At 43.3% G+C, this 60,948-nt stretch overlaps 1 protein-coding gene across 1 annotated transcript; it reads left to right on the top strand.

Moving 5' to 3' along the window:
• Positions 1-224: 224 nt before the first annotated feature.
• On the top strand, positions 225-51,577 carry ahr1b (aryl hydrocarbon receptor 1b). Its single transcript, XM_064326630.1, has 11 exons — positions 225-939; positions 2,535-2,722; positions 27,293-27,408; positions 34,140-34,229; positions 37,652-37,778; positions 38,793-38,926; positions 41,687-41,889; positions 42,091-42,200; positions 44,573-44,714; positions 45,087-46,749; positions 50,899-51,577. The coding sequence occupies exons 1-11, from the start codon at positions 899-901 to the stop codon at positions 51,052-51,054; spliced, it is 2,970 nt and encodes a 989-aa protein (XP_064182700.1). The 5' UTR covers positions 225-898; the 3' UTR covers positions 51,055-51,577.
• Positions 51,578-60,948: the final 9,371 nt, after the last annotated feature.

The following is a 60,948-nucleotide window of genomic DNA, read 5'->3' as shown; positions in this document are numbered from 1 at the left end:
TAGCCTACGACCTATATATTGCAAAGCCCACCTAGGCTTAGTACAAACCCTCAACTGGCCTGCCATTGGACAAATTACGCTATTCGAGAACGCGCAATCCCTGACGTACTCGCGTGTGTTTCTAGGAGATTTTTCCCTCTGCCGCTTCAAATCTCCACAGGCCTCCGCTTTTGCGCGCACTTGCGCAAATCTGTGCCGGTCGCCCGGCTTCGAAGCACGCGCGTTCCAGATCCCGATTTGGTTGTTACGGGTTTCTGACGCCGGGCGCGCGCTCAACCTGGTATCACCAGAGAAGCATTGCGACGATGTGCTACAGAAGAAGCCATGCAATTTATGCATTTTTCTTGGATATAATTTAGACAACTTAGTTTTGGACGGTATAGGCACGTGTCGCTTTCAATGGACACGGAAACTCGAAATATGCATTGCCATAAATCTAGGTGACTAGACCGCTAAAATGACGAAGACAAGCACTTACAAGCGCAGCTATTTTATTTAGTGCTAAAACATACTTTTACGATGCGCAAGTAGTTTGTTGGAAAGACTATTCCATTATTGAACTAACTTATTATGCTTTATATTTGTTTTATATTTTGGTATTAACTGATGAAACAACTGAAGTAGCGACGCAGAGGAATCCTACTTAACAGTGACATATTTCACTGGACAATTGCAATTATTTTACAGTAGCCTACTTTGCAGTGTAAGCTATAGAAGGCTAAATAAAGGCTGGCAGTTTCGCTTGCAAGACTTTTACAAATTTCTGTCTTTTCTATTTCTATTCTTGTTCTTGCTCCGCGGGATTAGAGTGAATAGCCTATTTTGCCGGTTTATGTAGGTCGGGGACTATCGAACATTGCATTTTGGATACATTTTAGACTACAGATAAAATCTTAAAATGTATGCAGGACGTAAAAGGAGAAAACCCGTGCAGAGAACGTAAGTGCAAATTGCCCTGTGTTCATACACCCGTCTGTGTCCGTTGCATAGATTAGGCTTTCCCCGTAAACCACCCTCTCCCCTCCCTGTGTTCCTCTCTCTAACTTTCAGTGGTGTCCGACGGTAAATTGACATGGCTACCACATTTTAAACTGACAATTAATATTGGTCATAACGTAGCAATATGTAAACATAACAGGTCTGCGTTTACATTTTCAGTATACGGATAACATGGCTACAAACGCATCAAAAAAGCAAACTCTTAAGTTTTAGCCTATGTGTTATGCAACCTGTTTCTCCCGGAGCACCACATTTTCGACTTCATCGACTTAATTTCAACTCTCATCAGGTTTATTATATGACTTATAAGCTTATATATATTTATACTTATACACACTGTTCTATAGAATCTGTTATCTTGTCACTTTTCTATAAGTAGTGTTTTACAATGACATGAAGTGTGAGTGCGGAGCCAGTAACTATATTGACCAGTTAGTCTGAGCACTCCCATTACGCATGGCCGTACAAATTCATACGGATGTATCGATATATTCAACTATTTTTAACAGCACTGTGTCTCCTAATGTTACTTTTTACTCTTACGCGATCTGACTGGAGTGGTTTGGAAACTCCAAAATAAAATGCATGATTGTGTCAGTAAGGATGCCTTCGTTTCTTGCTGGGGGGCGCAAACAAAAGTAGGTTGTTTAAAAGCACACGTCATCTTTTGTCAACACGCCAGCCCCCATTTGTGTTTATTTATACTAGTTGATGGATAAATAAAGAAATCTACGTAGCCTAAAGCTAGTGGACGTTTGTACGCTAACAAACTGTAATGGGATGAACTCGCTTGAGTGATAGAGGCACAGGTGCAGGACGCTCAAGCAAGCTCCACTTTTACGTGATTAATTGCCCACCGGACTGCATTGTAATTTCATAACTCAGTTCTTGCCGTTTGAACCGTGCAGGCTTGTAAGCGTTTACGCAGCGTTACGTAGTTGTGTGTATGAAACACTTTAACACTTGTCAAGGGCGTTAATTTTCTCATACAACTGTTTATAGTGTGTCTGTGACGCCCGTATGTAGTAACTGTGGAATAGCTTGCAGGCGTTAATTTGTAAACCTTGACACATTATCAATATATATTTGTTTATTATTGTTATAATAATAATAATAATAATAATAATTATTATTATTATTGTCACTGGTAAACAATACATTTTAGGTCAGTTCCCCATTCACTGTGACTTAATGTACAGATTACAAAGAGGATTTAGCTTAATGTATGTTATACAGTATGTATAGGGAGTGTACCCACAACAATAATATTGCCTTTTAAGTGTTCATGATAGGAAATTCCATTTCAATACACTTTGTTAATTTATTCTTTAAATGCATTCATATTTTACACCTGTGTCAGCATGTGCCTGTGCATTGCTTTTAATGAATGCTTTTACCAAATTAAGTATTACCAGTAAGAATATATATATTTATAGTATAAATATATATTTTAATTACAGTATGTTCTCACAAATTTGTCTTTCAGTTATGAGGAAGTGATGTAGCATATGTGTTACTCTTTTTCCCCAAATCAGGGTTAAACAGCCGCCAGCAGATGGGGTCAAGTCGAACCCATCCAAACGTCATAGGGATCGTCTCAACTCGGAGCTTGACCGCCTGGCATCTCTGCTGCCGTTCCCCGAGGAGGTGACCTCCAGCTTGGATAAACTGTCCATACTGCGCCTGAGCGTGAGCTACTTGAGGGCCAAGAACTTTTTCAGTGGTAAGTGTGCCACTCTCAGGCAAGGTAGATTACCCATAATGCTCTGGTGGTTCATTTTGTCACCACCGTGATTGAGTATGATGTTTGGGGTAGAACCAGGATGGATTAAACTAAGCTACGGGGAAAACATGGAATGCTCTGCTGCTTGATGCTTTGGGGTTGAACCTAATTTGTTTAGTGGCTAGATGTGTCTAAAGTCTGTTCTTGCTAACAGTTAAATGCCAGAGAGCAGCTTCTGGATAGCATGAGGTGTATTTTAGCTATGTTGGCCCAGTTGCAGGTATGGAGTACCAAGGTCAGTGTAACTCATCTAGTGATGCCAGAAAAAATGTATGAGGCAATGTGAATTTTTGTGGTGTCACAGTTGTGTTTGTCTCATTGTGTTTGTTGGTGTTGGTTTGGAAAGCCCCTCCTAACCATGATGCCAAGCTGTGCTCAAATGTGCACACTGAATAGATAGCAGCAAAGTCTCTTCTCATAGGCTATTATCACTTGGCTCCTGTTACTAATTTGGCAGTAATGGAAAACAGGCTAGTCTGCCTTCTGAAAATATCTTTATTTGTGTTCTTTTTTAGATTTATTTTGAAACAGCAAATCTTTGGCACTCTTGTGACTGGTTGTGCCCCTTACCTCCAAAGCATATTTAATAATTTGCAATCCGGAAAAGGGTTTTCAAAGAGCTACAGGAAGCTTGCATCCCCTCACACCATTTTATTCTTGAGAAACACGCTGAATATTTCATGGAGACTGTAATGCTGACAGCATTTCAGAGACTTCAGGAGAGCTCTGAGCCCAAAATAGCGACCAAGGATAAAATTCACGTTAAATTTGTTGATATGTGATTGAATATGTATATTTCTCTTTTTTTCAGAAGTGTTTTCTGTTTTAGCCACAGAGTTCTGTTATAAATAAAATAAAATGGAAACAGCGCTGCAATGCGGGCATTGGTTTCTCATGAAGCATTAATAATTTAAAAAATGAGCTTAAAGAATTTATAAAATGGAGGGAGGGGAATGTTTGTTTAAGGCTGTGGATTTTAAAATGGCTGTTGAGGTGAACGGGATGAAAACAGTGGCCATGATCGGCGTGTGTTTTTCCGGGATGTTCTGAGAGCTTAGAGCAAAGCTACTGGGAGGCTGTGGCTCACTGCCCTCAGGGCATAGCAGCAGTGCTGGAACTACAGAGAGCGTCAAAGAGATGAATGATCAAACTCTCAGCGACATCCTTCAGTTTAAGCTGAAAGAAAAAATGCTGAAACAATTCTTTTTTTTTAAAAATTGGAATGCAAATATTGAAATTGATCATCACATCATTATGATCACTGATTAATTGAAGCTGTTGTTTTGTATTTCATTAATGTTTTTGTTATATGTGTATTTCCACTGTATTGCTTTGTATTGTGTAAAATACAGTACAAGTATTGTAAAGAATAAAACCAGTCATTTAAATTAGTGTGGATATAATTATGGCAAACACCTGCATGGCTTATACAAATCATGTTTGTTGCTCTGCTTAGAGAAATAAATCGTTGTAATAATTGCAGTGGGAATTCTATGTGGGATATATTCGCATCAGCATTGACAGATAATAACAATGCTCATGTTGGAAGATATTTGTGTAATACTGTTTTGGAACTGTGGGGGTGGGGCAGAATTAGCAGCTGTAATCAGGGGAATCTGGGAAATAAGCAGACAGGAATACAGCTGTGAATATGTGGTGTGCATCATCTGCCATTTAGCATGAAAACACGTTTTTTAAAGTAATGTCAGTTGTGTACAACCCAATGCTCTTTATCTCATGCAATAGTCCTCTGCAGATAATTTCATTCAGTTTTGACACGTGACCTTTTTCAGTAAATCCGTTATTAAATATTAGATTGTGTGTGTGTGTGCGTGTGTGTGTTGTTGTGTTTGCACGCACGTTGTTATAAAATGACATTTGTTTACGTTTTATTCGAACTGAATATTCACATCATTATGACATGGCTGTCTGGACAGACGAATACAAATAGACCGAAGAAAAGAAGGACATTTGTGAGTGTTTAAAAATAATTAAAGTGAATCGCAGTCAGATCTGGTGTTGAGAAGAATGCCATAGAAGTTTAACGATGGAACGGTACCGTAGCCCTGCATGTATTGAACTGCAGAGGCCTTCAGTTTTTGCTAATATCTCTGTTGTGACCTAGCATCCAGCACTTGAAATGAGTCCTGTCTCCTTCAGCATCCTGGCAAGCGTGACTCGCAGCATCCTCCTGCTGAGGGCTATTCTCATTGCCTTCTGCACAAAACGCCATTTGTTTTGCGTTAACAGTGCAAACGCCGTTTGACGTGCAGGGATTAGATATGTTTTGCAGGCTTTTAACGAATCGCTTGTGCGATTTTAAAAACAGGGTTTAGCGCTGCGCGTCCCAACTCCGACTCTGGCAAAGCGCGCGCAAATCGACTGATCGGGAACACTTTCCCGTTTGCGCGCTGAATGCGCCACGGGATGGGAATTCTGGGAATGGGGAATTCTCTGGTAGAGTTGACCTCATTTTCCTTCCCCTCGGCTGTGTATTATTAAGCAGACCCGAAGGTTTTATCAGGTCTTTCCTGATGACAGTTAATGTTGTAAGAGTGGCAATGCATGTTTAAAAAAATTTTTTTTTAAATGTGACTATGCTCCTGAGACTCTTCCTGAATCATTAATGTTAGAGGCGGGAGGTGGCCCAGTGTTGGCAGGTGACCTTTGCAGATTTGCGGGACATTTTGTGTTGAGGGCGCCAGTGGGCGACGAGCTGGTGACCCCGCTGAGAAAGAGCCACCAATCCTGAGAGCTCGCTGCTAATGGGGAAGCCAGGCCTTCACTTTGACAAAGATTGCTGGAGACGATTATCTATAATTGGCTGAGGAATTAGCTTCATCCTATACCTCTGAATTAAATTCGGTTTAGATAATTTTCCCAATCCACCTATTCTGCAGGGAGTCCATCTCTCTTTCTCCCCCATCCAGCAGAATAGTGTCTTTACTGTACTGTATTTATACTGTATTTACTATTTTAATTCTCTGTTTGTATTGTCTGTGTTGTAAATGGAATTACGCATTCCACTTAAGATATGTGGGAGAGGGTATGAACTGAATTCATCTCATTGCATTATATGACCTGACAACTAGGCCCTGTGTTTTCTCTCGTCTCAGCAATCTATCAACCAGGCTCCTCCCACCTTCATCTCAGCAGCCATAGACAATGGCAAAGCCAAAGTCAATCCTGCTTCCTGCTGTTTTTTTCATATAATGCGGGTAAGCAGGTGCTGGACTGGTTTTTGGGGTCAGAAAATAGGTTGAGGCCCCACCCAGCATATGTATGTCCAGAAAGCTTATCTGGAAATTACTTTACACTACTCTTTCTCAGTGAAGGGTGTAATCACTTCCTGGATCCATTGTGTCTCCATTAATGATCCTCTCCACAATTTATAATATCATTAAATTGTGTTTCCTGGTAAAAATATATGATAAACAAACAAATGAATTTCTGATCATGTTGTGTTAATAACCCTTTTCTCAGTTCACCAGTTCACCAGTTCACCTCTCTTTTACCTCATCATTCGCAGTCCAAAAGCAATAGACCCCCATTTTGGATCATTTCCTCTGTCCGCTCTGGACTCCAGCCTCTGCCCACTTTCACCAGCAGTTCCTGGCAACAGGGCATTGTGGGAAGTGTGAATCATGCTCCCTGCTGGCTGCGCCACCTCCACTGAGAGCCAGTCGCTGTGAAGTCTGTGCCAGGCTCTGAGCACCGGGCAGGCAGTGAAAGAAGCCCCCTTAATTACAGCACCATTCAGAGCCCAATGACGGATGACAGAGAGGGCTGGAACCAATTAGGCGTGCACCATAATTCAGTTCAGTTTTATTTGTGCGCCGCTTTTTACAGAGACACTGACACAAGCAGCCATTGCAGAAAAACAGGAAAGAGGACAAATTGGGCAAGACCAAGTCTGAACCCCAAAGATTCCAGCAAATACTGTAAAAATAAAACTCACCAGTGTGAAGAACAAACACTCAAACAGTGGCTAGAAAGAACTTGGGGGAAAAAAACAGATCTAGAGGTGGAGCCCTTTCTTTGCTGGCTGGTCCAGATATACTTTGGTAAGGATGTACTTAAGTTGCACTCATTTATGCGCATATCTATTAGTCATATTCAGTATATTCCAGTGGTTTATCTATTCGATTGTGTTGTTCGTCTTGGGCAGTGAAGGTTAATTAGACACTGCTAAAAATCAGTATCTGGCATCCTGTGTCTGTAGATGGTTCCCTCAGCAATGGCACTTTTTAATGAGGAAAAGGATTATCCTGTTTACCATCGTTCTCATCGCCGTGCTCAGGAATTGTCAACTGGAATTGTCTCTGAAGCACAATTTGCAATCAGATCAATCAGATTTCTTTTATTTAGGGCATTTCTCAAAGAATTTGTACACAATACACCTCACGGTATAACTCGATCTTAACCCCTGCAAAAATACTCTGAAGGCTACAGTGGTGAGGGCTATGAATTAAGTGGCAATTTTAATATCAATTAAGAACAGCTGAAGAGAAACTACTGAACCGTAGTGTGTGCAGGAGAGATTCATTTTATGGGCCACATCTGTAATTCAGAAAGGACTGATTCTTAAATGTGAAACATGAAGCACAGTTCTCTAAGCTAGGCACCAGGGGAAACAATAGCATATCGTTTACATAACCTCATGAAGCATCCGCACAGTTAATCCCACGCTGATTGCAGCACCGGAGCTGGGCTTTGATCAGAATCTTGGTGGTCTGACTGTCTCTAATGCCACACCAGTCTTCTGATCCAATGTCTAGGAGAGAAATCAGATTTCATCAAAAAAAGGGAGTACTACAAGTTTTTATTACAGTCAGTTTATAAAACATTCAGAGCGGTGCTACAGTGTGCAGAACAGTACTACAGTGTGCAAAACAGTACTACAGCGTGCAAAACAGTACTATTGTGTGATGAAATGTACTATAGTGTGAAGAACAGCACTATAGTGAAGAGAACAGTACTGTAGTGTACAGAGCAGTACTGTAGTGTGCAGAATAGTGATATGCTGTGCAGACCAGAGCTCCCACTAATCATTTAATGCATCGTCCTCCTGTGTTTTGAGTTATTCAGACGCTCTGTCCCTCCGGGTGTCTGAGGTAGAAAAAATGGTAACAAATAGATTTATTTTAAAAAAGAGGGAATAAAGGGGGGGATTTTTAAAGCACTAAACAAACATAATGGTGCCACGCATAAGCTAGGAAAATTATCATTTGTGTTATAATGTGAACCAACTGGTCCTACCCTCCAACGGGACTTATTTGATGTGGGGTAAGGGCATGTTGTTTTCCACTTTGTTCAATTATAATTTATTGAGCGATCACACGGTTGCAATCAGCATCTCATAATATGCACTTTGCCATTTCATTCTGATATATCATTACGGTGGTTTTAGTTGCTCGCAAGGTTTGGTTCCCGGAGGTCTGACTCTTATTGTATTCCTGTGTTATTCAAATGTGAATACCCGCTGGGGCACACTCCTGCATTTAAGTATTAATCTTGGAGTGAGTTCCTTTTCCCCAACAGAGAATTAATTATACGGTTATTTATAAAGCCTTTCAGCGCCGCGTGCCGCCTCACAGTGGTGGCCCTTTGTCTGTTTCTCGGCCCTCGCTCAACCAACGTATTTCCAAGGCCGTCCTCGGAAACAGGCCTTTTCAGAGGCTGCCAGGGGTCCCACGCTGACAATGGCTGGGTCGTTTGGCACCCGCGCATGACAAGCACGTCACTAAAGCTCAGGAAACTGCACAGCTTTGCTCTGAAGGCGGGCGGAATTTCACTCGGCAAATAAAAAGGACTTGCAGGGAGGGTGGAAGATTAGTCGCTGGACTTTAGTCTGAAGGTTTCAGAAACAAGGTTCTTATAAATGGCGAGCGAGTATATTGCTGAAGGGTTATTGTGGGGTGCTGGCTCTCCTCACAGATCTTGCAGTGGATATGAAAACTTGTTCTGAGGGGCTTCTTAGAAGTTTGACCTCTTTTGCATTGTGCGATATGTTCACAAGCTTAGCTCGGATGCTGTTCCTCAGAGGTCCTATCTCTCAACGGCCACGCCCTCGGAAAGAAAACGGGGTTCAAGTCTTGGAATTATCAAATTAAAGATGAAACAGGCAGCAACCGAAAGCCTGATTCGGTTTGTGTGTCAGCGGTGGGAGAGGCCTTTTCTACCAGAACAGGGACACGCTTATGCAAACCTTTGTATAGCGGCTTATGTGAAATTTAAAGGGACAGCCACACATTACCTCTCCACCTCGCTGTACACTTTCAGTAGCCTACATGCTGAATCTGTCAGCTATGTTCTCCTGACTTTTCCAGCAGAGGCTTGCCAGCATCAGGCCTTTTTATTCTTTAGAAAGCCTTTAGAAGAAGTCAGAAAGCATCTACTGCTACAGCCACTCGTCAGACCTCTCCCCCATTGCTGTCTAATGGTTTGGGCCCACCTCATGTGGGATCCAGGGGTGAAACAAACAAAAACAGCAGAACAGTTTTTGTCTTTCCCAGTGAAAAATTTTAACTTTTTTGATTTGGATTGTTATTTGAAAAAAATAAAATAAAATGATATTCTACAGCAGGCAGTGGGTGGTGGTTGGCAGTCCAAAGCACTGCTGGTCTGCTCCCTTCATTACTGACGCCCCCTGCTTTGCTAGCCACTGCAAGCCTCTTGCCTTTTCGCGACAGTGCCCATGTTTATTTTGGCCGAGACGGACCCTCTGCCTTCCTCTCGCGTGAGGGAACTAGCTGCCGCTCATAGACCTTGGCTTCAGTGTGCGGTGAAGACATCTTTGTGGGAGTGGGGAGAAGCCTTGTGCCAGGAAAGCTTCAGCAGTGTCTAAATAAAGTTGGAGCACAGTAACAGCATTAGCCCAAGAGAGGCTTAAATTTTCAAATTGGTTACACAGGCTACCTTTTCCATCTTCTCTTTGTTCTTATTTGGCGGGAGTTAGAATTTGCATAGATATACATGGGGGGGGGGGTGTATGGGGGTCTTGTAGAAGATTGGTGGGTGGGGTTGTTTGCCATCAAAGCCAAGTGCGGTCTGTCATTCTAGTATGTCACACTGTTTCTGTGCTTGAAGTGCCAATTAATGGTGATTAAAGTCAGAGGGACTCCAGGCTCCAGTGCTGAGGCCTAGCCGTGCTGTCAGACAGGATCGCTGTCAGGTGATATCCATTACTCTGCAAGGCCACTCCAAGAAAAACAAACGATAAGAGGTTTGTGGGCGAGGAGAAGGAGAGAGAGAGACCAGTGAGGTCATTAAAAACCACAGGCGAGTGGTTCTGCTCTGGACTGATATTTATCATAATTCAGGAGTATGGGGACGGTGCGTTATTCATGATCCTCTTCATTTCAGCTTGCAGTCTGTTAATACATGTAGCACCTGCTTCTGTTATGTTTTGAAGTATATCTTTAGTTTTTTTTTGTTTGTGGGATGTGTTACTCAGTGAAACAAAGCATCCAGGAAATGGGAAACACTTGTTTTCTTTCAAACATGAATACATCAGACAGAGATACTCTACTTTTCAGAGGGGGAGAAAAGTGTTTTGGCAGAATAAAACCTGCCGTGTCATAATGGCTCCCAGTTTGCTACAGCTCTGTGCTATTGGAGGGAAATGGTTCTAATTATAGATGCTGTGTAATACGTTTCTTTCTCTTAGAATAATTTTGCCTCATATGGTAAGACTTTGCGGTCTTATCAGACTTTTTTTCTGTTTGAAAATGTTTGTAGAGCATTAAAGAAAGGCGGTGTTTGTTTCTTGGGCTTGTATTACTGTAATCCTATCCACATTGTTATTGTTGGCTATGTTAGCGGAGCATTATTAAGTATGTTCGACTACTGATGTACAAGCCTCTCCTTTCCACTGTGTCATCGATACACAACAACTCGCGCAAATATGGGAACTGCCTTTCTTCTGTCCTGCAATGCTGAATTTCCCCAGTGCCGCTGCATTCCCACTGCATTCTCACTGAATTTCCATTGCATTTCCTGTATTGTCAAGGCATGAACAAAACGGTGAGTTGCATGTCGTTTGCCAGTGATAACCTGGATTTTGTTGCATTACTAGAAGGTTGAAGGTTCAAGTCCAAGGGAAAACACTATATCATTGATCAAGGCACCCAACCAAAATTGCTTTAATGAATAGCCAGCAACATAGACAGCCTTTGCCATTTAGGGGCCCATTTCATAAACCAAATGGAGGCCCAATTGCCCTCTGTTCCAATTCATTGTCCCCCCCTGCCATCCCATCCACTTGCCAACCATCTTGTAAATAACACAACAAACATGCAACTGAAATTAGACTACTCTTTTTAATACCTCATTTTCCCAATTAGATTTAGAACCTCAGTGGTAGTGCTAGGCTAGCCCATGGAATGCTGCATCTTTGGAATGCCAGGCATTTCAAAATCTTTTTAGGGTTTTACACTAATTCATCTATTCCATTGCCTTATGGCGGTACAAAAAAAAAACATGTTTTTGATGTTCCAGAGTTTTAAATGGCTGCAATACAATGATGAATCGCACAGAAAAAAATACATTCTTAAAAAATGCAAATATATGTATCTTTTTAAAAACAACTAATTCTGCCATTTGATTGGGTAGGGCCTACCCAGGCCTACTCGTGGCTACACGCAGGGCAAGCTAGCCAGAGCGTGACATCTCGTTTATGACTTTTGATTTAAATTAAGCCCTTTCTCTTTGAATTTACCAATGCTACCAACAGTTGTGTAAATATTACTGTATGTTCAATAAACAACACACGTGTCACACACATGTCAGACACCGAAAGACAATTGGCTCAAATAAACAGTTGTAATTATTTTGTTGTGGTTCAAGTCTGGGTCATTGTTCATTGTGATCTTGAAAAAGGACCTCAGAATATCTGCATTTGTAGAATGTAGTGTATTTTTTTCCTGCGTTTTGGCTCTTTTTCTGCAAAAAAATAAGAATCCTCTTTAGGCTATGTCTTCCAACAAATCCTGCATCAAGCATAATGTGCTCTTCCGGCACAATCATGCAGTCTATTCAATGTCCCCAACTTTTTTTGATATGTGCCCTTCATGGAGTAGTTAAAAATTAGATATCATTGAAATAAATTAGAAACAATGGGAACAGTGACTGAATGGAGAAACTACTAGGTGGGAAGTTCAGTTATTCACTGTGGGGGTTTTTATATTTGCTGATCAGAAACTGCAAGCTACAGTGAGCACTATAATTCATTATGCACAAAAGGTTCTACAATTTTTAAACGGTTCATCCGATATGTATGAAAATACCCTCAAATTAAAGCTGACAGTCTGCACTTCAACCTCATTGTCATTGTATCCTTTCAAACTCAAAGTGCTAGAGTACAGAACCAAAATAACAAAAATGTGTCACTGTCCAATGAATTATGGTGCTCACTGTATGTTATCTGACATCACATTTGGAATACATTTCAATTTCTTAAATGGAATCATGAATATGAGTATGTGGATCATTGAAGTGGACAGAAAATGTGCCGTACATGCTAAATAATACTTCTGTGAATGAATGAATGAACTTAATGGAGTCATGCTGTGTGGCCAGCTTTCTATTGGAGATTAAATGTCAGGATATCAAGGGGAATTCTGGGAAGAGGAGTGGTCTCTTTTGGCATCCAAGATAATTTGTACAGCTCACAGCTAGCATGCATCTGGCAGCTGTGAACGCTGTTTTGCTGTCATACACTTAAGCGCTAGATATAAATCATAAATTAGCAGTTTATCAGAAGCGAAGTCTGCGCACACACATTCACATTGTGGAACTTTGCTTCTCTTCCAAAGAACATACATAAATGAAATGAGTTATGCTTCTTTTCTTTTTTAAATTGGCCACATTGTGTATGCAGCAGTTGTAATCCAGTGATACAACCATAGTAATGGCTGTAATATTTTCAGTTTTATAGCTCTCTGATGTTGCCTGAAAAATCTATTTCTTTTGTTGCAACACTTAACAAGTACAAAGCTGTCAAAACAAATAAAATCCTAATGGTCTGACCGTATTTCATTGTACATTTTTGGCAACACCGTTTCAGGAAGCCATTGTTACCACTTTAAGGCACTATTAAACATGCACATCCAGTACGTGATGTACTATCTTGCATATCAGCTGTTTTATAGTATTATGGCCACAGCATAGTTTTCCTCACACTGACATCATTGTGTTTAATGAATATAGTTAAAAGTAATGTGTGTTTCATCAGTATTCTAATTTTCTTCAAATAAATCTCAGTATTCAGAGATAGAAATGTTCCTTGCCAGGGATTTCTTTAACTTTCTTTTTTTTTTTTTAACTTTTTAAAAAATACTTGTTATTTAGATATATTCTTTTGCCATTGTTTAGTGGAGTTATTAAGTCAAATTGGGTCCCAATTCAGTTTGTGTAGGAGGGAAAATATTTCCATATTTTTTTTACTTCCAAAATGAAAATTCATAGTAGTACGGACTGCTAGCGGGTTGAGCAGTGTCTGCACCGGTGTTCATTCTCTGTTGTGCTAAACACACTAACACACAAGCTGTATGTAATCTCCTAAAAAAAAAGAATTGAACATTGTGAAAGTTAATTTCCCGTAACAAACACATCTCCACAGCAAGGTGGTGTTCATTGTAAACAGCTTCTGATGGCCCTGCCCAGATGTGGTTGGCGGTTTCAGCTTGTCGCGCGGAATCTCCCGCGAAGTTGCGCGTGCTGTCCGACGCCCACGGCTAACGTTAGGTGTGTGCGCGGGAGAGAAGACACCTGATGCCACCGGCACCTGCCCGAGTCCCAAAGCCTTGACTTCTTCGTAATTTGAGGTCTGTTTCTGTGGTCTCCTTTATTGCCTTCCTCTGCGATGGTGGTCCCACCGCTGAAGAGGGTATTAAATGTTGTTACACTACAGAAATCCAGAAACATCTGGAACAGTTTTGACTTAGTTCCCCCCTTTTTTTGCCCGTTTTGTTTTGATGGACAAGCTGGAGCGGCAAGGCTTTGGTGCCGATTAACATCAAACTACACATGAAGGCGAAGGTCAGCGACGAGGTCGCTTCAGAACAGTTTATAGCCCATTTTCCATAACATCATCATTAGGAGAGCGCAGCAATTTCCACATCACTATAGAGGAATGAATCTGATTCCCCTGGAGTCTGACGATGAGGTTTCATCATTGTTTTGATATTTTATTGCTCTGGGCTAGAGGTTGTTAGCAACAGTGCTGATCAGATGGAGCAGATGGCCTTGTTTTGGGTTTGAAGCGAAGGTCTTATCAGATGTCAGCGCTGAAGTGACTGGTGATTGCTCAGTTGTGAACTGAGGACCTTTTGTCATTGAACTATATCTGCTAGATTTGTTAGATATATCTGTTGATATAATCTTTCACTCACATCCAGAGCCAAGACTCATTTTGGACTCATTTTATTTTTTAAACACTACTACTCAAGCTTCTTGTAGAACATACTGAAGAACATAGAAACACCGGATACTGTATAAAACCCTGCATCATATCCGCAAAGTCTAATCCCGACATCAAAAATGCAGAACTTTACATTGTTTAGACTAATGGTGCTTTATTATCTGCACATGCATATCGACAGACATGGAAACCCCCTTTAGCTTCAGAAGCCTCTTTGGATAAACAGCTTTATTTTATTCAAGTGCATTTTGATGTTCTTTCTTGTGTAATTACTGTGCAATAGCATGCACCAGATCAAAAGAGCAAATCTATAAATCAGCAGAGAGCAGCATCTCTCTCTCTCTGTCTCTCTCTCTCCCTCTCTCTAGCTCTCTCTCTCACTCATTCGCTAGATGCTGGATACTGGAATCCCCGCCCTCTCTCACTCTCCCTGTGTAATGGAATAAACATCAGTGTTCGCCACAGAATTGTTTGTTTTGCTTTTGTTTCACCCGCAGGCTACAGTGGCATCAGGATTGTGTCTGGGTCACGTGACCTCCCCAGTGTGACTGCAGATGGCGCGGTTTCTGGATGCGTGATGTTACTCGGATTCTGTGGCTGCAGCTGGCATTAGTGTGGGGCGCTTTTAATTGAGGCAGATGTTGCCACTGGAGTCTCATTTCACCCACCCTGACATTCATTCCATGTCCCCAAAACCCAGCTGGAACACTTGACAGCTGTCACACTAAAGCAATCTAACTAAAGGCTGCGATTGGTTGTTCATTGTATTGCAAAATGCTGATTGGTTGTTTAGTGTGTTCTGAAGACCTGATTGGTGGTTCAGTGTCTTTCAGAGAGCCTATTGATGGATCAGTGTGTTGTAGAGCTTATTGGTGGTTCAGTGTGTTGCAGTGAGCTGATTGGTGGTTTATTGTGTTGCATAGACCTGTTTGGTGTTCCGCTGTGTTGTAGAAAATGACTAGCGATTCAGTGTGTTGTAGAAAATGGCTAGCGATTCAGTGTGTTGCAGAGAGCTGATTGGTAGTTCAGTGTGTTGCAGAGAGCTGATTGGTAGTTCAGTGTATTGCAAAGAGCTGTTTGGTGATCCGCTGTGTTGCAGAAAATGACTAGTGCTTCAGTGTGTTGCAGAGAGCTGATTGGGGGAGCAGAAGCTCTGACAAAGAGTGGGCCAGTTGATATGTAGTCTAAGCAGTGTCCCAAAACAGTGACGGTGTGATGTGGAGGCAGGACAGGTGGGCAGTCTGAATAGTTTCATTTGTATATGGCAAATGAAATCAAGCCCCTTAATGCCTCAGTATACACAGAGTTTCCTGGAAAAGCAGCCAGGTTAGGAATGCACGGTATCTTTCTCCTTTGGCCCTGTTAGTACTTCCTTATTCCTGCTATATATCCTAGATCTCAACTGACCCAACCAATTCAAATGAGTCCAAGAAACTGTGTGGCGTAGTCTGTAAGGCAGCCAACTGTCAACCCATATAAAAAATCTCTATATGGCCGGGGGTTTGATTCTTTGCCATGGCAATTTCTCTACTGTGATCTAACCCCCTCTGCGTTCCCCATGTCTGAATAAAAGAGGAAAAAATACATTATGAGGGAAGACTGGCCACTCTCATTTAAAATAAAAAGTAACAGTGATCACGTGCTCCCATAATGCAGTGCACCATAATGGTTCACCCTGTAACGGTATGGATAAGATGCTCTTAGACAAGGTTATCAAGCCAGACCATTTCAGAACCTGGTTTAAAGTGGTCAGGAGGTAGGACTGTTTAAGGACCTAGTTTAAAGTGGTTAAAGCCAGAGCATTTCAGTTTAAAGTGGCCATGAAGCAGGACTGCTTCTGCCAGAATGGAGGTATCAGACAGAAAGGTTTTTCCAAGCCCGTTATTTCCATCCAGTGTAGGAATGTTAGAATAATGCGATAATGACACTCTTACTGCTCTGGAGCTCTCCGTCATCAGCATGGCCAAGTGCAAATTTAGAGCAAGATTAGAATAAGCTTTGACCCACAACTTTGACCCACCTGGTAATCACAAGCTAGGAGTCTGGTTAACGAACACATACGCTTACCATCTCTGAACCTCAAATATTCCTCTTAAACACACCGGTGGTGGAGTAAAATGCTTTCCAGCATGACTGCAAAGTTACTTACAGTTTCTGCAGTAGCTGTTTGTATTGGAGTTCGCATGCCTTTTGGTGTGCAGAATTTGTGCCTGAGAACATATGCATTTGCTATCCTGTGCTTGGCGTCAGGTTACAGCCACAGACCCCCCCCCCCGTTCAGCGTAATATGGAATCACTCAGAACAGAGAGGGAAGACGACGCAGCATGCTCTTGACATCTTGTTTTCATTTTGTCCGCAGCTCGAAGACTTGAAAAGGAAGCGATGACAAGCAGAAATGTTTAAATGTTCTATCTTAGCCAATGTACTATCGTCCCTGACAGCAATTTCAGGAGGACTGAATTAATGAGATACCGATAGCATCACTGGCATGATGTACCTTTTAATAACGGGAAATATAAGGTTGTGTTCCTTTGAAAGTTAACCACCCTTAAAAATTTCATATACATTCTGGCTTTGTAGTTACAACCATTTGTTATTCATCAAAGAGATTTGATGGATTTGGAGAAACTTGCTTTCATGCAAAAATATGTGGGGTTTTTTTTTATTTTTATGGGATTTATCCCATTTCCACAAGGAAATAAGAATTGGTCTCAGCTGGTAGACCCTCAAATACTAATAAGTTGGTGTGTGTGTTTTTGTGTGCATGTGCATAAGTGCGTGTTTATGATAAAAATTTGTTGAGCAGTTTAGTAAGAGCCCAGAAAGAGGCTGAATTAGAGGTTAGGGAATAGGAGGCAGAATTAGAGGTTTGGTAACCTTACTCTAAATCCCGACCTTGGATTTTTGCCCTTGACACCCTGTGCCCATTTCAGAGGGTTTTGACGAGGATTGACACATCACAACTTCCTCCCCTCTCTGTCCCGCTCTCTGTGCCCCATTCCAAGGGCCACTGGTCTAGGCTTTTTTCAGTTATCCTGGCTAACTCAAACAATCCTCTCGGGTGTTACTCTTACTGTACTCTCCACCCAGTTATTACTTATGCACTCATTCCTACTGTTACTTAAACTCTTCTCCCTGGTGTTACTCATACACTCCTCACTGTTATTACTTCAACAGTCCTCCCTGTTGTTACTCATACACTCCTCACTGTTGTTACTCAAACAGTCCTCCCTGCTGTTACTCAGACACTCCTCACTGCCATTTCTCAAACACTCCTCCCTGCTGTTACTCATGCTTCTAGGTATGGTGTTAACATTGCAACCTGGCTGAAAAAGTGTTGTGAATGTGTTATGAAGCAAATTCTCAGTGTATTCAAAATGTTTTTAGCAATAGACTGACGTGATAGATAATGGCTAATTTACCGGCTGGATGTTTCGCTGGATGTTTCGCTCGCTCATCTTGTGTGTTCCCAGTATTAAATTTATGGCAGTGCATGAGTGGGATGAGTAGTACAGAATGAGGAATCCGCTCTGCTGAGTGTAGGTTAGAGGTTACATAAACCACATTGCGTGATGTTATGCTTTCTTTGCTTTATTATGACATAATTTTTGTGCTTTGAGCTCCCTCTGTTTGGAAAGGGTTATCTTATTCTCCCTTCGGGTCAGAGCCCCTCCCCCACCATATTGGCAGAGGGGGCCAGTATCTTTGTTGGAATTCCGTCACCGGGATCCTTCTCTCGCTCCGCCTGGCGACGTGTAGGATCTCACGCTGCAGCCAACCAGCCAATCAGAAAAAATCTGAGAGGTCATGTGAACTGAGGACCAGAGGCTCTGTAGGCAGCCGGCTGTGTATGTGTTCGCGTGCATGGCCCTGCGTGTCTCTGTGAGCTTATGTATGTATGAATGTATAGTGTGTATGTGTGTATGTGTGTGTGTGTGTGTGGCCGTGTTCATGCATGCGGGGGCGTATGCCTCGCTTGTGTGTTCATCTGTATTCATGGAGACAGAGGGAGTAGAAATGGTCTATCTTTATCCCCCCATGAAAAAAAATCCACTGCTACGACAAGACAATTAACATACAGACACACACACACAAAACTTTCTCTTTCACACACACACACACACACACACACTTGACACTTTCTCTCTCTCACACTCACACACACATACACACTCAAACACAAACACACTAATAGGTTGTCAGCCTTAAGTCTATATTAATGCACAGAGCCTGTGAGGCAGAAGTGAGTGCCACCTCCAAACTGCTTGTCCAATCAAAGGGGCCACAGGTGCATGGCAACATCGTGGTCGCCATGCAACGTTGCAGCCGAACAGAGAGGGAGAACCTACCTGTGTCATTAGTATGTCTCTCTCAAAGCGCGGCTTAGCCCAACCCCCCCTCCATCCACCACCGCTCCTCGTTAGCGATCCAAATATAGCACCATGCCGTGATTCCAGTTCCACGCTTGTTATTCCTCATGACTGGACTGGAAATCCACGTGACTGTGAATATTGTGAAGAAGGCTACACTTCTGTACGCTGCCATGTTTAGCTTGGATCATTGACAATTTGTGTCATTTAATTCATTGATATTTCAGTTACTCCTCTTAATGTGTAGTTAATTCAGTGCCATATCTGTGGACATGTGCAGAATGAAGCTGATGCATTTACATACAGGCATTTAGCAGACACTCATATCGATGAGGTAAGCATAAAGGACGTTGCATTGAGGACGTAAATAAAGTGTCATTTGTAAATTCAGTTTAGATTCATCCAAAGCGCGCAGGTGCAGGAACCGCCATGGTGCTAGCAAGCTCAGAAACTCCCGATTATCAGAGTCTCTGTCCCAGCCTTAAGCCCCTGCCCCCTTAAAAACACTTGAGGTGAAGGGTTAATGCACAAGGGGAAGTATTTGGAGGGGGGGGGGGGCATCTGTGATTGCTGACCTAGACTTTGGGCCATTAGTGGCATGAATATTTCACTTGCTCCGAATACTCAGGGTTCCTGCCCCTTACACTCTTACCCCCACCCCACAGCCCCTACTGACCCTAGAGCCCTCCTCTCCGCCCCACCCATGTTAATGAGTAATTACTCACTGAGAGTTCAAAAGTCAGGGGTACCCTGGGGAGTCTCATCACAAGCTGTCAGATTTGCTGGGTCACTGTTTTTGGTTGGGCTTAATTAGATTCTTCACCGAACCCCTAAATGGGTTATAGTTCAGTAGTGGGGGTGGAGAGGTCTTGGTAGATGTGCCACAGTGTACTAGAACAGTGGGGGACAAAGATGTCTGGGTGAATGCAAGGTGTATATTTCTTTTTTATGATGGCCTGGCATTTACGGTAGTGTTTTATTTATTTCAAAAAGAGCATGTGTTACAAATGTGTCAAAATACAGTCATAAATGTATTCAGCCAGTTCAGGCTTCACTCCAGTCTTACCGTAGTTGTTCTTCACAGTCAGTGCCTCACTCAGTCTAACTGTAGTTGGTTGCACAATACATTCCATAAGTGCCTTAACCTGGGCAGTCTGCTTCAGTATGCTGGTGTGGTATAGTACAGTATAGGGAGATATAAGAAGGAGAGAAAGAGAGAGAAAGACAGAGAGCCTTTTCTTGTTCCCCTGACTCCTCTCCACTCCTCTCTATGCCTTTTCCAGAAGAGCAGGAAGATGGTGGATGTTATGATATAGACAGATTGGTATATGAGTTAATCCATTCACACGCTGAAGAGAGTGTATTTTGATGTTTTCATCCTTGGCTCCATTATGCTGAGGGAAGTATACTCGGTCTCCCAGTTCAAGAGTCAAGAGCCCTTCTTCTGCTCCAGGGCACTGTGTGTCATCAACATCTGCTGCCGTGATGTCATCAACACGTGACAAGTCTCAAATAGGCTCCCGGTGTTAATATTTCATCACCGGCATGCCTCCACCCTCTCTGCAGTTGCACTACACCACACTCTCGAACCTTCTCACGCCCCGCCCCTGTTCATTCACTTAGATAGGCGTGATGGGCTCCACATTGAGACCGTTTCAAAGTGTGTTCCCATGAATCGGAGACAGATAGACAGGAAGCCACAGTTAGAGAATGGGCATGGATTTTATTTGAGCTGAGGTCTCTCCTTTGCTGTGTGGACCCTCTGAAAGCTGAGCCTAGTGCTCAGCATAATTCAGCTTTGGCCACCGGTGAGCGACAGTAGTGCAAATGGTTTCTCCATAATGTCATCTTACTGTAGTTATAGCTGTCATGTGAGAGGAATGAAATAACTGCATACACTTGCAGATTGTTGCGATCAACGTCCCTGTAATCAGAGCAAAAGGGCTTGCATACTGTCTCTTCACCATATTAAGGAACACCATCATGGTGAAGCTCGGCTTCAGTTAGTCCTCAGTCCCAGTGACACATTTCAGCTATTACTCTATTTTTCTAGTATGGGCAGAAAGTGGAGGGGCATCTGTCGGTTATTCTGCATAGTGAACTGGGATTTCGTTAACAGGTTAATTCATGTGGGAGGTGTTTCACCGAGGACCCAGCTTTCGAAAAGCTAGTTCGGCGCATGGAGTTTAATTCATGTTTTACCAGCGGGGCTCTTTCTCCCAGCTGTCATGCTCAGCCACGCTGTTCGCTGACCTAGAGGAATCACAATAGAGTTAACCCCCGGGTGCCCGTTCGCCGAACGGCTTCAAATGTCGAGGGCTGGAGGGGATGGAGCGGAGCGGTGTATGTGCCAGTCACTTTCACAAAAGCCCTGTGGAGCTGTTGTGGGGCCCGTGCTTGAAACAGTTTGCCATTTCTGGAGTATCTTTATGCTGGTACTGCTTTTTATCAGTGGGTACCGCTCTGCCATTGGCTGCCTGGGTGCGAGAATCTTCACCGACAGTTTCCAATTTCTCTGCTAGGTGTTCTACCAAATAAAGCTTTGAGGTCAGAGTTCGGAGGCATGCAGAGTGAACCTTCTAGAGCCTGAATAGATATGCCATGGACTTTAGCCCATACAGGTTAACTGTGTCACTTTTAATGCTGCGTGCTTGGTAAGAACGATGGTTCCAAACCTGCTGCAGACGCATCTTGTTAGAGTACAGTACATTCTGTGACCACACTTCCTCTGTTCCTCTTCCTATGGCCTTTTTGCACTATATCACTTTAGCTGTTCTGTTAAAGTATATATCAGTCTTCAACACATATACCGTATGAAATAGCAATACTCTTTGTAGTGCCCCCTGTGGAGAGTTGGGACCTGAGAGAATTTTCCCACAATTCCTTGTTATAGCTCTGTGCCATCCCACTGGTGATTCCACTGCATATGCTTGCACTGTGTGTGGCCTTGCTGGTGCCAAATCTTGATCGCAGCTAATAAGAGCTGGGAAGTCCCTACTGACCCAGTAATTCCAGCACTGTGATATTCTGTCTGTTTCACCCAGCAGATGAGGGTGAGAGCAATTCACTTCATTCTCTCAATTAAATGAAGCAGAATTGAATTACAGATGATTTGTACTTCTTGGTATGAGCCAGATCGAGTGGAGGCCGTCTTTAAAGGCTTTATTGAGTAAATTTAATTTAATTACAGATGAAAAGCCCTTATTTCATCTTCTTGCTCTTCCATGATACCGAGAGATGCAGTTGTAGCACACTTGTGACCACAGCCTGAACTGGTGAGATAGGAGATTTCATTGTTAGAAAATGTGCAATAATAAAAAATAAATAATAATAATAATAATAATAATAATAATAATAATAATAATGGGAATAGTAACAATAATAATATTTATCCTTGTGCCAAAGGAATGAGGAGCAGATCAGAAAATGCTGTAGGACTTTTATTCATGTTTTCACTCCCCTCAGCTTCCAGCAGCGACAGCTGAACATTTGTTTCAGTCAAAACAGAGACTAGTCTGCCTGTGAACAGCAAGGAGTGTCTTAACGTGGTCTCAGCGCGCTGTACTGAATGCCTGTGAGATTAGCTACCAGGAACACTGCCGCCAAACAATCTCCGCGTAAACTCTGTTTGCGCCAGCTGGATTCAAGACAATGCATTCTAAGTTATTGTGCTTTTATTAATTTTTTTTTTGTTCATTTTACATTCATTGTGAAAATATATAAACTCTGTGGCCCTCTGTGGAGGTTTTTGGCAAGCAGACCCGAGAAAGGTTCTGCTCTGCACAGTCAGGTCTGCTAACACTGCAGCTCCATCTGAAACGGCCAGTAGAACGTGCTGCAGAAACTTTGATTACACTGGTGGAATTTAATTTAATTTAATTAGTTTTCATTAATTCTGCTATAATTGAAATTGTGGCTAATTAAACAGCTAATAATACAGGTCAGATCCATTAAAAATGTTAGTTAAAAATGACAAATTCTATATGGCTGTTTTATCCTGTCATCATAAGGCAGCGCTAGGCTGATTCCCGCTGAACTGCAAAAGTGCAGCGGTTATTAACCTAATGAGAAGTGAGTTTGGTCTTTGGGTGGATGACACATTTATTTACAACTTGCTCTTCTCCAGTTCCAAACCGGGATCAGATTGCACTGTCCCCACCACAGCAAGCACTCTCACATTAGCTAGTCCATTACATTGCATGACCAGATCTTATCCAGAGTGACTTACAATGCTAGAGAACATAAGTGCATCCACCTGATTAATAAGCAATAGTCCCAGACCTGGTTAACTGCATTCTCAGATGAGAAAATATATGTGCAACATCACTGAAGCACAAATGCAAATTAATTATGCGTACAAATCACATACATAAGAATCCCTATGAAGCCCTATGAAACATGAAACCATAAAACTATAATCTAAAACCATAAAAATACCATAAACTGAATTAGTAACAGCCACCAACAGACCAAACACCCACCCCCCACCACTGCATCCCCCCCCTTCCCCTCTCCAGTTCCAGATTGCTGTCCCTGAGCACGCATCTGGGAATCAGGCTGGAGCACCAGCCCTGTGACCAGGCTGCGTGTGAAGGGACAGACAGCCTTCAACACGAACGCAAATTACTGACAGCCCCGACAACACCCAAAGTGGCATCACCCCCTCGTCAGCCTTTGTGTCTCACCCCCCCTTACTCCAGACAACAATGGGCCATTCTGGGAAAAGCCCCCGATAAAAATGTTTAGGCATTACCGGGAGGTTAGAGGTCGTGACAGGTCATGCCATGTTCTTATTGTGAAGGTCAGAGGTCAATGAGGCAGCCTGCTTTTTGGCTCTGGCGAAGCGTCCCGTGTCAGTCTGGTTCTCATGCCATCCTGGAGCTTCAGACCCCCTGTGCTGTCTGCTGCACTCTATCTCAATTTATCCTCTGTGCTGAGCCTTTATGCTGCTTGTGTGATAGAACAGACAAAAAGTTACCAGAAGTACTCTGCTTTACCGTATAAACTGTCATATACAAAATCTATAAATACCATATAGAAGCCTTGAGCTGGACATTGCTTTTTCAAAAGGTTTTACAATATTAAATCCATCATTTCGTAATTGTGCTCTGATAATGAATGTATAAAAGGTGTGCGCTGACTGGGTCTATACTGACGGCCTATCTGAGAAGAAATGTATGTAGAATACTAAACAAATTGTGCTACCTATATTCTAGGCTAAGCTACTTTATATATTGCCTATTTTTCACATAAACTGATGTCATCTGTCATTTCAGTTAGCCGGTAGAAGCAATAGCAAGCATGTAGCATACATTAATGGGCGTCCAAAGTTATTCAAAGGTACGGAATGTGCAGAGGTTGCGCAAAGTGAAGATAATTCTTTGCTAAACTAGTTGCTGTATTTTTGATGTTATGACTTCTGTGCAAGTTTATATTTTTAAAAGATGATGTCTTTTGCAGTATTATCTTGACTCTGTGTCTTTTTGTGTTTTGAAATGTATAATTATATACAGTATAATACATAGATCATTTTTATAATATTAAAGTGATGAATTATGCATTATGTTGCATTACCGCTTAATCCGTCTCTGGAGCTTCTACGTTTAGCCCTAGGCATTTAACTGCTCTTTTCGAGAATGAATAGTCTTATGCATTACAGAGAACACTTTTACATTCAAGTGCAGGAAGCAATTTATCTACTATTATTTATTTATTTGTCCCTCTGCATATCAGACTTATCAACATCAAAATTATATTTCTCTTCAGTCTTTTATCCTTGTAGATGCTCTTACACATAGATATATTTTAAAAACTCGAGCTAGCAGCAGAAGCTTTTTTCATTGGCTTTTGTATTGCAGAAAGATACAGAATAATTACACATTTAGATTGTTTTTTGAAGTACAAACACTATATAATTAACAAATATAAATAATTATTATTATTCTTTTTATTATTATTATTATTATTATTATTATTAGTAGTAGTAGTAGTTGTAGTAGTAGTAATTATAATAGTAGTTACAGTAGTAGTATAAAGGGTAGTGTATCCAATTAATTGCCCATCTGCTATGGATAGTGTTACAGTTGTCTAAGGGTTTTAAATGGAAATAAATTGCAGAAAATAAAAAAATGTTTACCAGATTTTATTTGTGTAGCTCACCAGCACATGGCAGAAATTTTGAGAAAGTCATATTCACCATCAAAGCTGTAATGTAATTACAGTAGCACAGAATATTTTTATAAATAAATAGCTCCTTGCACCCTCACACCCTATCAACAGAATTAGTGTACTGCTGTTACCGTCAAAATTGGATTTTGCTCCCATATTTTTGGATATGGGAGCCAGTGGCCTCTGTAAAGCAAAAAGTGGAATGGGTGACTTCATTAGCCCTAGTTGTCCCTTGGGTTTGTCACCGCTAATTCACTTTGACATTACGTCCCGTATGTCTGCGATGCAGATGTTGCAGAAAGTTTTGCTAAATAAAAAAAAAGTGCATCATCAAAAATATTTGAAAATGAACCCCAGGGTAGATATTTAGTTTGCCATGCCAAGTACATAACAAGCTTAAGGGCCTTGCTACGTTCTAACAAACACTTTCCCTGGGTCTGATTTTCTGGTATAACCACCTGAAAGGCTTCAGAAGCATCACCTGTAGAAGGTAAATTTCACTGCTTTATTGAGCCTTGCAAGATTTTTAGTTGATTTGCGCAGGGCATTACTATTACATCACTACTCCATTACAGGGTGTTGTTGCATGGCATATACATATATGGCATATATAAAGAAAGGCTGGTCAGGAGGAAGGAAGGGTGCCGTTTTTCTGGCAGAATCCCTCCCCCAAGCCCACAGTTGTAAAAATGGACAGCCACAGAGGTGTTGTGGTGATCTCACACTCCTCTCGCCGATGCGCTAATGCGCTTTTCCCGCCTTCCGCAGCAGCGCCCATCTCTGTCCTCCACCCCCCCCTCACCCCCCAAAGGTGAAGGGGATGTGAAAGGCATCTCCCCCCCCCCTCACTCCGTTCCTCCAGGCCCACTGTCCAACTTCATTTCCCCAAGGCTCAGAGATGCATCTGCTCGGGGCGGTTAAGGCCAGTAAATGAAGCGCACAGACCTGCCATTTACCTGCAGTCCTCTAACAGTCCTGCTGGTGTCACACCTTTATGCTATAAAATAAAAACGACACAAAATCTTTTATATTTGAAAAATGAATCATTCAGCCTCATTCACAAAAGATGTGTACGATCGCTTTTGATCGTAAACTGCGTGTAAGAACGTTTCCAAGAACGTTTCAGCATTTATAATTTTTTTTATCTTATCTGTATTTGTTCATGGCTTTTCCGTTATGCTAATCACATGAACAGAATTGCGTATAAAATTTACAGTCAGCGTTCAGTATCTCATGCACCTGGGATATGCACAAAAGCAAAGGTATGCACATGTGTCATGAATCCCATATGTGTTTTTCGTAGGAACGTTTTTAAGAACAAAAGTAAGAATAATGTAATAAAAGTTTTGTGAATGAGGCCCATTGACTCTAGTTCAGTTGAGGTTGAGGTGGCTTTTGATCTCTGGGAGGAAAAATAAAATCGAAAACACACATTTACTGAAGCACTTATGACACTCTTCAGTCCCCAGTTACATGTTCTGCATGCAGAGCCACCTACTGTTCTGCTCTTAGCCTTAGCCGTGTCATTTAGAATTCTATTAGATGTCATTCTGTGTTCCACAGCAGTGCATGCTGGGACATCTTTGGATCGCGATGGACCACATGACGACAGGGAAAGCTGAAAGAGAAAGAAACAAATGTGTTATCATTGGTGTCAGAGCGTCAGGCTTCTGCAGGAACCCATCCCATCTTTCCCGTGCGCTGCATGATGCTTAGCCCTATGCACACAGTCAGAACCAGACTCAGGGAAAACCTCATTATTTTAATGTGGAAAGTGTGGTTATGTGCGGTGCTTGCTTCTAACTGTGGTGTCAGAATAACATAAACACGAGACCTGTGTAACTTGGGTAAATACCCACTGGACCTGTGCAGACTCTCTCTCTCTCTCTCTCTCTCTGTCACTCTCTGTCACTCTCTCTCTTTCTCTCTGTCACTCTCTCTCGATCTCAATCATTCTCTCTTTATCTGCCTGTGCCTATGTCCCTCAGTGCTGTTCTGTGTTCTCATGCCTTGCCCAATCATCTTTTAGCCCATAATGAGCGTTTGCAAACACATCAATGGCGCTTAAAAATAACACAGCGCTCAGCCTGAGTCCTGCACAGAGCACCATTAGCGCAGAAATAGCACAGTGCTGAGGCCCTGGACTCTGCAGCAGGGGGGAGACTGTGCTAGACGGGGCCAGCAGCAGGGCTCCAGGCCAGTGCTGAATTCTGGGACATGCAAGACTCGCTGTCATAGGCCCCACGCACAGCCGAGCCAATTATGATGCTATATCTGGACTGACGGTCTTTAAAATTTTCATTTTGGGATATGAATATGCTAGTCAGTGCCAGGCAATTATGATATGACCGGTTATTTTTTTTAAAGAGTAGAAGCCCCGTCTTGAGATTTATATCTATTTTTAATGAGCTGGGAGCTTGTCTTGCATACTGTGTTTAGTGTAGTACACATAAGCCATTCTGACATTCACAGCAGTGCTTCGTAAACATTATTCCAGTACTAAAATGTGCTCTCGCTCTCTCTTCCTCTCTCTCCCTCCCTCCCTCCAGTTGCCCTGAAGAACCACCCTGGCAAAGGGCTAACGGCCAGCAGTGGTAACCATGACAGCAGCAAGGCCGCGGGATTGGCGGACGGTTGGATGCCTGAGGGCGAACTCCTTCTGCAGGTGAGTACACAGGAGCTCAGGAGTGACTTCAGCAGAAAAGCACCCGACTGCGCAGCTGTCTGACTCTGACACCTGGGATCTTCTTCTTCTTCGTTTGCAGTCGAGGGTAGTACAAAAAACATTGACTTCCAGTGTGCTCGTCAGCTTCAGGTGTGTCGTGTTGCTTGCCATCTGATTGAAGTGGCAAAGTCCGCAATCTGAGATGAGAACAATGAAGGCTGCCATCTTTGGCCCTGATTATGTTACTGTTCATGCAGTAAACCGGGTTGCAGAGAATCCTTTACTGTTCGGGTGGATTGTTAGAAATGCCATTGTTAGTCCAGGATTGAAGAGGAATGAGACAACTGATATGCCACCAATAGGGCCTTGGATCTTTTTAATCTTCTCCATGGTCCATGATAATTATTTTTTAATGATAGTTTTCTCTTCACAGGTAGGTTCTTCATCTGTATTTTCTCAAAGAATTTTCTCAGCTAAATCTTTAGAGCCATGGATACTGGTTTTTTGTCTTGTTACATACACCAGTGTTCAAGGTACTTGTAGATTTTTCACTTAAGGCTAAATATTCATAGACCTTGGTAGGAAAAATATCAAGGTCCCAGGCTTTCTAGTGGTATCCATCACAATTTTGAGGCAAAAGTTTCTGTTAGTGTAAAAGATTTGAGTATTTCGAATTACAGGCGCCACCAAAAGAAAAATATCTCCAGAAGAAAGCAAAAAATCACTACCGAGAGTGAGATGTGTGCCTCTTGCTGTGGTGTATTATTTTAGATGTAATTGGGCTTTCATCTCACTTGTTTGGCAGTATATAGGCCAATATATGCGCTATGCTGTAGTGGACTCTGAAACCTCTCAACTGACCCCATTGACTAGTTTATGGGTCATAGGTCATGATCCCCAGGTCAGAGTGTTTGTGTGGAAGGATCTTAGGTCACGCAAATCCAGTTTGCTTCCTTAATCCTTTTGAGCAGAGGTGCAGTAAAACAGGCATTTCCACAGGTAGACCTGCTAGTCCATTATGAACAGGCCTCATTGTTCTTCTCACATCCTGTTAACCTTGCTCAGTTTGGTTAGTGACAAGGGCACCCAAGTGTCTTGCCTGAACCAAGATTTGTTCTACAGGCATATGACACACCACCCAAATGAGTGTTACCTGTGTGTACCTGTCTACCCCTACCTTTCTCTGTCTCACCTCCCAAACCCACCATCCCCTCCCCCCATTCACAAAACTTAATCCACATGTGTACTTTCCAATGATGCATCCATGTTCTTTGAGTGTGTCCATGTATAGCCACACCTTTGTAGAACATGCAAGCCAGGCTGTTCGGATTTAAATCTGACTGCCACTTCTCTTCTCATCCACACGTCTGTGACATGCATCGTTTGCTGTGCAAAATTTGGATCAGTCAGTTTCTGCTATGATCCTAATGGTGTGGATTACTTTCATTTTAACCCCATGCATTTAAACATGCTTGGCACACACAGCTTTTAAGCAGTGTGCCGACTGCGGCAGAGGCAAATGCCACTTCTGTTCCGTTTACCGAGGCAGCCAAAGCAGACGTCAGCTTTGTCGGCTGAGCGACGAGCGTGTTCATCCGCTTCTTTGCCATTTTTGGTCTGGAGTCACACGCTTTCCCGTAGAGCACTTCTACTCTCTGTATCAATGGAGAAACATGCAATCATATATGCAGTCACCACATTTCTGCAAACTTCTCAGTTCCCAGTGTCTCGTAGATTTAATCAAACTGATGATCCAATCCAGTGCTATACATTCTGTTCCAGCATGAGCATTGGGCCTTGACAGAATGGTGGACTGATTGAATGGATGCACCAATCAAACTTCCCAAACAAATGAGGCAATAGCACTGGCCCCAGGGTGGTTAGTGGGCGGGTGGGTGAGAGCAGAGAGCCCCCACTGTGTTAAGGGGTGCCTGAATTTCCCTCTCTGGTTGGGATCAGCAGGCTGGACCCCTTTATAAGCAGACAGGGCCCCTTTTGTTGGGGAATGAAAGGAGAGACGGACCTCATAAAGATGGGTTTGGCAACAGCCTATCTGTCTCTTGGCCGAGAGTGCACTTCCAACATTAATCGGTTCAGACGTCTGTACATTAGCGCATCCAAAAAAGACCGGTCCCCGCGCTGCCCGTCCCCAATCCTAGACTCTCCGACCAGTACTTAAAGGCGCAGCCTTGTTTATCCCTGCATGTCTTGACAAAACCAGGGCCCTCCTGGCTTCATCCAGTGTCTCCAGTGTCTCCAGACACAATTCAGTTCAATGTGTGTAGCACTTTTTTCAGAGATACTCTCATAAAGACACATTACAGGAAACTAGTGTGGGGGGGGGGTTCTGTACCACAGCCTCCACCACTTTGCCATTGAAGATACGCAATGGAGGAGTCTCCCCTTCAGGCTAGGCCGGCCGCACAGGAGAAATTAGGAGCAAGGGATCGCATTATCTGATGACATCACTCATCAGAGGACAGAGATAGAGACGGAGAGAGACAGGGAGAGACAAAGGGAGAGCGAGACAAAGCGAGTGAGAAAGAAAGAGAGAGAGAGACAAAGCGAGAGAGAGAGGCCGAGGCTATTTCTGCAGTTTTTTTTCTGTGTTCCATTTCAGACGATTGACGATGAATTATAGAGTGGTTGTGAGGGCATCCATTATTTAAAGAGGAAGGAAACAGAAAAGTGTTCATTGACATTTTTTTCCAAGATAGTGGGCTGCACAATTGATGTTTGATGTAAGCCAAACAGCACATGCCGAGACCCAGGCCTCCAAATCTAGAACAGGAGTACATGCTTAAATGAGACAGAGGAACCACAGATGGTAAAACCAAAGGAAAGCCAAATAAACTATAATGGGTGGTGGTGTAGTGTAATGGTGAGGGAACTGGGCTTATCAGTCTAAGGTTGTAGGTTTGACCTCTATGTGGGTCACTGCTGTTTAACCCTTCAGCAAAGGTACTTACCTAACCTAAATTGCTTCAGTAAATGTACAGATGTCTAAAAGGGTTGTATGTTTTAAAAAAAGACTGTGTTAATGGTATAAGAAAGGAAGGAAAAATATGTATTCATATTCAGCTTTTCTTTAAGACAATCTTCAGATGTGGATACCTATGAATTAAGCAATTCCCCTTGTCTTCATGAGAGAATGGCAAAAACAACAACAACAAAAAAAAACTTTTCATTTGAAGTCAAAAATAACTGAGGTGGATTCCATCCACAAAAATCAGTAATGTGTTCTCTACATTACGTAAGTACAGGCTGCTCTCCTTTTGTTGTTTTGTGGGAAGTTGTTACAATAATAAGTCAGAAAATTGGACATTCACTGGGTTCTGTTTTTGTAAAGGCCTGTTACAAATGAGTACATGGAGTGCAGGTTCATTCAGTTTTCCAAAATAATGAACTCAGAGAAGAAACAATTTTTTGTTTGTTTGATTGTTTTTTTCTCCTGCTGTCTCTAACTGTTCTCCAGCATTCCTATTCTAACATGAGGTCAGAATAGAAATGCTGACCTATACGGGGCACTTGCTCACCCTTTTTCTGTATTACTAGTACAAATTCAAGTTAAATTCAGATGTTATTTATTGCAGGTACAAGTTTACAAAAATGTCAGCAAAGCACAAGTAAACGAAAACAACAACCATTTAAATGGAACTGAGGAAAATAAATGCAGTAACATCTGTGATACATATTCAAGCATATATTTTTTAATTATTATAAATTTAATTTAACTTTTAATCAATTACTATGGTTGTTGGAGGTGTTAATATACTGATGCACACACTATTCCTTTATTATATCTGTCTCTTCCTCTCTGTTCTCTAGTTGTAATTATTAGCATGACAGGATTTTTTTTTTTTACCATAAATATTATGACCGACCATCTGCTCATTCAGAACAAATCAGGACAGCATGCGTAGACAGTCAATTGTCTTAATAGTAAAATAAAATCAGAACAATTAAACAAGTCATATTATCCTTTATGCTCTCTCTCTCTCTCTCTCTCTCTCTCCCTCCCACCCTCCCTCTTCCCCTTCCTCTTTCTTTTTCTCCCTCTCTTTCTCAGTAGTAGCTGCAGTGGAGTTCCTCCTGGACCACTGTAGGGCCACAGACCCATTAAAAATGAATTTATCATCAGAATGTTTGGTAACTGCCCAAGGCAGGGTCCTCCTAGTGGGCTGATGTCTGCAGACAGATAAAACATATCCCACGCACCAGCAACCCCAGACTAAAGCCACGTCCAGCTATAAGATGACATGATGGCTTGTCACCAAGACCTGTGATCATCAATGGCCAATTCAATTACTGAATGAGAATTACATGTATTTGAGGACTAAAATCATTGGATTAAGAATATGTTCTTATTTGTACACCTTTCTTATATGTGGTTATATTAATTATTTTCTAACCGGATTTCCTCCTGAAAAACAGTTATCCAGCTTTTGCACACCCCACACACTGCACTTGCTGTGTCATTACCACACTGCTCTGGTTTGCAATGGCTATGGTTATCCAGGACCATGCTGATCAGTACGCTCCAAAACTGACTAAAAGCAGTACCTCAGCAGTGGGGTGAGCTAACAAACATGAATTGCCATTCAAAATTGGCAGAAGGCAAAACAGTAGATAACTCTTTTTTTTAAAGATGGAAGTATAAGCCTGCAAGGCGCCAAGGGGCTTGCAGCACATTGGTCCCCAGGATGCAACAATTGGCCAAAAATGGAAACCGCGGGTCATTGCATTATAGTTTGCCCTGCCAGACTCAATCTGTGCAGCCTGAGGATTACGATATTTGATACCACGAAGTAAGCAACCCAATTGATTCCATACATAGATTCAGTTGAAGTCAAAAAAAATACGGAGCCATCCAACCACACATTATATGGTTTGTGTTTCACTGGACCATGGCAAAATGGAGACATGGCTGCAGATAATTTCCCCTTGCTGGATCAAGGGGGAAAAAAATAATAATCTCAAGAGTCTCCGTGGGCCATCCCTGGAGGAATAGCGGGAACAGGGACAGACAAGGACGATTATGCTCGGGGAACAGGGCATGATGGGTAATTTTAGGTTAGCTGCTCTGTGGGGCATCTGTTTAGTTTAGGGCATTCCCGTGGTAAGAAGAGCAGGATGATGACCTCCCCTGGCCCCGCCCCCTGACCCTGGGGGGCAGGGATTGGGGATAACGAGGTGTGAGTCACCGCTGCGTGGGGTTGTTTAGATGCATCTGCGGCCCCAACTGTAACATCTGTCTTACCGCTGATGTGGTGCATCCTCAGAGTGTTTGTCCTGTCCTCAGGTTAAAGGCTGCTCTTCCCTCTCTCATCTCTATCTCCCTCCTTTCTTTCTCTCTCTACTTCTGCATACAACAATCCATTTCCTTTTTAAGGTGCTTAATGTCAACTGAAATGAATAAATAGTCCTATGATATTAAAACTCAACCAGATCCTGAAATCTGCTTATTTTCCATGTTACAACAGCAAGTGATGTGTATCGGATATCACATCACAAGTAATCGTTTAAAACATTAGATGTCTTTACATATACATTATATTACAGGCATTTAGCAGAGGCTCAGAGCCCAGAGCGGCTTACGCAACTATTTACATTGCGTCCATTTACACAGCTGAAGAAATGCAGGTTAAGTAACTTGGTCAAGCATACAACTGCAGTGTCCAACCAGGGAATCAAACCTGTGATCCATTATGCTATTCTGCCACCCCTTATATAATTTCACAAGGAAAAGGAAACCCACTGCACACTCCTTGGCACTGTGCACATTGTGCGCGGGTGCCAGGCTTTGCTCCGCTTTTTGTTAAGCGCATTTTCCTCGTTCAGTAAACAGCGCTCCCCTGTTTACCGTGCAGATGTTCAGGCTGGGGAAAGCTGAGCTAGCCAGCTCTCACGTACTGCGTGTTCTGGCTTCCTCACCCCCTGGGTTATTTTTAAGAGGGGAAGATCGGGATGTAGGGATGAATCAGCAGAATATCGGGACGTGTTCACAGCCGGCCCCGCCTCCGCTCGCCCCGGTTATTTGGACGCTTCGCTGCGTGGTTTTCGGGGAGACGCACCTGAGACGCAGCCCTCGCGCGGCCCGCAGCTGCGCATCAGAGAGGGCGGGGGCGGGAGAGCCGACATGAGGCCCAATCGGAGCGGCGCGAGCGGCGGAATCCACATTTCTGCATCTATACGTCCCTGACGGATGATTACAGTGATCAGATTACAGTGATCAGGAATAGCAGGGCTGACTGAGAGCCCGGGACACAACAGATGGCAGAGAAATCCCCCCTCTGCACTCGGCGCTGCAGCAAAGGCCAGCGAGCAATACGCTTTTCCAATCAGGGGAAAGAAATGAAATATGACATGAGGCGGAAAAAAACATTACACTGCCCACACAAACATACACACAGATATATAAAACACACACGCACACACACACACACACTCACATACATACCTACATACATACATACATACACGCACACACACACACACACACACACATACCTACATACATACATACACGCACACACACACAGACACACACACATACAAACACACATACAGGCAAACACACACACACATGCGCACACACACACACACACACACACACACATACACACACGCATTTAGGTTTATTCTGTCACTTTGCTGCCTTTAATGGCCGAACCAACAAGAAACACTCAAGTGTCTGTCTGACCCATCTCTATGTGTCTGTTCTGCTATAGGCCCTCAATGGTTTTGTGCTGGTGGTCACTGCAGAGGGGACGATATTTTACTCTTCCCACACCATCCAGGACTACCTTGGATTCCATCAGGTAAGCCACCCCCTGAAACCTCCCCCCCCCCACCTAGAGGACAGCCCAACATGGCTTCCGCATTATCCCTCTTTCCCTGTCGCCACCCCCTCCTCTCTGTCTCTCTCCCCCCCTTCTCTCTCCCTCTCTCTCTCTCTCTCTCCATCTCCATCTGTCCCCAACATGGCCTCTGCCTCGCCCTGTCTCCCAGGATAAAGACATGTGATAAGACACACAGACCAAATACAGGTCAATCAGTTAATGGATGCAAATCTCCAGCCTGTTTTTGTCTTGGGCAGATATTAAGAAGAACAGGTGTCTGCCTGGCTCCTCTGCTCAGATTAACAGTATTAATAATTGCATTGATACAGTGTGTCTGCTGGTGTATCAAGAATTAATAATATGAAATGCATACCGATAATCTCCAGCGCTTAAACGTATTTTAGCCACCAAGTAATAAACGCATGTGTTTGATGGTGCGCTGTGATTACTTCTTCGTAAGTAGAAACACTAAATGCATGCATGTTCTATATGAAGTAGCAGGAGGCATTGTGGTATCCCCGCTGGCATTTTTGCATGCAGGAGGCTGGTACAAATTTGTTTTGACAATGAAGCTGCTTCGGGGTTGAGAACTGGCACAGTAAGCATTTACCGCACAATACTTATGAGTTAATGCTACACTGAGACAAAATCCTATTGGTTAAGAGGAGGATTTCAGTTTGACAGATCTTAGCTTAAACCACCCTTCTTACTTCTTGACCCATAGGTTTGAGTCTCCGTTCAAAGCAAACTAAGCACTGAGTGCTTGGATCGATACATTAACTGGAATTTTCTGACATTTATCAGACTGACCTATCCAGAGCACTGTAGGAAGCACTTAAGGAAACAACGGCAATGCCCTGCCTGGAAATCAAAAGCAGATAATACAAGGCTAGTTTTCTAACTTCTACGCTCTACTCTGAATTCTATAGTGCCTCTCTAGATTCAGATGAAGAGTGCTGCTTTTATTTTCTTTGAAACTTTTTTCTCTGTTATTTTTAATATCAAACCCATGATATCAGTGCAAGAGAGATATGTTGTCATGGAGCAGGCAGCGAGGTTTTTAGGCCTGACTGACTGTGGAGTCATTTGTGCCATGTGGACGTCCCAAATGGACATTGATTATTTAGGGAGCGTTGTCATTGCTTCGCGCAGATCAGTAAAAAACAACCAGCTGTATGTCAGTGCAGATCATTGCCTATAAAATGGAATGACAGAAGGGGAAATAGAAATATTTATGGAAATATTTGCCATTGAATTTGTGGAGTCAGGGAAGGAAAAGGGGGTGGGACGGTGAAGGGAAAGCCAGGTGCACTGTGAATATCAGTCCCTCACCTCCAACAGGCACTTAGCTGAGCAGCAACCCCGTGGACTGAGCAAGATTAATTAAATAGGCTTTGGCCCACAGCACTGGCCCCTGCTATCTAATCCAATTTGACATAATTTACTTATGAAATTATCTCTAAAGGTTTGGTCTGTTTTTCTGGCTCTGAGCCCTCTAGCTCTCCCTCTGTCTCTTTGACACATGAATAAACTCATACACATCCACTCACACACTCGCATGTATGCGTACACACACTTGCATGTGCACACACATGCATATCCACTCACACACACTCGCATGTACGCATACACACATTTGTAATGTGTGTGCGTGTGGGACTGAATGAAGGGTGATGTATATATATTAGAGGTCAACTGATATGGATTTCTCAAGGCCAATATCGATACCAATGTATTAGTGAGCAAAAAGGCTGGTCAGCCAACATCTGCCAATTTTTTTTTCTCCCCAGTGGTGAAAAAAATATTTGTAAAAATACCAGGTGTAAATTGCATTTTAAAAAATGTAGGTTCACAGCCTTGGCATCTTGTTGATATTACAGTGTGGGCTATTACTTAATATTAATACATGCATACAAGCAGATGGTTGCTGCTAGTTAATGTTAGGAAAGGAATAACAGCTCACTTGTAGCCTGCCAGCTAACTCATGAACTTATATTTAAAGCTAGCAGCCAGTTTGATCTTTGTTTAGTGTTTTATTATTGAGCACATAATAACAAGGAAACACATAGGATATAGATTTTAGTCAAGACACCCAAGTTACCAGTCATTCTTAATTTGTTCTGCCTTCAGAATTAGAAATTAACAGAGCGAAATCGATATTGCAAAGTAAGCGTTAGCCTAACTGATTAGCATAACGGCGTAATATAATAGAGTGTCACTAGGATGTGTTAGTGATGTTCACAGATTTTTTATTTTGCAAAAGTAGTACATTAGTATATCACGGTAAAAAAAGTAAAGGCGAAAATACTGATTTAATAGAGAAAATACGTGTCCAGGTAAAGTTATTCTTATATTGATATGTATTGGAAAGTGATATGTATAGTCACTGTTGAATTTTGTCACATGTCTGGATTTTTAATAATGGGTAAGTATTAATATTACATATCATACAGGATTTAGGACTCTTATCCAACGACTACAACAAGTGATTGTCACGATGTGGGGTCAAAACTAGATGAGTCAGTTTGTTGTTAACACAGATGAATGTCAACTGATTTCCTGCTGCTTTTTGACAAATGCAGATTCAGTGAGTTTCGGTAGTTCTGGATTTGGTCATATTTCAAATGGGGGGACATCCTGTGCGTTAGTTCAGAGTGTCTGCTGTTCCAGATGTGCAGAGTGGCTGTAGGCCCGTGTCTGACAGGGCGTTGAGGGCGTGATTTGGAAGCCGCACGCATCCCTGTCGGAGGCCACCGTGCTGTCGTCCCAGCAAACATTCGGATGACGAATCGAATTTGACTCTTCTCAGCATGTCCAGGGAAACAGGGGGATCTGTCTGCTGCTTTTTATAACTTGGCATTTTTCCTCTCTACTGCTCGATGGAACCCACCGGCAGACATCAGGAGGAAAGGCTTGACATCTGGCTTGGAGTGGAGATGGAGGAGTTGAGAATGCAACATATGTCCAGAATTCCTTTGTCTATGTTCAGTGTGAATGATACTGGTGAATGATGATTGATAACAGATTGGTGTGTACAGAGCCGATTAGGTGGATGAGCCATTGTCCAAACCTGCAGACATCAGGGTTTAGTGATGAGGTTGTAATACGTGGGTGGCAGGTGATAAGGCTGGAGTGATTAGTGGCCAGTGTGACGTAATTATTGGCCAGGTGTGATTAGTGATTAGTGATTATTGTTTCAGAAAAGAGTGATGGTGTCAGTGAAGGGAGATTAGTGGTCTCTGAATTAGTGGAGATTAAAAGTGATTACTGGTCATTGAGGGTTACTTAATGGCCAGTGAGATGATGTCTGGTGGCTACTGAGGTGATTATTTGTCTCAGTGGTTATTGTTTGTTGAGTGATGCTGTGATCTCACGGCCTCTGCCTGCCTCCGTTACCATAGACGGATGTGATGCACCAGAGCGTATTTGAGCTGATCCACACCGAGGACCAGCAGGAATTCCGGAGGAACTTGCACTGGGCTCTGAACCCGCCTGCTTCCGTGTCGGACCCGGACGAGTCCCCAGCAGGTGAGCTTACCTGCCCGATGCTGACTCTTGATGATGACTAACCTACTGCCTTAAGTGTTAATGTTAATGAAGTGCTGCAATGTGTGTTCCATCAAAAGTGCACTTACAAGGCACTTGCACTTGCCACTTACAAGGGGACTTACAAAATTACCATATTTACGTCAGCCCAAGCTAACCAAATAACATTTTTATTACTTTTTCCATTATGTTTTGTGTTTCCAAATGTGTTTGTATGCATTTACGTACGGTACTGGCACAAATTATGGAAACTCTGCTCAAAGAAGCAGTACTCTCAAAACATTTTTGTCTGTGCCTTTTCTTCTGTTGTTTCTTGGAGCCATTTATGTCTACAAAAAGAGAAATTGTTGCTAACTATTGGATTAATTGTCAAGCTCTGTTTATAAATGCTGTGCTTCCGTAATTCGTAAAGAGAGAGAAGAGAGAGTGAAAACTGCAAAAATGCTGGAGTTCACAAACTGAAAACCTGATTATAGACAGATAGGGGCATGGTTAAAAGCTCCTGAGACCTTTCTGGGAAGCTCCCTGAGTTGTGGGCTAAATGTTACAGCACACATATATGTCCAGCTTAATCAGAGAGTCAAAGGGCAATGTCCATACTGCTGGACTGGGCGCTGACAAGGCAACAGAACGGAGCTAGAGTGGTTTTGATAGGGGTGTGTGCTGATGGCACAGTAGTACTGGGTGGAGTTGGTTGGGATGTAGCTGGAACCTAAATCAGAGAGGGAAACAGATACAATGACCAGGCAGGAAAGAGCTTTATCAACATCCCTGCCCCAAGCTGCAGTCATATCCACCACCACAGAAAACCCCAACAGGTTTGTCTAGGCACACTTACCTGTGTGATACTGTTATGAGACTATGAAGATGCACACATTCAGCATTTTGGAGATAGTTCTCTTTGGAAAAGGTACTGAATGCTACTAAAGACAGTGTTTGATGTGGATGTTGTCTTCTGACTGTCAGAATGATGTTTGGGTATCCTCTCTTCCTCAGATGGAGAACCTGTCACAAGCACGTCTCTTGTGACCTATGACCCCAACCAGCTGCCACCAGAAAACTCGTCCTTCCTGGAGAGGAGCTTTGTGTGTCGGTTCCGCTGTCTCCTTGACAACTCCTCTGGATTTTTGGTATGATCTGTCTCTTCCTGTTCCTCTCTCTGCTGAAATCTGTAGGAGATTGTTATGCATACATAGTGCCAAGGAGCGTATGCCAAAGGAAAACACTTATCAGAGACATACGCTTAACTATGGCAGTTTTTACATGATTCACAACAGATGTATGCATGTCTGTTGGCAGGATAAAAACTACAATATGTGTGTGTGTGTGTGTCTGTCTGTCTGCTTGTGTTCATTTAAAGTGTGTGCGCATATGTGAGAGTGCCTCAGATTGTGTGTTTGTGTGTGTGTGTGTGTGTGTGTTTACTGGGCCACTGCACTGCAGGCCTCACGGTTATTAGAGGGCTGCTCTAAATACCTTCTGCCACTGTTTTCATGTCCCATGACTGTGCTAAGAAGCAGAACAAAAGGACCAGGGAGCACTGACCTCTAGCTCAAACATAAGGGTCTCCCTAAAGACCTGTCACTCTCAAGCCCCCGCAGACCCACTGAGAGTGTTCTCTCAGCACCGGAGCCTATTAGCACTGGCTAACAAGGGAGTCATGCTACATGGACGCACAAATAATCCCTCTTAAGAGAGCAGCAGGGTCCTGAAGAAGGCCTTTAATCTTCAGAGGGAGGTGAGAGGAATTTGCTTAGTCAGAAAAGAGATGCTCATGCTCATCCTCATCATTATGGCGTGTCCTTAAGGACAAAGATTGCGGAGGCTGTAGGTCTTTAACACAGACCAAGAGAGATGGGTCTCACATAGCAAGAGATAAAGTATTCGCTTTGTCTGCCTGTCAGCAAGCTCCTTCAACTGGCTTTTCCTTAAAAAGAAGAGGAAAACCAGTGCTCTGGGAGCAGTGCATTAATCATACAGGGAGCTAGTTTACTTTACTAATAGGAGCATACATAGTGTAGTGTATATTTATGCAGTAATATATACAATAATTTAGTAGTAGTAATCCAATAGTGCACATTCACAGAACGGCCAGGTCAGTAAAACTCAGACACTATTAATCATTTCAACAGTGTTCCGCAGAAAAGCAGCACTCAGAATGCCAGAACTGGTCAGAACTGGTAAGCACAGATAAACTGTAAAATGTCTCTCATGGTCAGCAGTGGTGTCTCTTGTGGCTGGTTATGGGTCACTTCCCATCAGCCCTTTCTCCATTACAAGTATGGAAGGAAACTTGGAAAAGCAAAGGACAGGGAAGGTTGAACGATGCAGAAGTCTTCGCCTCTTTCATGCGTGATGACACATGACCTCAAATCCTTATGTAAAAAAGAATATATATATATATATATTTATCATTTGTGAAGATACAGTGTTTTGGCATTCTTGATTTTTCATTTATTTTTTTTACAATGGAAGGCTTGTCTCATTTTATATTTATTTTTTTAACATTTATTTAACCAGGAAAACCTCACCTCTGACTTATTGACTTATTTTTTAATATGAAACCATTACTTGAAATGAACACTATATTCAAATTTGTATTGCATATTATATTGTAATATACAAATTAAAACTATACATACAGAGTGGATTGGTATTTATTGAAAATCTGTTTTGAGTGCTAAGTGATACACAGCAAGTACTGGGGGAAAAGTGGACTGGTACCTTTTAAAAAAAAATGTTAAGATTAGTTGGCAGTCCAGCTTCATTTTTTATTTTCCCACTTTTTTCAGACAAGGGGGAAGCAGAGAGGGTTACAGAGAGAAGCAGCATCACAGTACAGAAAGTGTCATGTCGGGAAATCAAACATTCTACCATAAGGGCGGATTCATAAATGGGTCGAGAGTCGGTCGCCCTAAGAGCTCGGCTTCACACTCTCCAGGTGGGCAGATAGCCTGGGAGAGCTAATGGAGGGGGAGGGGTCGTGCATTTAAGAGGGCTGCCCCGTCTCTGAGGAGGTAATTTGCGTGAGTTGTAAGCCTGGGGCCCCTTGGTCTAATTTCGATCGCTTTGTTTTCATAATCCTCCGGCCATTTTGAAGCTTGATTCTTGACATCATCACTGAGCGCTAAGCCCTGCAGAATCGTTTTTCTTAAGTGTGGAAGAGGAGGGGCCACGTGACCCACCACGCAAACCAAAACAAGAGAGGAGTCTGGCCGGGTGGATTCTTTCTTGCCACATGCAATTTCTTGAAAAAGAAAATTTTTCAGTTTTCGCACTGCCCTAAAGAAGGGAACTGTTCTGTTTTTGTTTTGATCTATTTACTCCCTTCAGAATGATTTGACAGCTTAATATTGCTCATTGTCACACCAGAAAAGGTTATTTTTGAATTTGATATTCAAAATTATATTTGGTTGGATGAACGTCAAGAATAGCATCAGGCTCAGTACAACATAATTAAAAAGATACCAAAATAAATGTAACTCTTACCAGAAACCCTTTATAAACCACTTGAAACCACTTAAAATGCACTGGTGCCGCTTCAAGACTGACCAAATTGCACAATTTGGATAAATGCAAATGTTTACTATTTTGAGCATCAGTGTTTGTGGCTTAGCTGTAAGATACACAAAGAGAGTATTTTTGTCCCTACTTAAGAGAAAGAAGCCTTAAGTCCTCCAATGTAAACTCAAAGGAGCTGAGGACCTTTGCTGGCTCTGAGCTCACGCACCTAGAGGAGGGGCTTTTCTCGTTTCCTCATCGTCTTAGCAACGTGCCTGAGTGACAGGATGACAGAACACGTCGGCAAGTTATTATTGTCACATCCTCTGTCGGTGAATGTCTGAATATGTGAACATCCCCTCTGACTTTTGTGCCCCTTCCTTCCCCAGGCCTTGAGCCTGCAGGGCAGGCTGAAGTTTCTGCATGGGCAGAACAAGCGACTGGATGATGGTGTCCAGGCGCCCCCACAGTTGGCGCTGTTCAGCATCGCCACCCCCTTACAGCCCCCATCTATTCTGGAGATCCGGACCAAGAACATGATATTTAGAACCAAGCACAAGCTGGACTTTACTCCAATGGCTTGTGATGCAAAGTACAATCGCTTTCTACTTATTATTATTGTTGTTGTTGTTGTTATTAATAGTAGTAATAGTTATTGTGGTATTAGCATTATAATACTTTCAGTATCTGTAAATGCCTTAGAAGTTAGAACTTCTAACAAATCAAAAAATAATTGCAGTAAGAATCTTTAGGCTTTCTGTTGTAATGTTTCTCCTTTTTCGTCTTCTTTCAGGGGCAAAATTGTCCTTGGCTACACGGAGGCGGAGCTGAGGGTTCGAGGGTCCGGGTACCAATTCATCCATGCGGCTGACATGCTGTACTGTGCAGAAAATCACGTCCGGAGTAAGTTCCCCCTCCTCTCTTTTGAGCTGTATTTCATTACAATATGGAAACACAGCAGCAGTTCCAACAATATATAGCTGGCGGTTTTGTAATATTGCGGGGTGCGTAGCCCTGGCATGGCTTTGGTGCACTTAGCATTAGCATTTCTTTCCTGGAGAAAGAAGCATCTTTCAGTAGGACAATGCCCCCATCCACACAGCATGAGTAGTTGCACCACAGTGATGTTATTCATGTGTCATCGCTTTTTCAGTCACTAGATCTGAAGCCAATCATGCATTTATGAGTTATTCTTGAACAATGCCTAAGACAGCTTTTTCCACTTCCATATATTGTGAGGTGATTGGCTTTCACATTGAACAGTGGTGTCGTATTCCTCCTGCAGACTGGCAGACAATTTTTATCTTTTTATTAATTATCTGATATTTCTATACCCCTCCTGGAGCTCATATGAGAGAGTACTAAGAGTAAACCCCCACCCCACCCCCCACCACCACATAGTTTAATGGTCTCAGAAATTGAGTTTCAGAAATGGAATTTGTTACAAGAAAATGAATTGCAGCTTTGCTTAAAGTCACATTTAGGAAAAATAGCTTGGCTAAAAAAGCTGAAAACATTCCTTCCTCTCTGGCTCTCTGTCACACGTTCATCTTGAACAAAGGGAGAGCCAGCTCTTTAAAAGGGGTGGATATCAGCAAGCCTCAGAAGTCTGTCCCACTTAGGTCCACAAACTCAACAACCCCTCCGAGATAAGCACAGTGTTCTTAAAGCGCTGCCACATGGCGCTTCGCCGCGCTCCGCCCACCAGGCGCTGGGGTTTATGGGTAACCTGCTACACCCAGCCCGCCGAGCAGAGCGTCGCCGCTCCACTTCGCCCAGAGAAAGTGGGCCAGCGTCCGAGCGGGCAGAGAGCGCCACGGCCAGTCGCCGTTCGCCGTGTCATACCGTCCCGGATGTTTACCCGTAATCCCGCAGATTATAAAAGAGATTGAGCAAAGCCTCAGAAAGGAGAAGGGTGGATTTGTGACCCGGGGCTGCAAATCCACCGCCAGGAGTTTTAATTCTGATCCAGGACGGCCTGAGAGCTGAAAGTGACACAATGATATTAAAGTGCACTTACGCTCTGGTGCCACCATGCACCCGACTCATCCGGAGGTTATGCACAGCAGGAAGCAGGGCGACTGAGGCGGGAAGCTAGCGCCAGTATGGGCTGAGTGGTTTTGGAGTCAGGCTTCTTATCCACAGGGGCAGGTTCCTTTTCACAGTTTATGCTCTTGCCATTATTCCCCTGATCCAAGTACTTCACCTCAAATGAACTTTATAGGGAGGAAACCTCAGTGACTTTGACTTTGAGGAGTGATTGTCTGGTGTGTTTGGCTTTTGCTTACTTGCTGATGTTTCACAAGTAGGATTTCTGAGGGTATGTCAGCATGGAACTCTGAGACAACAGTGGGCGCAAGCTGTTGAAGCTGCATCATTTGACTTCAGGTTTCAAACTGGGACAAGAGCGACTAGCTCAATAACAATGGTGGCCCAACACTCTATGAAGGGACTTTCATAGAGTGTTGGGCCTCCATTTTGTCCACCACTTTTTTTCTCTGGCTGGTGTGTTGCTGGGTCCAGAGTGTAAGAGCACTTTAATATCATATGTTTGCCATCCATGCCCAGTAACAACCTTAACCGGATGAGCCACCCAGAAGCCCCCTTTCGTTTAGTTAGAATGTTTTTACATGTCATTAAGTAGCTCCTGGAGCTCCGGGGATTCCCTGTGACTACCTTTGGCCAAAGCCTGTCTGCTAATCTCATTACTGGCAAAGGGCGCTATTGAAAATGATGGCTCTTCATGGCCCTTGTTACCTGTGTGGGTTCTGCTTGTACAATTAACCTGAGAAGGAGAAACCCCAGAAGGAGGGGTAACTTAGGTGTGAACTATGGGGATGGGGAAAACAGCAGAGACAGCAGTGGCTCATGAGAATAGAGGTCAAAGGTTCTCTTCCTGTCTTGAATTTACTTCTTGCTGCAGGCTGGATTCTGATAGAGGAGAGGGGAGTATTATAGTTCAGGAAGCTGGAGTTTTCTCTATGATTAATTACAGTGTAGGGCAAGTGGTTGGACCAAGCCAATACACATAAATCAGCTTAGTTGTATTGAAATAATCCAATAAAACCCTAACTTTCATAAATATTATTACTTTTTGTAATTTAAGCATTTTTATATTTCTATTGCGTAATTCCTGTAAATTCAGAAATTTATAATTAAATAAAAATGGCTAATGGGAAATGACCTTATCTTTATGTATTCATTTACTTTTTATTGATTGACCTTTACTGTGTACTCTTTATCATTTCAATATTTTTTTTTAAAACTCGTAACAGTGATCAAGACAGGAGAGAGTGGTCTGACCGTGTTCAGACTCCTCACCAAGGAGAACCGCTGGAAATGGGTTCAGGCCAACGCCAGGCTAGTCTACAAGAATGGCAAACCTGATTATATCATCGCCACCCAGAGGCCCCTTGTGTAAGTGCAATGACATAATTTCCAAAAACAGCCAATACGAACTTGATATATATTGTGGATATATGTTGTATGAATGCCAGTAAATGTATGCATCCTTAAGTTGCATTGTAAAAACAGCCAGCTCCCTTACCAGGTGACTTTTAAACAATGTAATTTTCTTGTTGCTTGTGATTTTATTTCCCTTGTTCGAATTAGGTGTTACATTTTTAATTAAAGGAGTTTAGAATCTTTATAATCTGTGGATATGCTGAATCTTACTTTCCTGAAAATGTGGGTTGTCGCTCACAAACACCCAAGCGTTCGGAGCGGTGTTCAGATATGTTTTGTGTTGGTGATGTGCTGATGTGCTTCACACTGGTTTCGCACTCACAGGGAGGAAGAGGGCGGAGAGCACCTGCGGAAACGCTCCATGCACCTGCCTTTCACCTTCGCCACGGGAGAGGCCCTGCTGTATCAGACCAGCTACCCCATCCCCGGCTTCACCGACAGCCTGGTGAGCAAGGGCAAGGGCGGCAAGTCCAAGAAGGGCAAGGCCTCCAAGGATGACCCCGACCCCAGCTCTCTGCTCGGGGCCCTGATGAGGCAGGACGGGTCGGTGTACGTCTGCCAGCCGGCCGTGCAGCCCAAGCTGTCCTTCCACAGCAGCCTGTTCGGCGAGCAGGGCGATGGCGACCGCTTCGCCGGCCCCTCGGAGGCTGGAGAGGGCTGGAACCCGGCGCCCAATGGCGCGGCAGACCTTGGGCTGGAGGGCTCGAGCTTCGACCCGCTCCTGGCCACGCTGGACTCGCTCTCGCTGGGGGATGAGGAGAGCTGCTCCAACAGCGAGCTGTTCAGCGCCCTGGAGAACCTGGGCCTCAACGCCGAGGACCTGGAGCTGCTCCTGCTGGACGAGAGGATGATCCGTGTGGAGATGGAGCCCGGCTACATCCCCTCGCTCAACGACCTGCTGACCAACAGCGAGATCCTCTCCTACATCCACGACTCCCTGGAGGGCAGGGCCGAGGAGGGCAGTGACCTTCAGGCGCCCCGCCCCCTGCCTCCTCCTCCCCTGTCTCAGGCCACGGCCACCCCGACCCAGCCCTGCCCTGGCCCGTCCTCGCAGGCCACGCCCACGTCATACCCACCCTATAAGCCGCAGAGACAGCCCCCGATCCTGCAGCTGTCCCAGCAGATGCAGCAACACGTGAGCAGACAGTCGGTCCCAGGGAGGGGGGATGCCTGGGGGACAAGGGTCGAGGCACAGGGGCCACACACAAGTGGCCCCTCACTAGCCCAACGCAGTGACTCTGGTGCCCCGCCCACTGAAAATGGACTTCAGAGCTGGGAGCGGCCAGTCCGTAGTAATCTCTGGGCTCCCCAGCACGTCCGCACTGGCACCGGGATCCAAGAGGCCTTGGGCAGCGGCTGCTCCCACTGCCACCAGCAGGGGGCGCAGTCCGACAGCGAGGCCCTGGACCCAGGCCTGCACCAGCAGCGAAACCAGTGGCAGCAGGACCAGCTTCTCCTGCAGTTCCGCTCTCAGTGCCATTTCAAACAGAATGGGGGCGATAGCGCTACCCCGCTCAACGGGGTGTACCCCCCACTCAGCCAGCAGACCTCAGAACAGCAGCAGTGGCAGGGTTACGGCATGGGCCACCAGGGGTCGCTGCTGAGCCGGGCGGAGCTGGTCGCTAACGGGCCGTGCTTCTCCAGCAGGCAGGGCGTGGCCGGAGGCGAACCTCCGGGCGCGGCCCTCATGGATTACAGCGCGAGCGAGGTGCCCGCCGGGGAGTTTACTGCGAACGGCATGCTGAGCGGTGTCGGGGCGTACCAGGGGGCGGCGGCCAACGCGTCCTCCTATCAAGGCGTCCACCCGAAACCGCAGCAACAGCAGCGCCGCCCGGACGAGGCCACACCTGCCTGTTTCTCTCAGTACCCCTGTCAGGACTCCACGCTGGATCAGATTTTGGGCCTTGGACTGTCCCAGCAGCTGCCTTCACTGGAATCTTACGGGCTGTTCACCCCCACGCTACCACCAGACACCTCTCATAACAAGGTAAGGACCCTGACGGACACGGCGCGGTTGTGTTTGATATTGTGTGTGCGTGTGGGCGTGCGTGTTACTGCGAATGGACTTGTGGGCGTACAAGAGCGCATGTGTGGCACCCCAGTGGATATTCTTACGAGTTGACATCAATTGTTAGTATATATACTCAATATTATGGCATATCGGTGAGGGTTGCTTACTAGGGTTGCTTACTTCAAATGAATGGATAATCAGTGACCATCTGGACTTTTCCATTGCAGTGACTAAGTTTGGGGCTGTGTGGTTGACAAGGATATTTCTGCATTGCTTCCCGCAGCACTTTGTTTATCACTATTTTCCACACATGCTTTGACCTTAATCCCCTTCATACATTATTTTCATTGAAATTAAAGCAATAATAAAGTCAGTCATTAAACAATACATTTCAAGATAATTCAAGAAATAAACCAGAAATTAATTTGTGGCATACGCGGTCATATTGTATCATTGTAAATGTAGTTTTGTCATGTATGATTGCAATCTCCAGACCAGACATTTGGCAGGTCTTGCCTCTATTATGTCAGACCCCTCCCCCCACGCGCACCTGAAATACCACAACCCCCCAATGTGAGCAAGTGAAATCTGGACTTAGCCTGGCTTTAGATACGCACAAGAGCAACTCGCAAGTAATCAGGGATGGATGTGAGTCTGGCCAGTGGGGGGAGGGGAAGGCTCAAGAGACTGTGATGATATAGCAGAGCTGTTCCTTTCAGCCAGTGATAACAGCTTATTCTTTATTTTGTGGTGACCTAATGGCCCAACACACATCAACGTTAATTTATATCTCTCCAATCTGATGAAGAATGACATCAGTCATGTAACAGTGTAAATACACTACATGCGTATGTGTCGTGTGCTTTCAGTTACAATTCCGGTGCTGTTTCACTGCCAGGAAACTGTAATTCCATCAATACATTGACTGAATAATCTGAAACGTACCATATTATGTTGCGCAATTGCGACGGTATTCACTGAGGCCAAATCTCAGCAGTATGAGAGTTGTTTTGTAACATTTTACTGGGCTGAATCTAGGCAGAGTCTAGGCAGAATCTGGGTAGAGTCTAGGTAGAGTCTGGGTGGAGTCTAGGCAGAATCTGGGTGGAGTCTAGGTAGATAACAAGAGAAATCACCGCGCTCACTTGTTTTAATTTGTTTGGTGCGTAGAAAGAAATATCGTCAATTGAAAAGAAATTGGTTCGCACTCAAAAAAATGGCTACAAAGCTTCAAAAAAATGTTATTATTTATTTTTTATTCGTTTTCTTTAATGCAGATTCATGCACAAATGTTTGGGCATGTTGCCTTCTTCAGTGTGCAGGTCAGAATCTGGGTGGAGTCTAGTCAGAGTCTGGGTGAAGTCTAGTCAGAATCTGGGTAGAGTGTAGGTAGATTCTGGGAGGAGTCCAGGCAGAATCTGGGTAGAGTCTGGGTAGAGTCTGGGTGGAGTCTTGGCAGATATTGGGCAGAGTCTAGGTAGAGTCTTAACTCAGTTATTGCTCCCTTCAGCAATTTATTTTATGATACAAACTTTCTGTCTTTCTTGTGGGGGCGACATAGCTCAGGAGGTAAGACCGATTGTCTGGCAGTCGGAGGGTTGCCGGTTCAAACCCCACCCTGGGTGTGTCGAAGTGTCCTTGAGCAAGACACCTAACCCCTAACTGCTCTGGTGAATGAGAGGCATCAATTGTAAAGCGCTTTAGATAAAAGCGCTATATAAATGCAGTCTGTTTCTTTTTTACTTGTTATACTTGCAGTAATAGCTATGTGCTGTGCAAATCTTACAACGATCATTATTTTTTTACAATTCTCTGCTTAGTTTCCCTTTTGTGTCAATGCTGTATGTTTTGACAAAACTGTACTTTGTGAAGCACACTTGGATCTTAATAACAGAGAGAGGTAACGGAGAGAAGCACTATGAAAAACAAAAAAAACACTACATATAGCACATCATATTCCCCATCTTCCCAGCCAGCTGGAGAGGAAACAACAAATTAAATTAAAAAAAATTAAATTAAATAACATACCGAAAAAGGGGCAGGGTAGAGGGGATGAGTGGATAGAGAGGAAAGACAGAGGGGAGGGGAGAGCGAGAAAGAGAGTGGTAAGAGGGAGAGAAAGAGAGAAAGACAAAGGGAGGGGGAGGAGAGAGAAAGAGCCAGTAGGAGAGAGAAAAAGACGGGGAGAAAAAGGGGAAGAGAAAAAGAGAAGTGGGGGACAGGAGAGAGAGGGGGAGGAGAGAGAAAAGAGAGAGAGAGAGAGCGAGCAGGGGGCAGTAGAGAATGGGGCGTAGCCCAGCCCTAGGGGTGACTCGACTGGAGCACCCAGCCGCCGCTGATCGGGGGGCATCTCGGCTTCCTGCTCGGGCTCTGCCTTGGTTTCGTTCAGGGTCGGCAGCAACCCCCACCAAAAATAAAATGGAGCATCTCTGGGCAACCAAGCGTGAGCTTCTCTGACCTACAATTCGCCGCTGCCATTACCTAATAAAGAAGAACAGACCAGCTGATGGGGGTGGGGGGACTGTTGCTGGATGCTGGATATTCCATGTGGATATTCACAGTAAAGGCGTTTGCCGGGTCTTTACATTTCTGCAGGGTGTCTCCCTCCCTGCTTTTAAATGACAGAGCCAGCCAAAGTTGTCCAAAAGGGGTGGGGCGGTTCATTTTAGGAAGAAATCAGAGGGCATTTAGTTAATAGGTTCTGCTTAAGTTCAGTGAGCACTTTTATTTGAAGGTGATTGGTGGTTGATGTGCATACAGGTTTGGAGCAAAACTACAGGGACGGCCAGGCTAATAGCTATCAGTGCCTGATTCCCAGCAGAGTCCTTATGTAAGGCTTTGAAGTGTTCAGTGTGCACACAGCAGCAATGTGACCTTTCCTTATTAGACAAAGGGTGTCCTTTAGTATGAGGGCACTGTAATGTTAATGCACGGTTGTCCTTGCAGCTGTAGCGTTCGTGTGACTGAAAATTCTACAGGCCGGTCAAAATATCATGGAGAAGACACGCAGCATTTGTGTGTGCAAAGGCCGGTGAATTTGAAGTATTGAAATTTGGACCGCAAACCCCCTTCTTCCTTTCCTTTTCCTCCTTCCTTATTGCTGCCTACAGTTTGCTAGGAAGTGGGTGTGGCTGTACTCCAGCAATCCCCCCCACTTCATATGTCCATCTTTAATAATTCTACCATTCTGCCACCAACATAATGGTACACGCATACGCATCCACACAGATACTCACAAATCTATGCAGACACACAAACATTTTACATCAAAGGACATAAACAGTAGAGACACACAGTACATAATAATGATATGGAAACTTGCAGGTTCATTATGGCTATAGGTAAATATATAGGCATGCTATTGTCTTCATGGGGGGCTAAGTAGACATCATCTGCATGCCCCTGTACAGTTGGGGGAAATCACATCGGAAAGGGCACATATGCACAGCCAATTTAACCACTAATTGTTGGCAATGACAAAAATGACTGCACTCCATGGACAGCCTATTTTAATGCCAACCTGGAGAGATATAGGTTCTCTGAGTTGTTTTCCACAGATAATTAGAATTAAAGAGCCACTATACACATCCATAACAATGTCAAAATACACTTGAGGTAAATTCATTTCCTATCCTGAGCTGGACATAACATTGTGAGCCAAAGTAGCAAAAGCATCTCGGAAATCCAAAAAGACCAAATACAGCCTACGCACACACATACACACAGATGCACAACCATTTCAGCTCTCGAGAATAAACTCTAGACGCAAAAATTTCTTGGCTGAACTCACAGAGTAGTTCTTTGGGGAGTATGAGTTTCCAGTTTTGACTAAAAAGTGAATTAAATGCAGTTATCCCGAAGTTCTGCTGAAATAATTGTGCGTTGGGCTGGCTATTTGGATGAGCGGCTCTCTTTATATGTCTGGTATCCCATAAGTCTTTGCAGGTGTGAGCTATTGGTTGATTCCGGTGAACTTCCCTCATGGTTTGTTAAATTAAAGCTTGCAGCTTGTGTGTTTTTGAATCATCTAAGTTCAAGCATGATAATTCTCTACGTTGACTTGGATGCTGGGCAGGATCAACGTAACGTGTTTGACACAAGCGTGCTCCCTTTCGTCTTTTTCAGATGGAGAACGGCTGCATGGTAAATGGCGGCAGCATGGCCTACCCCGGAAACTGTATCATGCCCAATGGGAATGCCGCCATTCCCACCGATGCCACCCAACCCTGCCCCGAGGTACCTCCCATTCCAGACCCACGGACATCTGGATTTTACCTCTGAGGTCGGCAAGGGGACAAAATTACAATTCAAGTTTTTCTTCTGTTTTATTTGGAGATTTTTTCTCCATTTCTTTCCTGCCATTTTTCTGTTTTTGCGTAGGGTAGGACTATGTTTTGAAACTTTTCAGGGTAAGTCTGTGTACTGCACAGTAAGAACAGGCCTTCACAAGGACCAGGGCACTCTAAAAAAACACCTTTCCATCGTCTTCGCTTTCTCCTGGGTGTCATTTTTCTCTCTTTCTCTCTCTTCATCCAAAAAGCATCGACTCTCTCTTGGAGGACTGATGCAGTTATTCAGGCTGACCGAGGAATGGTGTCTGATGTTTCCTCAGCTGGCTTCTTGAGAGTGAATCAGCGCAGTATTTTCACATAAAGGGTTATAATCATGAAAATTCCCATAGTACGCTGTCAAACCTGTGTTTTCCCCCAGCGAGTCTGTTAAAAATCCAGTTTTTTGTCTGAAGTGTTGCGCTATGCTAAGGTATCTAACGGCAACCATTCTTCATTTTACCATAGGAGAGACCCAGGGGAGGGGGGGTGGGGGGTAGGGGGCGTGGGGTGTGGGAGGGGTTGGTGGGGGGGAAGGCGCCATTGAAACAAAAGTGTGATTTCAGCACAAATGTTTTTGTTTTTTTTGTACTTGCATTTTAATGATTTATTCACAAGATTAGACATAAAGCCCCAAAAGTTTTTTTTTTTAATACTGGATTTGTGATGAATTTCAGGGAGCTGTCTTTTTTTTAGTCTATCTGAAAACCAAGGTTACGGGAAACTGATTTCTGTGTGGCGTGCTACATTTTGGTTCAGAGTCAGTACAACTGTAAATGTGGTTTCTGTGCTTTTGTTTTTTTGTTGTTTGTAGAATAGCCAAAGGTAGATAAGGGTGGAAAGTTATGGTCTAAATCAAGTGAAACGACACAGACAGAACCGTTGAAGGAAGTGGGAGGTGGGTCTGATAAGTGTGCGTAAATCCATATTGGAAGGGCAGCTGCCTCAGTGTATTCTTGGTACATTTTACTGAATCGATGCCTTGGGATTCATGAATACATCAGCACCTCATGGCTTTATGAATACATCAGCACCTCATGGCTTTTTGCTGTAAATGTTGAATTCAGTTCCAACACCAATTGACGATCCACACGAGATGTTCTTATATAAAAGTCTGATCATTTAAATAAATAATTAATTTTAGGAGAGTTTTGTGATCACAGCCCTCTTGTTGTCAGTATTAATCTCAGTTTTACCATAATCAAGATTGAAGAGCGGAAGCAGTCAGTGGGTTTACATGATGCTTGAAAAAGTCGATTTACTGTATTAGTCCGGCTAAAACTGGACTTTTAAAAATCATGTAAACATTATAGTCCGACTGAATCGTACAAATTTGAATTTTTCAAAGTCGGACTAACATACCTAGATAATGCGGTTGGGGGTTGATTTACTAGGCCTAGGCATTCTGCGCATGTTCCGTAATTTACATAGCAACTACTGTGGCCAAGCGGAATCGATAATGTTTCAGAAAATATATAACTTTAAAAGATTTAATTCAATCTTATACTGGGACTTTTGCCGTTTATTGAGGGTGTGACAGAAAATTTTGGTGCCACTGACTATAATCGAATGTTTTTCACATTTACCGTTCGATTGAGCAAGTACCATTCAAAGTACATTTGCATGGGTTAGTGCTGTCCCATTGTGCTAGCTACTTTACATTAACCTTGTACGGCGATCAATAAAGGCTAACAGCACAGTACCACTTAATTATTGTCACTTCTGTTACCACTGTAATGAACTAAAAAAAAAAGGCGACAAAGACAAACAACCTTTTCTGTGAGAAATGCATTGTCGAGCTCACGCGCATACACTGCTGGCAGCATTCTAAAGCTCTATTTTGCCCTCCCTAGTATCATGGCGAAAAAAACACATTTCTGGACGGACGAGGAGACCATCTTCATGCTATCGCAACTAAAGGAGTTAAATATCCTAAAATACATGGATGGAAGAAAAACGCGGAATGGCAAACTATTCAAAAAAGTTGCGACAAGCAGGATTTATAAGAAGTCATCGTCAGACACACCTCCAGTCAATAAATCGATTCTTGGACAACGACAATAATCCAATTAAATCTCATCTTTGGCCAAATCGAGCTATTAATATAGATTGATTTCAACTGTGCATGTAAACGCACTGACCGTGAGCCTTTTCTTTTGGCTATTGAGTTTTCTTTACTTTTCTTATTGGATTGGAGTGCATTATCAGGTAGTTACAGTTCTATGGGTAACTGTATCAAGACAAATTGTGATCAAAACTGTGAACTGTGATCTGAAAAATGTTTAATTCATCGTAGCAGTTTCTTTTCTTTCTTTTTTTACCTTCTTCAATGGTTCAGTTTCCCTGAACATTTTTTTATGGCTATTATTTTCTGAAAAGGACCCCATTGGCCCTCACTCTCTCAATGGGGTCCATCTGAAGCATCGCGGATAAAGCACTGCAGTTGGTTGGTTGTGGTGGAGGGCATCATGTGACCTCTTCTTACGGTTCACTTTCAGACTTGTGAATGCACTGATCCAAAAAACGAGAGTGAATTGTCATTAATGAGATTCTGTAGTTTCTTCTAGTTTCATGCATTTTTGAATGTGTTGTGCATAATGCAAAGGAGTTCTAAGCTGTCATAATTTCATCTTGAAGGTGGTGAGTGGTGGTTTAGTTGTTATAGTTATTGTCACTACCATGACGAAATATGGCAAATCAACACAACCAGTCTTGTGTCTCCAGGCTTGCCTTTTGTATTTTTTTTTTTTTTTTTGCTTTTTTATGTAGAGATGTTTCTTATATGTGAGATATGTGAGATTTAACAATGACATCAAGATCAAAATGATATGTAAAAAGCAAACTGACAATCAGTGAAATGGTACAGGTATGTAAATAGTCTAAAAAGTGATTTTTATTACTTTTGTTGAAAGCACTATTTAAAAAAAAGAACAAAAAGCACTGCTACTTAATTATTTTCTTTGGAACTACATGTAGGCCTATAGATGGATTGTTTTTTTATTCAATGATAACCTTCAGTACTGTATCATTTCCAAGTCATGTTTTGAAAAAAAGGTTTGACACTTTAGATATAAAGAAAATGGTGCCATACAGGTAAGACTCGTTTTGGAGCGTTTAATGTTTTACGTTTAGAAATGACGTTTTGTCAATGTTTAAATCTTTTTTTAAACACACCTTCAATTTATTTTAATATGCTAACACAAAAGGTTATTCTAGATGTAAAAATTAAAGGAAACAGGTACAATTTGATCTATATGTCTTTTGACTGCTTGTTAAAATGTTCTCAAATAAAGGACTTGTGCAATCACATCAAAGCACTTTGTGTAATGGAGAAATAAATAGCTGCTAACAGGCAACTGTGCCTCTCACCCATAGAAGGAACACTTCAGCTGGATCTTGTGCACTCAGATCATCCACTTGCATGGAATTCCGGGGGCTTTTTTACACTCTAAAAGACACACATTGCACATTCATAGGTGCTGAGGTCACTTCTGGGCACCTCCTGAATTGCTGCGAGGCATTGGCACCCCAGATTACGCCACCATACAGCTGGAGGATCAAAGCTGTTGTATCCGTACCTCCACTCCAATTTCTAGTCAGCAAATGTCAGACAAGGCTCAAACCTACATTTCCCAGGTTTCAGGGACCAGCCCAAAATAACTAATGATAACCTAGAACCATAATGTTTGGTTTAATACACCAAAATAATATAATGTGTAATAATACAGCAGTCACATGATGCTAAATATGTCATCGCTCTATGGTGTCGCGAAGACTCTGTTGTTTTAGTCCGACCAAGGCAGACACTGTAGTGCAAGTCCTGCTTAAAAGGCACTGCTAATAGCTAATTCAGCAATACAGCTATGAAGGCACAAACACAGATAGTAATGATAAGAAGTATTTATTTTTTTACTCAGCAGACACAAGATTGGGACATTCACTTGCAACTGTGGTCCTACGAGAATGGGGGGGGGAGTGGCAGGTTGCCATCCTTAATTCAGTACTGCCCAGATGCCCCTGTTAGGGTCCCTGCTCCCCTGATAGTGCTTTTATCTATCTCTCATCGATCGTACCTTTTCACACCAGCCAATGTGCGAGTGCAAGCGCCACAAGCGAAAAACAAACACGGATTAATATCACTGCTCCACGCTGGCAACCAAAAAAAAACTATCACACCCAGAACAGAGAGAGAGGAGTCACATCATGCCTCTCAGCTCTGGCTCTGAGTGGCTGTTTTATGTGCTGTCTGTCTCTCGCTCTTTTTCACACCTCTCTCTCCCTCTCTGTTGCTGGGTCCCCTCATTCTCTCCATCTATGTCACTTTTCACTCTTTTGTGTCTATTTCCCTCTGTTTCTTTGTCTTGCTCCCCTGTGTCTGTCGATCTCACTCTCTCTCCCTTTCCATGTTTGTGTGTCTTTTTTCTGACTCTTTTTCTCACTTACTCTGCCACGTGCCCTTGTGGCTGCCTTTGCTTCTCTTACCTAGTCCAGTCATAGTCTTTTTTTATCAGCTGCCATGTCTTTTATCCCCCCATTCATTTTCATTTTTAAGCATTCAGAGTAGGCCAGCCTCCATACCTTTAAAAAATGAAACAGGTGTAATAATAAGTTCCCTAACACTCAGAAGGCCCGGGGGTTGAGACGGAGCCTAAGTAATCATGGAATAATGGTCTGTTAGTTCCCATTTGGAGAGGAACAACCCCCCCACCCCCTTCCCCGGTAGCCAGGCTGTCCTGTACAGTGCCCCAGATCCATCTCCCGGGATGAGATTTTCACTGGGATGGAAGTTTGGTGGAATTACAAACGGCAGCTTGTCCAAACAGCCGCTGTCCAAGGAAAGCTCATGGAAAACTTTGAAGACTGTTCTGGACATGCTCGGCAAATTCCAGTCAGCCCATTGAGAGAGCTTTTAATCACTTGTATCTTCTCCAAAAAACATCTCCATTTCAGCTTGCTTGTAAATTGTGTTATGTAAATATGGAGGCTAACATCTCTTTCTCTCTGTCTGTCTCTCTCTCTTGCTCTCTCTCTCTCTCTTTCTTTTTCTCTCTCTCTCAATATGACTCCCACACACATCATTTCCTGGTAATCTTTGAAAGTTTTTTCCAGTGTCTGACTCATTAATGCTGTATTCCCGGAAAATTCACAGAATTTAGAAATAACTCAGAGAAAACTAGTGCTCTTTTGTTGCAGGTAATGTGTTCTTTAGAGTTTGTGTTTGGCTGAGATAATCCATGTCCTGAATATAGTACCAATGAGAGAGTCTTGACACCAATATACCCCGCTTCCCTGGTTTTATCAGTTGTTCAAAAATGAAAATATGCCAGAGTGCTCCTGAATCTTTAATGCTCTCTATCATCTCAGCACTGGACTCATGTGGTGTGTGTATGTTTGTGTGTGTGGGTGTGTGTGGGGTGGGGGGTACTGACTACCCACCTTCCCAGGACTCTGTTTACAACTTTAATGGTCCACATGAATATGTTTGGTCCATTCACTGGCCCACATACAGACAGGGATGAAATTGTATGATACACCCCAGCAGGGGGACTTTGTGCCCCCATCAGTGCACTGTAGTTCCCCAGAGCACCGGTCGGTAATGGAACATGATGTGCTTGGCCCAGACCTGGCATTGAAGCATGCTCATTTATGGCAAACCGCTGTCACTGCCATTAAAAGACTGCTGCTGTACCTCACCAACATACACAATGGCTCATCATGTAGAAATGGATTTAAATATTCAAAGCATCTTCATACAGTGCATGCCATTTTCCCTAATGGCAAATGTAAGTAAAGCAATTTTGCAGGGGAGTTCAGCAAGCAATCTTGAGAGTACAGTGACCTGGTTTCAAGGGCCACTTGGGAGTGGAGTATGTGTGTGCGTGTGTGTGTGTGTGTGTGTGTGTATGTGTGCGTGCATGTGTGTGTGTGTATGTGTTTCACTCGATCCCCCAGCTTTGTTTAAAATCAATGCCCTACAGCATTGCACTAGTGTAACACAATTACTACCTTGATACCACTCATGTAAAATAGGGTTAAGACTGACTGTGCATTTGCTTACTGGTACCAAACCAGACTTTACCATCTATGTAAACAAACAGAGCTGCATAGTCCTAGTTTGGCAACAGTGCAAAAATGTTTTGCATGTTTTATAACAGTCACTGGCTGTCCTGTAGTACTGTGTAGAATCTGTTTGGTGTAAAATAGCCATTGGCTCTCCTGTAGTACTGTGTGGGGCCTGTTTAAATGGCAGTTCTTGTTTTGTTTGCATTTAGGTTTTTTTGTGTGTGTGTTTATTTTATCTTCAAAAATACAATCATCTTGTTTTCATGAAATGTGGGAGTGTCCTATAGCAGTTTCAACAATTTTCACATTTTTGCATGTACACTGCAGCACAAAAACATTCATCTGAACCTTTAATGTGCAAAGTGCTTGGGAATACACCCAGATATTTCAGGTCACTGAATCTGAGTTGATCATCTAGTTGTTTTTTTCTTTTTTTTTTTTTGTCTATTTTTATTTGTATTGCACCCAGCTTTAAACACTCTCTCTATCTCTCTCTTCCCCCTCCCTCTCTCTTTCTCCCCCTCTCTCTGCTGGTCCCGCACCACATGCACTGTCAGTGCGGATTACTTCTGCCCCTGCACACATGAACGCCCCCTTCTCTCGACATTCCTGCCAGCATTGATTCTGATGCAAGCCCGTTTCTCAATGAGGCAGAAAACAAACTTATCATATCAAACAGAAACAAACGCGAGAGGTCCGCGAGGCTGCAGTCTTACGCCGTGCTCCTCACCTGGGTAACGGGAGCCAATAGAGCGTCAGGTCCCTGTTTCCACGGTGCTAATTCACTGTTACTATCGCTGCTTTTTTTAAACTTACAACTTGGAAGTAGCGCGGAGAATCTGTGAAGGGTGTACCCTGCTAAGTGCTCACACCAGCCTCTCGGCTCCAGAATGCACAGAACGGAGACACAGAAGAGGAGAGGGAAGATGAGGTCACTCCTTTCATCAGCGTGCCCCTTTTGTTTCGTCTCCGTCGGAGTGGCCTCAGCCCGGCTTTTTAACGGCTGTTTTTACAGCTGATGGTTCTCAAATTCGAGAGGCCTGCTCAATTTCAGTATGCAGAGAATCCATTAAGACCGTCTTCTTTTACTTTCTAGGATCATTAAACATACTGGGTCTACTCCAAAAGAAATAAAAGTTGAACAGCTGAAAAAACATTAGCAAAAAAAAAAAAACACAATCCTCAAAGGAATTCATAGCTGATACTCAGGGCTGTTAAACACAGGTGTGAAATGGTGTCCTTCCATTCTCATTGTGCCCAAATTTACCCAGAATGCATTTTCAGTGTAGCATGTGGAACACATCTGGAGATCTCTCTAAGAACAGTGTAATGTGCTGCAACAGAGCAGGATCTTTGCTGCCACCTGCACAATAAATCCATAAGAACTCTGTAACACCGAGTGAAAGCCTGCCTGTTGCCCACACTCTGTGAGACAGACCTCCATCTCAGATGGGGCTTTGGCCCATTTCTGTGACGTTCTGTCAAATGTGCTTTTAGTCAATACGCCGCCCGCCCACACACACACTCAGCAGGGGTCCACGGTGTCCTGGGGTTGGGCAGGTAAGAGCTTGGTGTCCATTAGGCTTCTGTCTGAAAGTATGGGACCAAGTGGGCTGTCACTGAATGGTAACTCAAGGACAGTGTTTTTCCAAAGACAAGTGATGCTGGGGGCTCCGTGGAACCCTGACCTGCCCGTCGCCCCAGCCCAGGCTATAGGGGGGGTCTAAGTGAGAAACGTGCAGCTGAAACAACCTACTGTAAAACACAGGCAACAGTTTCTATTACTGAGGAATAAAAACAATAAAAATATCAGTAACAATAAGATAACCCCACTGAAAGTGGAGCTCCCATGGTAAAAAGGTTCTTAGCGGTATAGAAGTAATGGGCTAACGATTTAGAACTGAATAAAAAACCCTTCTGAATCTTAGAAGTGCTTCAGCTTTCCTGAAACATGACAATTTCACTCACTGCAGTGAAATTTACAGTAAAATCATATAGATTAATGTAGCACCTCAGCAGCTATTTGTTGCTGTAGTTTTCCCCAAAACAGGGCAGCCTGTCCTCCTTGCCCAGTTTTACTGCAGCTTCTGAATTTTTCAATGTTTTTTGGCAGTGGAGGAGGAACTGTCTCTTCCCATCCTGTCTCACAATGAACACACGCTGCATTTATCTTATTCTGGTAAATACTGATTTTTGTTTTTTTATGACTTTTTTAAACTATGATATGGCTAACGTGCCATCACTTCAGTTATTTCTAGTACTAGAACTACAGAGCCAAACACATGCACATACATGGATACACACATTTTAAACATAAGAACTATTAAAGTCACAAGAATAGAACATACAAATGGTGAAAATAAAAGCATTAAATGCCCTCCATTTTTATATTTATTTTTGATTTTAAGGTCATTCTTCTCTCTTGGTGGTCTTTGGCCTGGTGAGCATGTTACATTGCGGCTTGGCTGCTAACCTTCCTGGGCTGCAGAATGACAGCTGACATGTAACAGTGGGCAGAAGTTTAGCTTGTCTTTTGTGTCAATATGCCACAACAGGTTTGCTCAGAGGTTTGGTGGAAAACCCTGGCGGATGTGCAAGGGAACGATGCCATCAAATATTAACATGACCCCCCCCCCTCCTCTGCCCAGATCCCCCCAGAACCACATGCAGTGAACAACCTGTTCTCCCCTAAATCTGGGGCGGGTGGCGGTGGGTGTTAGGGCAGAGAACAGACAGATTTAGAGATGGGTAACTAGGTATGCACGTTGCACCATCTGATTTTCAGCCAATGTTGTTACATTGTTGGCCTTTAATGAGATTTTCTAAGATCTGTGCACATCAACCCTCTGGTCTAAACAACCCTAGGTCCAGGACCTCTTTCTTCTTTATACTGAGGGTATTTCTCTTCCTGTCTTTTCTGGACATTTATTGATTCTAAGAGAGGTTTGGAAAGTTCCCAAGCAAGGGCAGCATTTACTTTCCAAGAAAAGCACTTCCCCCCCATCCTCCCCTCCTCCCTCCCGACCCCCCCCCCCCCCCCCACTCGTCCAATGTTCTACAGATGAAACAGGGTCAATAACAGAGTTTTTTTTTTCCACGACGGCTCTTTAAAAAGTGGGCTGCCGCAGAGAATCTTTCTTTTTTTGTTTTTCTTTATAATGGGGTGACCTAGACTCACTCGACTTTGTGATTGCTAGACTGCCAGAAGGGAGTATAAACAGTGAGCGTAAGGAGGAAACACACTCATAATATTTTGATTGGGCATCCCTGAGTTAACACTCCAGTGCACTGAGTCTATTGCCCTGCCCTGGGGATACAGCGCTGGCAGATCTGCTTCAGCGTGGATCTGAGCCCCAAATCATGCATTTCTCTTTCAAATGTCAAAGAGCACGTGCGGGGGTGGTCTGTTTGCATGATGTTTGCGTGGCTGTCCTAGACATGCACAGTACAGCGGTGAACATCTGTGAAGATTGTACGTGCTATAGTGTTGTTTTTGCGTTTGTTAGTTCACTCGACTGTTAGCATCTTCCTTTGTTCTTTTTGAGGTTGTTCGCCTGTATGTCTGATCACCGGTTGCTTTTTATCTCTCCTCCCCTAATGCATTCCCAGAATTGAAGATTCTCTATTCTAGCGGTCTGGAGTCCCATTTTCAGTGCCCCAGATATTCTGGTCACTGCTTTGTCATGCTCCACTGTACGGAGTTGGCCGATTGCTGCAGTCCACACAGAGATTCCACCGGAAGGTCACAATGAAGGGAAGAAAGTGCACACATTGTCAAGAGACA

Source organism: Anguilla rostrata, chromosome 3 (assembly GCF_018555375.3).
Source record: "Anguilla rostrata isolate EN2019 chromosome 3, ASM1855537v3, whole genome shotgun sequence".
Classification (NCBI taxonomy): Eukaryota; Metazoa; Chordata; class Actinopteri; order Anguilliformes; family Anguillidae; genus Anguilla; species Anguilla rostrata.
Note: the sequence above shows the minus strand (reverse complement) of the source record. Positions and strands in the feature narration are given on the sequence as shown.

Coding starts and splice junctions, on each gene's coding strand:
- ahr1b (XM_064326630.1), top strand. CDS start 899: ATGTATGCAGGACGTAAAAGGAGAAAACCCGTGCAGAGAAC. Junction 940..2,534: donor AGAAAACCCGTGCAGAGAAC/GTAAGTGCAAAT, acceptor TCCCCAAATCAG/GGTTAAACAGCCGCCAGCAG. Junction 41,890..42,090: donor CCAATGGCTTGTGATGCAAA/GTACAATCGCTT, acceptor GTCTTCTTTCAG/GGGCAAAATTGTCCTTGGCT.